Raw genomic sequence first — 66,497 nt, 5'->3', positions numbered from 1 at the left:
AGTTCTTCAAATCCAAAGGATGACAAGAAATATCCAACCTATGCCAGACAAGTTGAGCTTTTGGACAATCCCGAATACAATGTAAAACCGATTCCTGGCTAGAAAGACATCTTGAACACCTATCCGATGACGACATCCCTCTTCTAAAGTGAAAACTTGCAGTAGGAAGAGCCTCCTTAAGACACAACCAAGCCAAAAACTTATGCTTTTCCGGAACAAGCTGACGCCAAAACCAAAACCAATTCTCCCGCTCCTCCCAATCAAATAGTTGCTTACACAACCACAAGTAACCATTGTGTGAGTTATAGACTTTGGCAGCAGACCCACTCCAATACCAACCCACTTCCGGACCTGCTTGTTCATCTGGATTGTAAGAGAGAATATTACCTTTCAGATTTTGAGATAAAGGAGAATAAAGAGTATCCAAATGCCACCTATCAACCGACCAAATATCCTGTATCCGAAGATTCGAATCAGAAATGTGAACATAATCCATCTCATTAGATAATCGTCCTTCTCTCCTCCAGCTAGAAAACCAAAAATTCTGGTTCAAATCTCCAATACACCAAACAAATCCATCCTTCAACACTTTCCAAGCCTTGCAAAGACACCTCCAAATGGGAGAGTCCTTGTTTTTAGGATAACTAAAACAGTCATATAGAGATGATCGGTACTTGGCATCCAACAATTGGACCCATAGCTTGTTTGGCTGCTGGAAAAAAGTCCAAACTAGCTTCCCAAGAAGAGTAATATTTACACAATAAGGATCTCTAATCCCCAGACCTCCATATTTTTTTGGAGTAACCAGTACCTTCCAACTAACAAGATTCAATCCTCTTCCATCAACTTGTCCTTTCCAAAGAAAATTCCTCATCATAGACTCCAATTTACTAATGATTCCTTTGGGAAAAATAGAGACCTGCATCTGGTACGTGGGAATAGCGGCGGCAACAGAATTAACCAAGCAGAGTCTACCAGCCCGATTGAGTAAACTCCCTTTCCAGCTTGCTAACCTACTCCGAATCTTATCCAGGATACCATTAAAAACTGAACGAGTCACCCTAGAATGGCTAAGGGTAACTCCAAAATACTTGCCCAAGTCCTGGACAAATCTGATAGAGGATATCCCAGTAAAAACCTCTTTCCTTGTTGCAGAGACATTCTTAGAGCAAAGTTTTTAGACTTATCCACATTAATCTTCATCCCAGATGCTTTGCAAAAAGTATTATTTTACATTAAAATAATAAAATAGTCATCTTCCTTACTTGAATTGAATTAATTGAATCATAATGGTAGATATTTATTAGATTGGGTTTGTTTTTATAGAATAGACACAAAAATATAGATAATAAATGTCTAAAAATTGTTTGGATATTAGACATAATATTTTCAAGACAGATTTTTTTTTACATTTGCTTTTTATGAAAAATGACGTTGGACACGAAATTTGGCAAGAAGGACATAAATTTTTTAATAAATTTTTTTTGTCTATAGATATTTTTTGTTATTTTATTATTATTCTTTTTTATTTTCATATAAAAGAACTCTAGTACTTTAAAAATTTATTGTGTTATTTACCAAGAATTTTACGTTATTTATAATTAAATGATGTATTTTTATTATTCTTAAACTAACTGTGTGATATTAAATTAAGATGATGATAATAAAAAAATGAGAAAAAAAGGTAAAAACCAAATGACAAATAGAAAAAACGAAAAAGAAGAAGAGAAGAAAAAAGAAGAAAAATAGATTATGATCATGATAATGAAGATGGAGGGAGAGAAAAAAGAAGAAGAGAACATAAAAAAAATTATAAAAAATGTACTTATATAAAGTTGACTTGGTTTTTAAAAAAATTGATAATAAACAATGTACTTTTTATGAAATTTATTTTTTAAAATAATTTTTAATAAGATATCAACTTAATTTTGAGTGATAGAATATTTTTTTATTTTATATTTATATTTCGTGTAATTTTTTAATATAATGTTTTTAAATTTTGTATGCTATAAATTTATTTGAAATGAGTTTTCTAAAACATTTTTTATTTTGCAAATATGCAGATATATCCAATATCCGATCCACAAATATGCGGATCAGATCGAATTTAAACATAAAAAATATAGATATTGTATCCAATCCGATGAATTTAGTGCAGATCGGATTAAAATTTTGGCTATATCTAATTCGATCTTATCTATGTATAACCTTAATCCTTACCGCTACGATTTAGTTTGAATTGTGAGATGAAAAAAGTAATTTTTTATTTTCTTTAATCTTTCTTTCTCTTGAATTAACATGTCTTAATTTTTAAAAAATTTTATTTTTTTAAAAGTATTGTGATTCACTTGAAATTGACCAAATTCAGGCAAGAAATGAATTCATGATAAATTAAAAAAATTACTCACATTCATATCTATAGATTTTAATTTTGTTGCCAGATTAGACATTTTAGTCACATAATTATGAATGAATTGTGACCATTCAAATTTTTTAAATGTCAATTTCTATCATAAAATTGCTCACAATGGACATGTGAGTTGTCTCCGATTAAAAATATTCTTTAACTTTAGCCATAAAATTCTTGGCCATGTCTATTTTAAACATGAATGGTTTAATATTTTCAGCCATTATTATTATCATTAAGTTCAAACTCAATCTGATTGACCATTGTCAAATATCATAAAGAGACTTATACTCTTTAGAACTAGTCTTAGTAATTTGTGTTGACTTCTGATTCATATCTAATGCCAAATTTAAGTCAATAATATCTAATTAAAATTGAATTTGCTCGGATAATAAGTAGAATTAAGTCCATTAAACTTGACAATGTCATTGCTTGAGCCAAACAAATTCATGATATCTGCAAATATAATATAAATTCGCACGTTAATGTTTTGAACAATTAAATAATATATCATCTACATTTAAATAAAATATTTAAAATATATCAATATTCTCCTTTCTTCCCGCCTTAACTTAAAAGGGCTATCAAAGAAGCTATTTCCATAGTAGGCTAAGCAAACGAAAGACTAGAATAATAATTGAATTTAAATAACATATAAACGATTTTTTTTTCTAGGAGAACTCTTCTCTCTAGGTAGGAGTGTACACTAAGAACTTAAGGTTTTTTCTATCCACCGCAGCATAATCACATAAATCCTTCACATTGTCATAAAAAATTCTACTTATCTATTATCATTGTCCCATCTAATATTAACAAATTTTCATAAACTGAAGCAACCACTACTCCACTCGCTTCAAACTATTGTCCCAACTAACTCATTACAGTTTACTTCAAACAGAATAGTTACTCTCTTCTACAATACAAGATGTCAATTTTCGAAAAAAAACAATAGAGGGTAAAACCATCACACTAGAGAACAGAGAGCAACACAAATTCAAGGCTAATTGTATTAACTTGGTTGGAAAGATTATCTCGAACAAAGAGCTCCCATTCAAGACCATCAAAAACACATTGCTTGGAATATGGGGTAATCTAGAAGGCATATCAATTTCTGCAGTCGAAAGAAATAAGATTTTAGTCAGCATCAAAGATATGAAAAAAGGGCTACAAATACTAAATGGAGGAACTTGGAGCATAAGGAGACAAATTTTCAATCTTCAAATATGGTCCCAAGGGATATCTGTGCATGAAGTAGCACATGATTACTTGGAGTTATGGGTTCAAATCCACAGACTCCCGCAGGAGTATATTAATGCAGACACAGCAAGAGACATTGGTAACAGAATGGGAATTGTAGCAGAAGTGGAAGATCCCAGGGTGGAAGAGGTATTAGAGAGGACCTTTCTCAGGGTTAAAGTGGCAATTGATGTATCCAAACCTCTCCCTACTGGGTTCTGGATGGACAGAAATAACTTACCAAATCTATAGATTGAATTCAAATATGAAAGATTACAAGACTGTTACTGCCTGAACTGTGGGATCATAGGTCACAACAAGAAGGAGTGCAAGAATCTAACAGCAATGGCTTGTTAGAATCCAAGAGAGCCAAAATACTCAATGGGTCTAGGGGTGGCGCAGGCTAGACAGCTGAAACCGAGGGAGAAAAGAGGTAGCAAAGGAACAAGCTCTACATGACTGAATGAGATGGAAGCAGCGCATGAAGCTCACGAATTGAAAAGCGAGGATGGCTTACCATAGGGAGCAGAAGAAAGCAAAGCTGGAAGTGAATAGAAAAAAGGAAGGTTCATGAAAAGTTCTGCTAAAAAGAAGGCTCTAAAAGTAGTAGATGGAGACAGTCAGAGAGCAGAAGAACAGGTACAAAATATCCCTGAAATCTTCGCCGAACATAGATATAGAGAGAGAAGGAAATAATGACAAAGCGGGTAGGAAATTAAAAATGATTACTAGGATTTTAGAGGAACAAAGAAAGATAAATAGGAAGGGAAGAGAATGGGGTGGGCCAAGTAGAACACCTATTAGAGCTGAATCGAAGGAGGATTGGGCTGAATCTCCACTAAAGCCCAATGTGGAGAATCATAAAAAAAATGATAGGCTAGTTGAAAAGGAAGGAAACAGTTCTGTTGAAAAATTTTTGAAAGATCATTTGAGCAATAAATCTGCAGAAATTATGGGGAGGAGTTTAGAGGCCCATATTAATTTTACAGCCCATCAAAACATTATAAGCAAAGACACAAAAATCTGCTGGGGACATAAGGAAGAAAATAACGAGATGCTACAAAGTAACAAACATATTTATAAGACACTGGATGGTGATACTTATTTTGTGGAGCTGGTGGATGACGATGAAAATTAAACTATAAACAGTGACAAGGCGATCACGATAGCAAAAGATTACGAAATGGAGTTGGCTCAGAGAATGCAAAATCATCTAAGGCTGAAGAGAAGAAGAAATGAAGATCACTTGTAAATGGAAGATTTATGTGAAAAAGAAGAAACAATGCTGCACTCTCAGAATGTGTCAAAAAAGAAGAAGTACTTAAATGAAGAATGAACAGCGACTAGCTATCAGCAGTTACAGGGGAGTAGTCATATTTTGAAATACTCAATGGCTGAGGAGGCGGGCCTTATCATGCCCCCAACTCAGCCATGAGTATTATTAGTTGGAATTATCGTGGAGTGGCAGTCTCTGCGACAGTTTCGGAGTTACATAGTCTGTGTAAATAGATTAAGCCCGCCATAGTATTTTTTATAGAGACTAGAGCTAAGGAAAAAACTATTACTAGGCTGAAAAAAAGGTTACATTTTGAAAATACTTTTTGTATAGAACCCTACGGTTTGTCCGGAGGGCTATGTCTCTTTTGGAATGAAATATATAAAGTTGATGTTTATTTTTGGTGTGACAATTATATTAAAGCTCGAATTGAGGATAAAAATAGAAACTCATGGATAGGTAGTTTTGTGCATGAAAACCCGAATTATAACAAGAGAAAAGATCAATGGAAGGGCATTATAGCTGGAAACAACAATGAAGGAGTCCCTCAGCTCTTTATCGGAGACTTAAATGACATTTTAAGTCAGGAAGAAAAAGTTGGACTACACCCAAAACCACAGAACCAAATACGAGAATTCAGAAAGTTTGTGGACTCTAACTCTTTAATGGACCTAGATCTAAAGGGAGAAAAATTTACCTAGTTCAGCAATCCAAAGAATGGATTTGTGACAAGAGAAAAAATAGATAGGGCATTAGCGAACTGAAAATGGATGTCTATGTATCAAAATGCATCATTATCGTTAATGCCAGTTGTTAGTTCAGATCATTGTCCTCTTATTTTGGATGTGATTCTGATTCACAGGGTAGAAAAACACTTCAAGTTTGAAGCCTATTGGGCTGACCACGAAGATTATTTTAATGTGGTCAAGAGGGGTTGGTGTAAGGAAGAGCAAAATGGCGATGAATGGGGCAAAATCAGCAAAAAGATCAACAATTGCAAGGAGGAATTAAAGAAGTGAAGTAAAGTTACCTTTAAAAGAGCCGATAGAGAGATCCAGAGAATGAAAGAGGAATTGAAAAGACTACAGGGTTTGGACTTCACAGAGGAGAACCAAAGAAGGATGCAACTTCTGAAGGAGAACATAGCAACATTATGGAAACAAGAGGAGAAGTTTTGGGGACAATGGTCTAGATTAAAATGGCTGAGATGGGAGGACAAAATTACATCTTTCTTCCATGCCACCACTATTCACAGAAGACAAAGAAACATAATAGAAAGGCTGAAGAATGCCTCTGGTCAATGGTTAAATAACACAAACGAGATTATGGAGCATATTGAAGAACATTTTCAAAAACTATTTGCTTATTCAACTAGACATGGATTTGAAAGCATAATTAATAAGATTTTACAACGAGTAACAGAGGAGATTAACAAAGAACTGCTCATGGACATTACGGATGAAGAGGTAAGAAAGGCAATGTTCAGTATGGATAGCCTTAAAGCTCTAGGACCTGATGGATTGAATGGACTATTCTACCAGAAGCATTGGAAGGTAATTAATAAGAAAGTTTGTGTAGTAGTAAGAGCTTTTTTTAGTAGCGGACATATACCAAAAGAGATAAACGAGACCACAGTGGTTCTTATCCTGAAAATAAGGAATCCAGAAAGTTTAAATGAGCTTAGGCCAATTAGCTGCTGCAATTTCATCTATAAAATAATCTCAAGAATAATTGTGCTAAGACTGAAGAAGTGGTTGGAAGCTATTGTCTCGCCAACATAGAGCGCGTTTGTGGGAGGAAGGCTCATTCAGGATAACGTTGTTATTGTTCAAGAAGTTTACCATAGCCTAAATAGGAAAGGAAAGGGAGGGTCGAATAGCTTGGCAATCAAACTTGACATGAATAAAGCATATGATAGGCTAGAGTGGGATTTTTTGGAAAAAGTTCTTTTGGCTTTTGGATTCCAAGCAAGATGGGTAAAGTTAGTAATGGAATGTGTTAGAGGAGCGAACTATAGGTTTAAAATTAACGGAAAGCTGTCAAGGAAGATAAAGCCTCAATGAGGTCTTTGGCATGGTGACCCGCTCTCGCCTTACCTTTTTATCTTAGCAGCAGAAGTGTTTACTATCCTTATGGATGAAGCAAGAACAGAGGAAAGAATTTCCAGGTTCAAGATTGTCCCTACAGCCCCAAATATCACTCACCTACTGTTTGCAGATGATTGCATCATCTTTTCGGAGGCAAGCGAGGAAGAAGTTTTTCAAATCGTTACAATTCTTAATGAATACACAGAGGCTTCGGGTCAACGAATAAATCTCAATAAATCAGGTATCACCTTTGGTAATCAAGTATCCATTCAAAAGAGCGTTAATATTGAAGAAATACTAGGGATGCCGGCGTGGGAATCACCTGGACAATACCTTGGCCTACCTGCGATATGGGGGAGATCTCTATACAAAGCTCTAGCATGGATTGAAGATAAGATTATGAATAAGTTGGAGGGTTGGAAAGAGAAACTCCTTAACCAGGCAGGCAAGGAAACACTCATTAAAGCAGTAGTTCAAGCAGTGCCTGCTTATGCTATGAATATCATCAAGTTCCCAAGAGTCTTTTGGAGAAAAATTAATTCTAAGGTAGCTAGATTTTGGGGGGATTCAGCAAGAAAAGAATGAGGTATACATTGGAAGAATTGGAAATCAGTCACAATAAGTAAACGAGATGGTAGTTTGGGGTTTAAAGATTTAGAATTTCAAAACACTGCGTATCTGGCAAAACAAGCTTGGAGAGCCTTGAAGAACCCGAACTCTATTTGGGTTCAGATTCTAAAGGCAATCTATTTTTCATATAGCAATTTTTGGGAGGCTAGAATAAAAAAGGGGTCATCATGGGTTTGGAAGAGTTTAGTGCATGGACGAGAACTTCTTAAGAGAAAAGGTAAATGGAGTGTAGGGGATGAATCGCAAATAAGTATTTGGAGGGACACTTGGATTGAGGGAGCTAACCGACCATTGGAGGGAGAAAGTCAAGGTGCATCCAAAGTTAAAGAGCTTATTGAAGAGGGTATGGGATGGAATAAGAGCAAAATTTTCAACATGTTTCCACAACAAACAAGTGAAGCCATCATCAGAACTCCAATCAGTGTAGTGAATAAGAAAGACTGTCTATATTGGCCACGAAAAGAAGATAGAATTTATTCAATTAGAACAGGCTATTATGCTGCGAAAGAGGATTATCTAACCAGATATAAACGGAATCCATCTACCAGTACAGATAAGAGGGATTTATGGAGAGAAATTTGGAGAATGGAGGTTCCGCTAAAAATTAAGATGCATTTATGGAAGGCCAGCCAAAATATTTTGCCAGTGTATACTATTCTATGCAAAAAAAGGATTCTAGACAGTCCTTTATGCCAAATTTACTTAAACGAAAATGGATCAATAGAGCATGCCCTCTTACTCTGTGAGTGGGTAAGGGCTGTTTGGTTTGGTGCAGAATGCCAATGCATTCCAACAACAGAAATAGTCTCATCATTAGAAAATTGGCTGATGGACAATATCAAGAAAATTAGAGCTGAAGGCAGAGAAGACCAGGGAAAAAGAATTAGTAGAATAGGATTCTTACTATGAAAGATATGGAAATTTAGGAATGACAAATTGTTTCAACAGAAAAAGATTAATCCTAGCTGGACAATTAAAAAAGATAAACTATTGGAATACACTTATTGGAGTGTTGCAGAAAAAAGAGTAGAGACTAGGATTGGAGAAATAAGAAGAAATGCTAACCTGGCCCGTTGGAGACCTCCTCCGAATGATTAGCTAAAAGCAAATGTGGACGCTACCTTCAAGAAGGAATCGGGTAAAGACAAAGAAGGGAAGGTCTTATTAGGATTCACCGGTAAAATTCAAGCTAACTCAAGTATTATAGCTGAAGCCATGGCAATAAGACAAGCCCTAATCATCGTAAATAATTTACAATTGGGAAGGACATTAATTGAATCAGATAATCAGAAATTGGTGCAAACTATCAAATCCAAAAGTTCTATTGGCAGAGCATGGGCAATAATTCAAGATATCCAGATACTTTTAGAAGCTTTACCTGAAAAGGGTCTAACGTGGACTCTCAGGGAAGGCAACCTCCTAGCACACGCACTGGCTAAAGCAGCAGAAGCGGGAACTCTATACCCAAATTGGAGCCTTCAACCACCTACAGTAATTCGTAATATAATACGAAAAGAAAGTTTGATAACACAATCTTGAGGAAAAACAGAGTATTCAATGCAACGAATTTTGAAGTGAAAAAAGACAATGTTAAAAGAAAACGCACTTAACTTGATTTCAAGCAGAAGGGACGCGTCAACAATGCAACCCTTCTTAGTAGGAATTCCTGTCCTCCCTCCTATACAGAGGCACGATAAAGTCTGTTCATGGAGGAGACCAAATCAGACGCCTTAGAACGACCTTGAAAAGCCCACCTTGTCGTCTCCGTTGTTGGCCCCGTCAATGATCGTTGCGCTGAGGAGCTGCTTGTCGTCATCGTCGCTTACCTTGCCGGAACTAGCTCTAGCTGCACAGAGGAGTTGTCCGTCGTCTTTTTCACTGGCCTCGTCGGAGCATATTGCGCATCGAAGCTCACCTTGGTCATCGTCATTGGCTTTGTCGGAGTTCGCTGAATAGAGGAGCTCACCGAGCCGCGTAGAGGACGCCATCCACAACAACAAGATAGCTTAATTCATGGCAATAGAGATTATTCACAACAACGGCGGCCAAGGAACAACACTAACGCAACATTAGTTTAGAGAGTGGATATTGGGTGGTTCTTAGAGTCAGGTTTGGGTTATTAGACTTAGCCCAAAATCCAAAAAAAAATATCATATAAACGTGAAAAAAATCTCCTGCAGTATCAGATTTTTCTAACATCAGAATTAGAATACGAATCTGAATCAGTTATCAATTTTGATCGAATTTCTTTAAGAGTCATTAATATACAACAACACAATAATACTAACTAAATTAATTTAATTTATTTATTATATATGCACTAACTAAAAATATTTAATATTTTTAAATATTTAAATATTTCTAATACTATACATACATACCAAGAATTTTGCCAATTTAATATAAGAACAATTAATCAATAATCTTTAGATGAGATACTTAAATGTCTTATAACAATAAATATAAAATATATTAATATATATTATCATATTTGACTACTTTAATGATTAACAAAGCTACTTTAGATGCATCAAAAGAAAAATATACTACTAGAACATTCAAACAATATTTATTTAATTTATGCAAATTTTGGAAAATTAATTTATGAATAATAATAAATCTCATAATTTTGCTTTGATATCATATGTTAATTTTTGTTTCTATAATTAATTCAGAAACTATTTTTAATACCAATAAAAAATATTAAAATTTATAATCGTATGAATATGATAAGAGCATAATTAAAAAATATACTTAGATCTTTTTTGAGATGTTATTCTTAACTTGTGATTATTTTTTGATGTCAAAATCTGATTCTGATATAGAGACTTGTGATTTGTGAGTTATAAAAATGCCACATTTTAACTAAGTTATTTTGCAATCTCTTAATAATTTTCTGTTTCTGGGTGTTTTTTCCGTCTTTTTTTATCTCTTCACTTTTCACGTGTAACAACCTAATTTTTAGCACCGCATAAGCGTACCAAAAGCTTAGGCGCTACTTATCTCTAAACTTTTTTATTCTATACTATTTTTATTTAATATTGAACCATCGCGAATACGAACCGAAACTTTCACAAAAAAAAATGAAGAGTCGGTACTTTAAATCATTTAATTACAAAATTATATATATCCACGCAGCATTATATACATAGACTTACTCAAAGATCCTCAAATACTGATAATTTGAGGATACAGAAACACTAATGAATTGTCATAGACGAAATAGAATTACTAGATGATGCGAATTATGGATTTTGGGAGCGTTAGAAGTTGCACCTCGGGTTGCTCGGTCACGTATATTATTCTTCTATGGTTTATCTTGAAGTTTTGTTTGGGGTTTCTTTCTTGGAAAGTGAACTAATTATTTCCCAATCTTGTTCCGTGTTCATATGCTATTTCCATTTGATCTTAACTGCATACGTTTACTTAAACTCCCTGAGATATATGCTTTTTCTAAGATGCGGTTTGGTTCTTTTGCTTCATGTCTTACATCTTATGTTTATCTCATTCCGATTGAATTTGGTTCTTTTGAAGTTCTTGTTTTGAACCTTACATTCTGAATTATTTCCTGCCTGATAGTGTTCTTAAACATTCTCTTGAATTCCTGTGAACCTCGTCCATAAATTTTGTTCTTCTCTTCCTAAGTTTGATATTCTTTTAGGTAACTCAAGCTTGTTTTTGAGTAACATGCGATTCCTTTGATATCTGTCTTGTGCTGTTTAAACTCCTTTTCTTGGCTCATGTATTCTCTGATGTAACTTTGGACTTGTTGATGCATCAAATAGAAACGTAGAAATTTTTGTGAATATTGTCCTTGTTGTTTGTCCTTTCTCTGAGGTCTTGTATCCTTTTGAATGACTTGAGCCTTGTTTTGGTGACACGTGTAATCGTTAGATATAGCAAGCGATATGTTAGTTCTTTAGGTTACGTTGTGCGGACGCGAAAGGTGGAGTTTATAAGTGTGCGACGTCATAGGATGTTGAGGAACTTGATTCTTGCGAAGGAGTTTTGTTGATGTTAGACTTGTGCCTGTTAGTGAGTTGCAGAGTGTTTGATGAGGTTGAAAATTCTCAGAGAATCTGTTTAATATGGTATGATTGGAAATTGTGAAGTTACGTCATGTTGAAGTTTAGGCAGCTAAAACTCTAAAGTTGGCATGGGTTCAGTGTGCAAACGATATACCCGTCGTTCTAATACCAGCTTGCCTTGTAACCTTTATGCATTGAGCCTATCTTGTATCTTTCCATTTGCGTCAGATTTTTTTCTTTATATTTTTAAGCCATAAGAATATCTTGGATTTAAAAACTATATATGCAAAAAACTTTTTGCTTTCTTTCCTAAATATGTTCAAAGGAAACTTCAGTTTAAATTTCTTTCATCTTGTATCAATTTTTGAGAACAAAAATTTTTATAAGTAGAATAGGATGTAAGACCCTAAATTTTTTAAAATTTTATATGCATGTATAAATATATATACAATAAGGACACATGCCCTCTTCCTTGCCATCACATTATAACCATATATATATATATATATATATTCATTCTTGGTTGGAAGCCAATATGAAAGCAAAATAAAAAAATTGAAATGTGGTTTTATATGCATGTATAAATATATATACAATAAGGACACATGCCCTCTTCCTTGCCATCACATTATAACCAATCATGACACATGTTTCATTCCTTCTTGAATCAATGACACCTATAATAACTTAACCACCCCAAAACTTCATTTATCACTGTCATCTTTCTTTCTATTCATTATTCACCGAATGAACTTCGGAAAAAGAATAAAGAAAGGCCGAATGAGTTTCCATGGAAACCATGAGTTTTCGGCTCTAATTTATTGAGATTTGTAACTCTAATAAAAAAATCTAATCTGATAAAAATATTTGTATTTTTTTTTATATTTTTATGTTATTTTTATTTGGTAAAAATTGATGGTAACGTAATTCTCTTATCCCTTGAATTCGACCAACTAGAATTCTAAGAGACACAAATGATTTTTGACATCTTTTTTCTTTGACAGCTCGATCAGAAAATTTCTACATAGTCTCGAGTATTTTAATTTCGTATAGGATAGAGTTTTGATAAATTCTCACTGATTAAATTTGAGTTGGATAACTGAATGATTGTTGTGATTAATTATTGATAGAGTTTGGTTGACTTTATATTAAATTTTGTGGATATATTATTATATGTGATTAAACTTGTGATTTGGTTATATTTGTACTGTCCAAACCGTGATAATGAGATTGATTTGGGACTGTCATTGTGTTAGTTTTGAATAAAATGGGTGAGATTTAATGGTCGAGGAATTAAATTAAAAGTTGTGAAAAAAATGGTAACCGTAAAACTCAAAAACGGATTAAGATTTAAAATGTATATTTTAAAAAGAAAATAAGGAGGATTTCAGTTCTTGGTGAAGAAAAGAATCAATCAAAAAGAATTATTTTTGAAAAAATATACTTGTATTTTATGAAAAGATTGAGTTTAATATTATAATTATATAAGTTTTTTTGGATATTTTGGATAATAAATAAAGTTCAGGAGTAAAATGGATATTTTATAAAAGTTTAGGGTTATTTATATAAATATGAAATAAAGTAAAGGTTTAAATATAATTTTATAACATATTGAAGTAAAAAATAAAATATTAAAGAATTTGTGGTTTAGAAAAAGATTTAATAAAAATTTAAAAATAAGGTTTTAATAAAATAAGTTTTAAGAATATTATAAATATTATTTTAAATATTTGTTTAAAATTACTCATTTATATTAGAGTAAATTATTATTACAAATTATTATTTATCAAGATATTATTTTATAAGAATATTATTGTATGTATTATGAAAAATAAAACAGAGAGTGATAAATAGACAAGTTTTTCTAAAAATTTTAGAAAGACAAATCTAAGTTAAGAATCTTATGATTCCCTCTTCATAAAATATTTAGGAAAAGATGAGGGAAGAGTGTGAAAATAGTTTTTGATGTTAAAAATAAGGAATTAAAAGAATGACGAGAAAAGAAAAGAAAAGAAAATAATATATTAGTTAAAGGGATCTCTGCCACAGGAGAGCAGAGAGCAAAGACTAAAGAAATCTAAAGAATCTCTGCCACATGAGAGTAGAGGACAGGAATGAAAGAATGTAATAACTAAAGGGATCTCTGCCACAGGAGAGCAGATGGCAAAGATAAAGATAAAGCTTAAAAGACTGTCTGCCACAGGAGAGCAGATGCGACTTTTGTTTTGGCCTTAGTGCCAAATGTATAGTGAGGACGCCCACACACTGAGAACTGGTTTCCAGATGTAAGCACATTGAAAGTCACACTATATGCGGCTTAGTCGTTAGACTTATAAGCACATAATATGCATCTGGAAAGCCATATCTGGGACTCGTGCCCGGGTAATGTCGAGAGCGGGTAGGCAACCGACACATGAGCTCATGGCTTGCGATAGGACTAGACATACATCATCCTTGTTTATGCATATTTGTTTGTGATTGTGTTTTCTATGGTTGTGTGTGCTTGTGATTAGATTCTATGTTCTCTAATTGATGAGTTGGACTGTAGTTTGTTGACTGTTGTCATTTATTGAGAACATAATAAAATGAACTTAACTAACTACCCCGACCCTGTTAATAATTTCCAGTTCTTACCTCATATCTCCATCCCTCTTAGCTACATGTGCGAAGTTTTAGGGCGGAACTACAAGAGCATAGAAAATTCTGTTTACAAATTAAGTTGTCAGATTTTATTTTTCCCTCGTCATTTATTGTTTTAGTTTTTAGAGGAGTAGGAATTGTATTTGAGGATCTTTGAACAAGTCTATGTATATAATACTATGTGGATATATATAATTTTGTGATTAAATGATTTAAAGTACCGACTCTTCGTTTTCTTGGTGAAAGTTTTGGTTCGTATTTGCGAAAACTCAATATTAAATAAAAATAATATAGAATAAAAAGATTTTAAAAAAATAACGCTTGAACTTTTGGTATATTCATGAGGTGCTAAAAATTAGGGTAATAAAGAGAAATAACTATTGTTTACAAGAGATTTTATTTCTCTTTTCACAGATTTCTTTTTAAAAAACGCAACCTTTATTTTCCTAGTCTGAAGAAAGAGGAGAATGATACCTTTATTATTTAAAATTCCACTAATTCTATTTATTTTTATTGAGTAACAGCCATATATTTTATTCAATATAATTAAAATTAATTTTATTAATTATATAGATCACATTATTATTTTAATAAAATAATTTATATCATTTACCAAATATGTATGTGTCATCTCTAACTAAATCATATATTGTTATTTCTGAATTTATTATGCTGATATTGAATTAATATATAAAAAATTTAGTTATTGTTATATCATTTGTAATATTTTAACTGTCTTTTGAATTTTAAACAAATTAAGATAATGATAAAGTCACCAAAAATTAAAATAATGATAATAAAAAATAAAAAAAAAAGATAAAAATCAATTCATAAATAGAAAAAGTAAATAAAGAGAAGAGAAGAAAAAAAAAGAAAAAGAAATGATGATAATAACATTGAAGACAGAAGAAGAGGAAAAAAAAAAGAGAATATAAAAAAATAATAAAAAATAAACTTACATAAATTTGACTTGGTTTAAAAAAAATTTGATTGTAAAAAGGTATTAAATTTAATTACCTATAATTTAAACTACAGAGTTAATAGTAATTAACTAATTATCATTTATGATTTGAGATATTTTCTTGTGAGTCATGATATTCCACGGTGGCACCGCGTTTCCTCTCTTTCCACTTTCCACTTTCCAGTTCAACGCCGTTTACCAGTCGCACTTCCCTCCACACTCTTCAATTCTCCCCGTTTTTCCCCTTTTATCTTCTCTCTTCTTCAACCCCTTTTTCCCTCTTTCACTCGCAATTCCCACCTGAGAAATATCACTTTCTTCTTTCTTAGATGGATTTTGACCTGCTTCTTCATGCATCATCTACCTCCATTTTTTAATTCCAGTAATAGAAATCAACGCAGCAACAACAATTCCATGGATTCAAAGAAGCTCCGAAGGAAGCCCAAGCTCGAGCGCCGCAATGCCGTCAAGTACGTTGACTACGACGCCGACGGCTCCACCACCTCCTCACACGATGATTCCTCTTCCTCCGTCGGTGGCGGAAGCAGAAGCGATTCCATTTACACCCGATCCATGGATTTCTACGACCGAACTAGCTTCCGAATTGAGGGAACCGAGGGCGAGTTTGACCGGATTTGCCGGAGCTTGGGGCTCTCCGGCCCGGAGGACTTCGCCATACCGGCGGCGGCCTGGGAAGCCATGAAGGTCCGGTCGTCATCGGATATTCTCCCGAGGCTGAATCCGAGGGAAGAGCGAGTGCCACCGCGGCGGAGCGACGTCGTTGCGGTGGGTGAATTGGCCGAGGAATTCGAAGGTGGAGCTAGGGTTAGGGTTGATGAGACCGGTGGTTGCTGCGCGGAGAGCTCCAGTGGCGTATGCGGAGGAATCAAAGGTGTTCGTCCGCCGATGCTTAGGCCGCCACCGGGGACCAAGGTGCCTGTGGTGGACAACACAAGCTCCACTTGGGACCTTCTAAGGGACTTTGCTCCAGAAGGTTCAGACAACGGCCACTTACTACAGATAGAACCAGATAAAGAAGACGAAGAAGAAGAAGAAAAGCAAGTAGTAGTGGTGGAGGAAGGAGGAGGTAAGAGAGAAGAGGAGGTGGAAGAAAGGGTGGATAATGCGGCGAGGATTGCGGAGATTGTTGCTGATCTTTCGGGGTCGTGTGGTTTTAGCACTTCAAATGAGGAAGATGATACTTCAAGCACTACCACGGGTCCAAGGTCTAACAATATATCTCCCAATGGAAGAATCAAGTGTATTATTACCTCTGGCGATTGGCAAAAGGGTGAGCTTCTTGGACGTGGTTCCTTTGGCTCAGTCTATGAAGGAATTTCTGGGTAAGCGTTTTTTTTTTCCAAGTCCAGTTTGCATTTCACTTTTGCTTTCGCTTCCGCTTCCCGTTTTACTTTTGATATTGTAGAATACTAGAATGTATTTTAGAACTTCATCATAGTAATCTAACTAACTAGTTCATTTGGCGGCCACCTACTGAAATTGATGCAGTGATACAGAATTGTAGAATAAAAAAATTTAATGATGCAACGGGGCTATGTTATACACGGGAAAATTTACCATAATTGATGTTAATTTTTGGGGAAAGGGTCTCGAAATTTTGGTGGAATGGTTAGTTACTGATATAGAATAGATTCCCCAATCTATTCAACAAGAGGCGGATATTTCGTGACATTGCCCGCCGATTTGCTTCTATTTGTCTAGATGTGATCCAAGCGGGTTCAAGTGCTTGAAGAGAATATCTTCCGAAGCAAACATGATTACCCCGATAGGATATTCCTTTCATTCTTCCTCTATGTTGCTTACGGAATCTGGTTCTTTTGGGGTTATAGTTGATGGTTTGAATGAAATAATAACTCTCTTCCTATGGGCTCCAGTCCACGTCTTTGAACATCATCTTAGTCAACTCCCTTAATAGAATAAATGATCATTTGTATCCATAAAAGATGAAAACACTGACATATGTACCACACTAGATCGAAACTAAACTTGTACCCATGCAAGATGCCCGCCGTGTGACAAAAGTACCCTGTGGAGTTTTGGAGTGCCACGTAGGGTACTTTTGTCACATGGAGGGCATCTTGCATGGGTACAAGTTTAGTTTCGATCTAGTGTGGGTACATATTTCAGCATTTTCATCTTTCATGGGTACAAATGGTCATTTATTCCCCTTACATACCATCAATCCAAATAGAGCCTCTGTGTTATGTTATGTTAGTCATAATTACTAACTTATAAATTTTTTCTTCTGTATATTACTGCAGAGATGGAGTCTTTTTTGCTGTGAAAGAGGTTTCACTGCTTGATCAAGATAATCAGGGAAAGCAAAGTATCTATCAACTGGAGCAGGTGAGAGGTTTATTCATTTATTGCTTCATGGTCTTTTCCCCCGTACTATACTTTTTCCATTAGCTAACTCTTTTGTAGCGTGTAAAAAAAAAAAAAAAACTTGTAGATATTATGCTATTTTGCATGGTATTGTATAAAATGCTTCATTTTTCTCTCCTACTACATAAAATGCTTCATTTTTCTCGTACTACATATATTGTTTTAAACTTTTTGCTTTGTCTTTTTTCACAGGAGATAGCACTTTTGAGTCAGTTTGAACATGAGAACATAGTTCAATACTATGGCACAGAAACGGTACTTCATTCATGTCCTCTCTTTTCACTATTACTTCTATTTGGCCTTTGCTACTGTTGATTCCATGTTAAAAGTTACCAGTAGAGATTACACCAATGTAATAGGTCCTTGTGGATCTCAAGATTTTTAAGTTATCAGTATATGTGGAGTTTTGTGATTAGAGTCAGTTCATGATGTCATGATAGGCTATAAAATGTAGTCTAAGTTTGTATAGCAAGGGATCTGTAAGACTGCAAGAGCTAATAACATAAACTAAAAATTCAGAACACAGGTGTTTAAGATTTTTTCTTTTTTCTTTTTGGGAATGAGATTAAATTTTGCTGCATTCGGTGAATTGGAGAATGCTTAGTCCAACTACCAATATGGTGTATTCCTGAGAGCCTTAGTTCAATGCAATATGACAAACAACTGAATGGCCATGGTCCTGTCATGGTTTTTTCAGCTGCATAACTCTATTCAATATTTCATTCTGGTTTTTACAAAGCTTCTTTAAGCTATACGCAACTTTTGCTCTCAAGTGTTTCTCTCTTCCCCCTGTCTATATGTTTCCATAAGGCTTGTAATTGTGTTATGTAACCACTGTTTCATTTGCTTGATGTTATACAGGATGAATCAAAGCTGTATATCTTTCTTGAGCTTGTAACCAAAGGTTCTCTTGCAAGCCTTTATCGCAGGTATACACTTCGAGATTCCCAAGTCTCTGCCTACACAAGACAGATTCTGCATGGCTTGAAGTATCTTCATGATCGAAATGTGCTTCACAGGTGACTTTACATTTCTTTACATACGTACACGCTCATAATTGCATAATGTATTCTTTGTAAATGATTTCTGTAATATTGGTTTCTCATTTTCCTTCTTGTTAGTAGGCTGTGTTCTTCTTATTTGGGACAGGGCAGGGAAACATTTTGTAACTTGATTGCATGAACTAATTCATGTTTGGTTTTCAATTTTGGAAATTTTGTTGAGTAAATTTTCATCTTTGGGTTTAGCTCATGATGCTCTTTGAGTGTTGTTTTCGTACTTTCTATTTCAGTTAGTTAATTATCATGAAAAATCTCTCTAACTATAATCTAATTATGTTTTCCCCAATTTAAAGGGATATTAAATGTGCAAATATATTGGTGGATGCAAATGGATCTGTAAAGCTTGCTGATTTTGGATTGGCAAAGGTGAAAATCTTCGTCAGTTTATACTTCACTATTTAGTCTGTTATTTTGTTTCTTTGATGTTTCAATTTCAGTTGGTCCAGTTGCTTAACATTTTAATTTTCTTATACTGCTTTATTATTTCAGGCAACCAAATTGAATGACATTAAATCATGCAGGGGGACACCATTGTGGATGGCTCCTGAGGTTTGAACTCTCTCTTGATTCTTCAATTAGTTAGCTTAATTGCTGGATGAACAGCTCTAGGTTGAATTTCCACTTTTCTTCAGCAGTGGACCAAATGCAGAAGAAATATATTTATCATATAGTTACCGAGAGCTGCATGCATTTCACAGGAATGCTTACTTTTCTTATTTGAGAAGCTTAAGCAATGAAACTATGCATGTTGGAAGAGCAGTAGATTTTTTGTTAATACAGTCTCTTATCCGTATGGAAAGGCATAATTTTACACTCCCAAGAAGTTTTCTGGGTATCTTAGCTATGGGGTCATCTTCTTTTGGATGAGTGTATTGTTGTATTAAATTCTTGCTTTCGTCTTATGTTTGAAGAGGAAAAATCCCTTTGCATTTGAAACTAAAAGTCTACCTTAAGCTTGCCAAAATTTCTACCTTGATTTATAGCTTTATAGTTTCTTGATGACATGATTATTGATTATGAGGCTGAAATGCGCAGGTTGTGAAAGGAAAGAACCAAGGTTATGGGCTTCCAGCTGATATGTGGAGTTTGGGATGCACTGTACTAGAAATGTTAACAGGCAAACTTCCATATTCGGAGTTTGAAAGTGTATGTGTCATATTATTTCCCTTTCATTACAGAGTTATAATATAATCAGTCTTTGCCTCTTCTTTTTTGTCTGAAGCAATTTTCATATTTTCAATTTTGATTTTAGTTCCTATTCAATCTATTCCTATAAAGTTTGTTTTGGCCTCTTATTAGTTTGAACAGTTCAGGCTTATGCCTATTGATCAAAATTCCGAGCTCCAGATCTTATGTTGTAAATGACTTCTATATTTTGTTGGGAGATATTGCTGATTGCTATAGATATATAATAACATGAATATTTTCCATTAACTGATTAGTTGCATAACTGCATATTTTTTGCTATTATTTTTATTAGTCTCTCAACACCTTGATCTCTTCTGATAACAGATGCAGGCATTATATAGAATTGGGAAAGGTGAGCGTCCTTCTATGCCTGATTCTCTTTCAAAGGATGCTCGAGACTTTATCCTGCAGTGCCTTCAAGTTAATCCAGATCACCGTCCCACTGCTGCCCAACTCTTGAGCCATCCATTTATCCAAAGACCAGTTTCCCACTCGTCGGGCTCATTTCCTAATCTTCCAGGCAAAAAAGGTTAAATTTGTCATCTTCAAACTGTGAATCACAATGGAGGTAAAGATGATTCTTGCGTAGTCTCTATATTTGCAGTTCCTGTATGTGTCTCTGTTTTATTTTTACAGCTTAATTACATTAAAAAACTTTTTTCTTCTCTCTCTTAATTTGAATATTTTACCCTTGATGACAGCTGTCCTTCATCGCACACAAGATATTTCCAGTGCTCAGTTCTCCAATGGCCGGTGTTGGACTGGGGTCCAATACTGCGGCAGCTGCTGGACGAGTGTCAGAGTAAGCCTGCTTGTAACTATAATCTTTATAAGCACCACTTTGGGTCCAATAAGGGATATGCTGCCCGAGATAACCAAGTTATGGTCTTGACAGTGACCTGTTGGAGGATTGTGCTCAAGGTGGTTCTTGTATGTTATAGCAATGCTGTAGTATCAAGGTTGAGCTGATAAATGTCACCCTTGCCTTCACTTCACATTAGCCAGCTGAGCTTACCCCTCGGAGCAATGGTGGTAGGAACTGAGATCACACTAATTGTACATATTTTTATCACTGACATGCCATTGTGTAAATCTGTATCCTCAAAGTGGTAATTTTTCCCTCTATTCCCATCTTGGAATATTTTCCAACAATCCCAATTTCCAAAATTTTGGGATCAAACTCTTCTAAAATGAAGAAATTGTAAAATGAAAAAATGAGGGTGTAATAATAATTCAATCACCATTTTGGTCTTTTGTTGAGTACGATGGTACTGTTTGATGTGTAGAAAAGACTTGGATTATTGTTGTCACTTATCAATGATCTGTTTCAAGGATTAGTGAAACATTGTTTCATTTTATTCCATTTTCTATTTAGACTAAATCACACCTTTTTATTGAACAAACAAAATAACACGTTACTATTTCTGAATTTATTTATTATACTTAATACTAAAAGATGGACGGTGGATTGGCTATTAAAATTTGTTCATATGAAATTTATAAATAACGATATTGAATCCACTTTAGGTGTAGACATTCAAAACTAATTACCAAAAAAGATAAATCACATTGAACGGTCATTGATTAAATTGATATTACACTAAGCACCTATTTAATTAGGAGTGTACGCGGATCGGATCGGATATGATCCGATCCGCACAATTTCCATCGGATCGGATATGATATCTGCCCTTTTTAGTGTCGGATCGGATATCGGATATATCCATATGATTAAACCTTCTCTTTTTAATCATATTTCTATGTAAAAAAATTCAATAAAAAGATTTCTTTCATACTTTTAAACTTATTTATTCCAAAAATATTTTTAATCAAACTCTTTCTAAATAACAAATAAAATAATACAATATATGAATAATAATTACTAAAACATACAAACAAGTAAATATAATACCAAACATATATATATTTATTTTTTAATTATTATTATGCGGATCTGTGGATCGGATACATGGATGTAGAGCATATATCCGCGATCCGATCCGATCAATTTGCGGATCGGATCGGATCCGCAATTTTCGGATCGGATGCGGATATTTACCGCAGATCTGCGCATATGATCCGATCCATGAATACTCCTATATTTAATAGAAGTGGACAATTTTAAAATGGAAAAATTAAGCAAATATAAATTTTTACCATCCCGCTGCACATACAAGTCTTTTTGGCAAACAAGTCCATACAAGTTCATCATAACCCAACAAAACCCACTCACATAACGCACGCATAAAATCATGCCGTACCTCTTCCAACGTTTATATTCCGCTTTCCTCCTCCTCTTTCTTATTTGCGTTTCTCCTCCTTTTTCTTTGCATTCCTTCTTTTTCATGTGTTTTATCCTCTTCATCGTTCTTTTTATTGCTACTGTTCTTCTTATCAGTACAAATACATAAAAAAATTCTTAATAATATACATAAATATCTTAGTTTTATACTGAAATTTGCTACAAATACACAAAAATATTTTCTTTAATGCTGTATTTTTTCTTTTTTTTCCTTGTTTTTTTTAGTTGAATGAATATAGGTTCATCATCTTCCAAGTAATTTTGCAGAATTATGTGTTTCTTCTTCTTTTGTTTGATTTTTTTGTTTTTATTCTTGTTAAAAGAGTAAAACAAGAAATTTGAGAAAGTAAAACAAGAAAAAAATATGAATAAGAAAAAAGATGATGAAAAAAAAGAAGCAGCAGAAGATAAGAAAGAGGAAGAGGAAGGAGAATTTTGAATTATGCAAAATTTATCAGTACAAATACACCGAAAATTCTTAACAATATACATAAATATCTTATTTTATACTGAAATTTGCTGCAAATACACAAAAAATTTCTTTAATACATCATTTTTTCTTTTTTTTTTTCTTTTAGTTGAATGAATGTAGATTCATCTTCTTCTAAGTAATTTTGCAGCATTATGTGCTTCTTCTTCTTTGTTTGATTTTTTTTGTTTTTATTCTTGTTAAGAGAGTAAAACAAGAAGGAAAACATGAATAAGAAAAAAAAAAGATGATGATGAAAAAAAAAAGAAGAAGCAACGGAAGATGAGGAGGAGGAAGAGGAAGAGGAAGAGTTTTGCATTATGCAGAACTTATCAGTATAAATACACCGAAAATTCTTAATAATACACATAAATGTCTTAGTTTTACATCGAAATTTGCTACAAATACACATGTTTTTTTTAATGTTGTATTTTTTTCTTTTTTTCCCTATTTCTTTCTTTCTTTTAGTTGAATGAATGTAGGTTCATCATCTTTCAAGTAATTTTGCAGCATTATGTGTTTCTTCTTCTTTATTTGATTTTTTGTTGTTGTTATTTTTGTTAAGAGAGTAAAACAAAAAGAAACTTAAGAAAATTCTATAGCAAACATTTTGGATCAGACAAAATCATCAATATGACAAAATTTCTACGATAACGATAACAATGATACGTATAAGAAGACAACGATGACTATAACGATGAAGATCATGATGATGAAGATAATGGAGGAGAAGGAGGTAAAGGAAGGAGGAAGAGAACGAGGAGAAGAATGCGGTGTTGGTAACAACGATAACGAAAAAGAAAGAGAAGAAGAAGAAGACAAAGGAGTGACAAAGAAGAAAAAGAATGAAGAGAAGAATAACGCACATCAAGAGCGCAAGTGTAAATGAGTTGTTAGACTTGTTTAGTTAAATGGCTTGTATATAGAAATTCATTCTAATTTTTAATAACTTGTCTCGTGATCCAACACATTATCGGTTTGTCACAAAGATTTGTCAAATAAAAACAAGCCAACGCAACTAGGGTTTTTTTTAATAAAATTAATTAAAAATTTATCTATTATGTGTTTTAAGGGCATAATAAATTAACATTACAATTGAAAAAAAAATTATTAGAAATACAAAAAATTTAGATTTTCAATACATTTGTTTTATATTTATTAAATAAAAAATTTAAAATCTTCTACTAATGATAAGTTTATTTAGCTAAACTCATAAATTAAATATTTTATTTAATGATAAATTTATCATGTGTCTTAAGAGAATATGTTAGCTAAACCTATAAATTAAATATGTTATTTATGGGTATAAGTAATTTGTAACTTATTTACCAATTTGTATTTAACAAAATAAGTTTGTATAGATAAGACACAAATCTTAAACAAAGAGAGCTGTTACACATTAAAGTTTTTTTGGTAACCAAGTCCAATAAAATTGGTCAAAACCCAACAAAAATCAATTTTATTAGTAGAGCGTGAATACACGCTCCAACTACGTAAACATTTCTGCATTTCTCTCTCTCCTCCTCCTTCTTCTACTTTTACGCGTTTCTCTTCCTCCCTCTTCTTCGCGTTCATTCTTCTTGGTTTTATTCCTCTCAAAAGAGTAAATCAAGAAGAATTTTGAGAAAATAAAATAAGAAGATGAAGAAAAAAAATATGAAAAAGAAGAAGACGAAGCGGAAGATGAAGAGGAGAAATTCAAGTGAGACGAAACCAAATGAACATAAATTAAACTAAGAAAAGAACCGAAATTTCTCAAGGAATAAAAAATTTGGTCAATACTTAACAATAGCATCAAATGAACCTCAATTAGTTCACAAATGAACCGAAATTAGTTCAGATTTGAACTAGCAGTAAAACAACTCAATCATCAACAAAATCATATCGAATTCATTTTTTGATCCAAATAAACCTCAAATAAACTAAGAAATGAACCGAAATTATTTAATAATGGTACAAGAGATAATCAGAACCAATAAAGATGTTAGCAAAATATTGGTGTTGTTAGTAATGACGATAACGAAAGAAAAAGATAACGAAAAAAGAAAAGAAGAAGAGATGCAGCATCAGAGAAGAAGTGACGGCAATGAACGTGCGCACGTGAATTTAAAATACTTGGTTAGAATTATGACCTGGATACAGAGATTTATTCTATTTATAATTAATTCGTTTATACGGTAAACGAGATATGAGTATTTCAAGTATAAAAATATAATTATTTATAATAATAAAATGGTATTAATAACTTGATTTTGATTGATTTAAAAAATAAAAAAATATATTTGTTAATGTTTAGATCAACCTTAATTTATTTATATCTCATCTATATTTCAAATTTTAAATTAATAACTTTCATATGTTTGTTTGTACTGAACTATTTAAAATGGACGATTTTAAATAATAGAAAAGATAAACTATTTTAACTCATTAGTGGGCGTACAATAACTTCTAAAAAACAAGTAACAATTAAGTCACATAATTTGAAATTGTCTATTTAAAATCAACTTATTATTTTTCTAAAAACCAACACATTTAAATTAGTACTAAAAAAGAATAAAAAATTATAAAAAATTTAAAAAATTTGATAAGCAAAATTTGGACAATATATAATTTAAATTTAAAATTTGTAATATAACAATTTTTAAAATTTTTCATGTACTCTTCTTGAGTAATTCAAATGTGTTATTTTTTAGAACAATAATGTGTTCCTTTTCAATGGGGTTTCAAATCATTGAAATTCATACGTAGAAAGTACACCCACCAATCTAAAATGAGTAAGTTAAAACTGTTTATCTCTCCAACCATCTCCTCTATCTCTCCTATTATTTAAAACTGTTTTAAAAAAGTTGTTAAAACTGTTTATCTCTCCAACCATCTCCTCTATCTCTCCTATTATTTAAAACTGTTTTAAAAAAGTTTAGTATAACTAAGTAAAAAGGTTATTAACTTAAAATTTAAAATATACATTAGATACAATTAAATTAAAGTCGATCTAAACAATAATAAAATATATCAATTTTTATTTTTTAAATGGATCAAAATCAAATTATTAATATCATTTTATTACTTTAAAAAATTTTAAGAGTAAAGTATCGTTTTTGTCCTCAATGTTTGGGAGTAAGTCTCAAAGTTATCCCTAACATTTGAATCGTCTTATTTAAGTCTCCAACGTTTCAAAATTGACTCAATGTTGTCTTGCCGTTAGGAATCTGTTAACGGAATTGACAACGGGATAAAATTGAGACGATTTTAAAATGTTAGGGACTTAAATAGAACGAAAACGTTGGAGACAAAAACAATATATAGACATAAATTTTTATTTTATCCTTCACTAATATCAATCTTTTACTGTGCATAGTTATTCAATTATTTTTTAATCACATTACTTTGATTCTCAATAAATTTATTTTTTTTTAATTTTATTCTTAAAAGATTTTTACTCATCATGAAATATTTGTAAAATGACTAGAATCACATTACTTTATTGTATATGTATCATTTTTTCCCACAAGTTTATGTACTAGTCATTTTACAAACATTTTATGACGAGTAAAAATTTTTAAGAGTAAAATTATAAAAGAATAAATTTATTTAGAATAAAATTAATATGATTAAGTGTAATTTACTTAGATGTGATTAAAAAATAATTGAATAACTATGTACCATAAAAAATGATATTATTGAAGGATAAAATTAAAATTTATTTCTATATATCGTTTTTGTCCCTCAACGTATTTGTCCTATTTAAATTCTTAACGCTTGAAAATCATCTCAATTTTGTCCCACCGTCAATTCCATTAACAAGTTCCTAACGACAGGATAACATTGAGTCAATTTTGAAATGTTAGGGACTTAAATAGGATGATTCAAACGTTAGAGAAAACTTTGAGACTTACCCCAAATGTTGGGGACAAAAATGATACTCAAAAATATATTTTTATACTTACAAATACTCATCTCATTTATAGTGTAAACAAATTAATTATGAATATATCTCGTTTATAATGTAAACAAGATATACAGAGTACATCAATTTCCACGTATCATGTGTGCACACATGATATTTTTCTGAGAACAAGACAAGACAAGACACTGAGAACAATACATAAAACACAGAGACACAAAATTGTGTTGTATTCTGTTTGGTGATAAACTAGAACAAATTATGAAAATCAAATTTATTCTCATTTTTTTCCATTTAAAAAATTTGAGACGAAAAATATAATAATGAAAAATATAATTATGAAAAATTAACAAGAAGAAAAAATGAAAAATAAGTTGTATCCTTTGTTAGTGTCTCCATGTCCTTCCAGAATGGACATAAAAAATATTAATTGAGTGTCTCTGGACATAATATCTCTGTTCATGTCTCCTCTGTCAAACACGATTTTGTGTCTTTGTGTCCTCAGTATGCTGTTTCTGTAAACAAACGCAGTCTTAAGTAACACAAATTAGTAAGAAAAAGTATTAGGGACCAAGAGGTAACCTGCCAACTTTTGACAATAATAATTAATTATTATTTAAAAATAGGAATGTACTGATCATGCATTAATTAGAACACAACCCTAATCCTCTCACCCGTCTCTGGTCCTCTTCCCATCCTGGTACTTGCACCATCACCGTGCCGCCGCAGAGACCGTTCAAACGCGGAGGGCCACCCCCCGATCCCATTTATGATACAACCATTCCTGTGTAAGAAAACTCATCTTACGCACCAATATCGCACCTCAACCCCACTATAGTTGTTGTCATTGTTGTGGATGCACCTTGAGCCATAGGCGAGTTGACTATATTGCGTCGATGGATCCATCAACTTATGAAGAAGGATTGTATGACACTTCATATGATGTGAGTGAGCATTCGAAGTCCATCGAAGTCAATGTCCGATCTCTGAGTAAAGATAACACTCAACATATAGACAAGGTAAGTTATGTGTTAGTAGTATAATTGGTGTGGATTTTCTATATGATAATCTGATGGGAGGACTTAAATCTATAATAGCAAATTTGTTTTTATTTTATTTTCGGGGTATTAACAGTGATATTCTTAGTTGAAAGTATTGTGCTTTTGTTTGTTTAATTTGAATTGTTGTGGATGTTCTTTTATGCTAGCATGATGCTACAGCTTCGACATATGATGTGTTTTTTTCATTATTTTTGTTCATCATGTTGCATTTATGTTTGCAACTTTGTTTAGATTTTTATTTTTTAGGTATTAACATGGATATTCTTGTTTTCAATTATTGTACCTTTGTTTGTTTAGTAATTAGTGTTATCAATCATAAATGGATGTTGGAAGAGTTTTTTCGGGTGTTGAATAGTGGATGGTTATCTCCTTTTGTGATATGTTTTTGGTTTTCGATTTCAGGAGGAAGAATCTGTAGATGTTATTGAGTTAGAAGATGATGATGATACTGAATTGAGTCATGAGGTGCGAAATTTACTTTATTGTTATCATAATACTGACAAGTTATTGGAGATTGATTGTTTAAGTGTGTTTGACATTAAATGTTATTTTCTTTGAATGGAGTTGCAGTTGCCGGATCACACTGGAATTCAACTAGAGAAAATCCCATACGTAGGATTGCAATTTATTTCGTTGCATCAGGCATAAGAGTTCTATTCTAATTATGCATGGAAATTTGGGTTCGTGACTAAGATTAGGAACACCAACTATGACAAAACAAGGAAGGAATCAAGGATACCCATTAACCAATCGATATATTGAAATCGTGAAGGTTATCGGGAGGCTCAAGTGAAGGCAGCATCTCGGGTAAGAAAAATAACAACCGCGAGATGTAGAGCAAGAATATACATAATGTTTAATAGGTAGAAGGATAATTGGATGATGTCAAAATTAGAATTGAAACATATCCACCCATGTTCTGCTAAGCAATTTGACCATTACCACGAGTACAGGGAACTGACTATGCATGCAAAGTGTGTGATTGAGGATGACGATGAGGCTGGCATACGGCTCAACAAGACTTATCTCACACTGATGAACGAGGTTGGTGAGTCATCGAATTTGGCTTACTTAAAAAATGATGTGAGTAATTACATTACAAACAATCTGCATTGTGTTGATAAAAACGCAGATGTTATGGAGTGTGTTCTGGGTAGATGCAAAGTGCAGGGTGTCCTACGAATATTATGGAGATGTGGTGTTAATTGATACAACATACAATAGAAACAAGTACGTATGTTTGTGTCTCTATTGAAAGGTTTCTTGTTTTGACACTATTGCAAGTTCTTACTTGGGCATAAGCTCGGAGGATATGCTCGGTACAAAGATATACATGCTAAAATGATTGGCACTGTATGGAATGTCCAGTCTGTGGAATCTTTCGGGAAGGATTTGGCTAGATTCATTGCTGAGTTTAACCTAGAACAGAACAGATGGCTATCAGGTTCATTTTGTCATGTGCTTGTATGTTCTTTTCGGAGAGTAGATTTCGTGTGAAGTTTTGTTTTTAGTATATTCGATTTTAGGTTCCGTTCTCATCGAATGATTTATAACCTTTTTGGATAGTTTATCAGACTCTCTATTTGAAGGTCGATGTCTATTTGGTTCACTAAGTCTATAGATGTGTGTGGTGGTGTAGCTAAGTGTTCATGATCATGATTTTTTCATTTTTTGTTTTTGTAGACCTTTAAGACGATCATCGAATATGGGTTCCAGTCTATTTCCAAGATAAATTTTGGACTGGTATGAGGAGTTCCCAGAGGAGTGAGAGTATGCACGCTTTTTACGGTGGTTTCTTACATTACAAAAATGGATTAGTTCAGTTCGTTCATGAGCATGACAATGTGCTTGGGAACAAAGAGCAAAAGGAACTGGAGGACGATGCTCCAGACTTTAAAGGCATTGTCCCCTGCTCATCCAGCTCTATAATTAAAAGACAATTTTAACATGAGTACACAAGCTCTATTTTTAAGGAAGTGCAACAAAAATTCAGGAAAAATGGGGATTGTTTAGTACGTGGTGTGACTCAAGAGAGTGATTTGTTTCATGTGACCATGGACGAGCAATACCTACTTTATGGGGAATCTAGGTACTGCACGAACGGTGTCGAGTTTGACCCATTGACACACAAGATTCGGTGCGAGTGCAACATGTTTGAATAAAGAGGTATTCTTTGTTGCCACTGTCTTGCTGTGTTCTCATATTATAGAGTAGACAGAGTATCATCTTGCTATGTTTTTCCTCGATGAAGCAAGAATGTACAGCGCAAATACATTTACACCAAGAGCAGCCACAACGAGACTCGATCGGATGAAAGCCACAACTTATTCAGAAGATTGTGTTCACACTTCTTTAATGTTGCCTAGGATTTCGTGACCTGTGAAGAAGAAGCGATCATGTTACATTCGGGTCTTGACAATTTGAGGGCCAAGCTGTTTGATTATCGTGCGAACTTTGGGTCCAAAAGTGTGTTGCAACTACACAAAACAACATGGTGACACAGAATGAGCCCGCTCTTGGTGCAGATAACATTTTAGGTCCTTCAAAGGTGGCAACGAAGGGTCGATCGAGGTTGAAAAGGCTTGGTTTTGAACTGGACATCTCAATCAAGAAATCTATGCGAAGAAAGAAGAAAAATGCACATCCGGTATGTGCATACCATTTGGTTAATTTTGAACCCCTTGTTAATATGTCTTAATGGATAAAATTGACTCAGTTTTTTTTTGCGCGTGGTGCTTTTTTCTAGAAAAAGGATGAAGCAGTCAATCGAAATCTAGCTGTGGGTTTGGCTATTAGAGCGAATGAATCACAGCAACATGGTGGCTTCATGTCTTTGTTAAATTCGTTTGGGAATAGTTAGAAGAATTTTGATCATAGATTTGTAAGGATAATTTCTTTTTATTTTGACTTTTTTTCACTTCTCTTTAACAAAATATTCAGGTTTTTTATTTAATAAACAATTTTAAATTGAGGATATATCATTATTTTTTTAGTGTGATCCACTGATATGATTATACTGTTATCAATTTTTTAAGTTTTAGTGCTTTAATCACGATTTTTATGTGCTTTTAATTTGGAGGACAAAACAGAGTAGGTTTTGTTAACTTAGGCTTCATTTCATTTTGTCACGGTTATGTTCCCATGTTAGTTTGACTCAGCCTTCTTCGAGAATCCAAGAAGTCTCGATTGGAACTTTGATTCTAAGTAAAATGAAAAAATGACAAAAAAAGGAACATCTGTTATAAGACACATCTAGTGATAGAAAAGCCCACGAAAGACACGTTAACAAAAGACACCTCTAGTGAAAGACACATTTGTAAATAGACACATACATATATAGACACCTTGGTAGAAGACACCTCCAGCAAAAGACACATCCATATATAAACACCTTCGAAGAAGACACGTCTCTCAGAACACACATCCATGGTTAAACGATAACATGAAAGACACATTGGAAGAAGACACATCCATATATAGATACATCAAAAGAAGACACAGCAAAAACAAAAATGTCCATCAGAAGACACATCCATAGTTAAATGAAAACACAAAAGACACATTAGTAAAAGACACTTCCAGCAGAAGACACATACATATACAAACACCTCCGAACAAAACACGACCAAAATAGATACCTACATCAGAAGACACATCCATAGATAATGAAAGACACTTGCATTAGAAGACACGTCCATAAGTAGACACATCCAGAAATAACCAAGGTTGTGAAAATCGGACCGGTCATCGAACCGGTCAAGTGACTAGTTCAATGGTTCAATCGGAGTTGAACCATGGTTGAATCGATTTAATTAAATATAGAGTAAAATTATAAAAAATTCAATACATAATTTTTAAAAGTTAAATGCAATAATTTTTAAACTAATAAGATTCAAAATTTAACAATTTCACAAAATAAACAATACATAATTTATCATTAAAAGATCATAAACAACTTTAAATATCGAAGTTTATAACTAAATAAATTAAAACGCACATAAATGACAAACACAATGTTTTGCAACCAAAAGAAACAATATTCAACAAACAATACTTCAACTAAATAAAGACACTAGAAGTCATAATCATCATTAAGTGTTTTGTTGTCTCCATCATAAATAGGTAATCCAAAGCCAGCATCTTCAGAAATACCACCAAAAGAAGTATTTGAGGATTCAATTACAACATCAAGCATATCCACTTCAACTTCCATGTCTCCACCATCTAATAAAATAGAAAAAAAAACACAATAAGAAATTAATATTAATGACATGTATCTTTATGGAAGGAAACAAAGTTTGCTATGTCACTCACCATTAGGATACGAAGGCATATCATTATTAGTGTATATTAAACTTTTGATGCCTTCAACATCTCCGTTAGTAAATTCAGGATCATCCTCATGTGCCATTACCCAAAAATCTACCATGTCAATGCTTTGAATGTCAATTGGATCATAATTCCTCTTCTTTCGATGTAACCTAGATTGAAGGCGTAGGCTATAGGTGACATAAATAATGTCACTTAGCCTTTGATGCTCTGACCAGTTTCTCCTCTTTGAATGAATTTGTTCAAAAAGGCTCCAGTTCCTCTCACATCCAGATGAAGAAGAGGTTTGATAAAGAAGGCAGATTGCCTTTTTTTGCAAATTAGGAGCACTCCCACCGTGTAACCTCCACTATTCACTTACGTAGATAAAAAAATCAAATACTTTTTAATATTTATCACCCAACATATTAAACTTTGAAACTAAACTGAACTTGGATATGAAATAAGTCAAATAACTTACCAGGTTCGAGTTTTGATGCCGCTCTCTTAGCACTTTCCCTCCCAAAACTTTCTTTACAATCTTGATACAACTGTATCTCTTGTATTGCAGCAATTGAGTCATCACAAAGTGTTTCAACATCAAGCAAATCAAGCAAAGATCTCAAAACATTTACCTTCTCAACAAAACCCTCACTATAGAAAATGCCTGGATTTAAAAAGTACGCTACCGCATAGAGATCACGCTTCAAATGCTTATCCCACCTCATTTTCAAGATACTCGTGTATGGCGTATAAGAAGCTTTTCGATTTCTAAACATTGTCTTGATAGCATTTTTTGCTCTTTGCATGCCTTCATACACGATTCCCAAAGAGAATTTTTCATCAGCATCAACAAGCCTCAACAACTTAATAAGAGGACCAACAATTTTCACAGTGGTAACACAGTCTTGCCAAAACTTACTGTCCAAGACAATTGAACTAACAATCTTTCCATTAACACTTTTGGATAATTTATGAGAAGTGAAATATTTGTCCACCATTAATGACTGCAAGTCTTCCTTGTGATCATATATACTTTTCAAAGTAATGAAAACAGTGGCAAAACGTGTGACTCCTGGTCGAACAATTTCTGTCCAACTTTTTCTTTTTCTAAGCCAAGACAATAAGATCATATGATTGTAGACAAACACAGTCACTTTTGAAGTACAGGAAGCAAGGTCAGCTATGTGAGGAATACTTGTAATATCTTTCAAAATAATATTGATATAATGGGAAGCACAAGGAGACCAAAATATATTTGGATATTTTTCATGAACAAGTTTTCCAGTAGAGACATAATTAGCAGCATTATCAGTGACCACATGCACAATGTTACCAGGCCCAACCCACTCAATAATATCAGCAAACAAATTAAATAATGCATTGGCAGTTTTTATCACATCAGAAGCATCAAAAGTCTTAACAAATGACATACCAGCAAGATAATAAACTAGAAAGTTAATTAAAGTTCGCTGCCTTTGATCAGTCCACCCATCTGCCATCAGCGTACAACCGGTACTTTTCTATGAGCTCCTATACTTTTCAACCAGCAACTAACACTCTCTCTTAAGATTAGCAAGCAAATGAACTCTCATTTCATCATATGACGGTCCCTTGAAACCAAGTCCAATTGCAACACCACCATCCAATGCAGGTTGAAAGTAAGGTGATTGAATTGCATTGAAAGGAATACGTGCATCAACAATCCATTTGGCAAGTCCCAACTTAGCCTTGTGCACAATTTCTTTACTAGCCAAAACACTTTTCAAAGTCGGTTGAGATCCTGGAGTAGTCCTTTCTTTACAATTTGTGTAGCTACTACAGCTCTTCTCTTTCCTTTGTCTCCCGTTGTTGTAGGAACAACAGTTTGTACAAGGTTAGGCGATTCAGCCTCTTGTGCAGGTGCTTTTCCACCATAAGACTCATCTTCAAAATTTCTTTTTTCCATCTTATTTTTTTGTTTTCCATCAGAATCCTTTTGAATTGAAGTTCAACTTCTTCAGTGACTTTACTACATACTTTAATTTGTCCAGGAATTTTCGCAAGATGATATTTCATCCTATATATCCCCCTCCATTATAAGTATTCAAACAAAAGATACATGTATATTGTGCCTTATGATTTTTATCATATTTCATAGTGAAATATTCCCAAGCCGGGTCAGATTTTCCTCGAGAGAAACCTGTCTGAGATTCTTGTACAGCATTATGTTGTTGTTGCTGATCATTTTGTGACTGTTCCATCTAAACTCAGAATGCCAGCAACCCAGAATCCAACCCAATATATCATTCATAGTTCATAGTTCATACAATTTATATGGCATTCAACATAGCAGAATTGACAAAATAAAAAAATTAAACAGAGCAGAATTGAAAAGATAAAAAAATTAAAGAACAAAGCATAGCAGAATTCTCAAATTCAACATACATCAAATTTAATCCCAAATTCAACATACAAGAAATTTATTCAACATTTGATTAATCATATAAAAAACAAAATAAAAAAATAAAAAATAGAAGAACGGAAGCCCAAAACAAAAAATGAAAACAACACAAACAAAAGCCAGAAACCCAGAACTTACCTAAAAAGAAGAACGAACAGAAGCCAGAAAACAGCACGAACAGAAGCCAGAAACCCAGAACCCACGACAGTGCGTGACGTCCCGCGACGTTGAGCAACGACCCGCGACAGTGGGAGTGGAAGGATTCTTCACGTCATTGGTTGTCCATCGTATGCAGAAGCTCCAGCCTCGAGTTTAGGGTTGGGAGTGGTAGTGGAGTGTTCTTCAAAGATTTTGGGAGATTAGGGATTTAGGGTAAACAGAACTGGTAAAGTGGCTGGCTGCAACACGCTCTTTAGTCTGTTTTTTTTAAAAAAGTCAAACGACGCCGTTTTATTAGCAGGGGGGAAATCAGTACTTGTAAAAACTGAGCCGGTTCGTCAGTTAACCACCGGTTCGGCCAGTTTTTTCGGTTTTTTACAGGTGGACCAGACCAGCTAGGTGACCGATTTCTGATTAATTCAGTTGAACCGACTGGTCCAGTCTGATTTTCAGAACATTGGAAATAACTCTTTGAAACCTCAACATGTTTAGCCACTTCAAACATGGACACTTTAAAACGTAGCAAGTGTTTAGCCTGTGCAAAATAAGACAAACCAATCTCTGAAGACAGGATTCACATCCAATACATGCATTCTCCATTAATTAACCAACAAAGTTCATAAAACAAGTACCCACTGATAACATAAGAATCCAAAACAAACTGTCAGTGTGTGTAATACAGAAAAGATATCAAGTTCCAACAAAATATAGCTCAGTATGTGAGGGTATCCCTAGATAAGGTAAAAAAGAATGTTATATGTATTTTTTTCTTCCCATAGTTAGCTCCTTTTGATGAGTTGTTTCTTCAGCAATGCTTCAGCTCGCTAAAACATGCTCTTTGTGTCAAGTGTTGCGAATGGTGTCCTAACCTCTTTACGTTTGTTCCTTGGTTGGTTGTGGCACATAATACTTTGAGGACGACTGTCAAGGGCATTCAGTGCATTTTCAATGGTTGAATTTTTTTTACTTAGAATGATGTCAAGCATTATTTTCATCATGTATAATTTGATGGTATCCTGTATGTGAAAATCAATATTGTATGATCGCATTTAGTTACAGACAGTGATGTATGTTTAGATAATCAGTTATTTAGCAATAGAATTTGGAAACTCACATAATCCCAGTCATTCAGTTTTTCGTCTTCGATCCAATACTCCAAAAATTTTATTGCGTATACACAACAATCAAATTTATGTGAACGAAAACAATGTACTATATTAGGAAAATCGATATATATCTCAATAAACTTACTAATTAAGATATTGTTAGATTTTGAGGGGGACTCACCCGTTTGGTTGTATTGGAACAGAGGCATATGTGCAAAGCAGGCCTATATGAGTGAGCTTATACATGGGGATGACCACTTGAGCTATGTCTTCAATGAGCTTCCCTGAAACGCATTCAAAGTTTAAACATAATACAAAACTTTGGGTTAAATAGACTAAGGGTCATGAAATCTTTTGGTATCGCATATGCATCTAGCCTCATCCGTAATGTATCATGTGATTTAGTGTGTAGACTATCTAGGACAGAAAGCCTTTTTGTGGAGATATCGAATGCATACATCCACCAGTGACAGGACATACAAATGGAAAAAAACCACCACAATAATATACACTTGTATCTAGGCAGATTACGTATATAGATAAACAAAAATAGATCTTGGTTGTTTGGTTGCAACGATGTAAGTAACATATCCTACAGCAAATAGACTTACGCAGTTTCTCTTTGCAACTGTCTTGTCAAAATGCTTGGTGTTGACATCGAAGTGTTCACCCAAACCCACATACACGGGAGTTGGTCCGTACTTAAAGTCCATCAAATGTTTTGGTACCAACACCATTTCCTGTCCAAAGAAGACTTTGTAAGTGTTCATAAGCCATAATGTACATAAATGATTGATATAAAGTTTCCTTACCAGTATCTCTGGACACACACAGTAAAAGTCACGCGTGAATGTTTTTAACTCCGAGCCATTGAAAGTGCAACACATTCCGTGCACAACCTGCATCACTAGCTTTTAAAATATAAATGTCGCCAAAATATGCGATTAAAACAAAATGGAGTAACATAATTTTGGGTTACATACATTGTTATTGAGCCAACGACAAAGTTTCACTGTTTGCTGGCTATCAAGGGATGTGTCCACATCCCACCTTCTTATTCGTTGCTCATGGGTGTTTTTAAGATATGAGTCATTCCAAGTGAGAATGAGGAGTGCTGTGGACTGGGTTGTGGCAATATGAACTTTTTGGAATAATGGTTTGGATTGGATCCACGCTAATGGGTTCTGTGCCGTAACATAATGCCATTTAATATCTGCCCATAAATTTTTGCACTCTGGATCTAATTGAGATAAGATGTAAGGATTGCTGTTTCAAAAATAATATTTGTGAGGCGAGCAACCTTTATGATTTTAAGGAGCCGATAACAAAATACATGCATACTACCGTACAAAGTTTTATCATTCACTTGCCTATCAAAAAATTCATGAGAATCTCTTCAATGCCTGAATACTGCACCAATGCTATTGACGGAGTCTTGAGTTCAGGATCGTCCGGGTTGGTTAGTTACTTTTTTGTTTCTGTTTGGCTGGTAGTGCCGGTGTCCCATTCCGTCCTATGATGCTAAGGTGTTTGTTTCTGCTATGTTTTTCTGCAATGTCTCTTGCCAATGGACTCGTCATATCGTCGGAGGATGCAACTAAAGGTGTTTTTGTGCGCACTGACCCGCTGCTAACTCTCCTCTTATCAGATCCCTGAATTCGCAACATCAAACTAGTCATACACAAAAACCTCGAAGAGGGGGGAGTTAGCAGCTAGTCATACACAAAAACCTCGAAGAGGGGAGAGTTAGCAGCGGGTCTTCAGTGCCAGTTGCATCCGATGAGGATAACGATGACGAAGAGCTCATCGATAAGAGACTCCGCAAAAGAACACCTCAGCATCATAGGATAGAAGGGGACACTGACACAACCAGCCAAGCAGAAACAACAAAACAACCAACTGACCCGGACGATCCTAAACCCAAGACTCCATCAACAACATTGGTGCAGTATTCAAGCATTGAAGAATATTATCATGAATTTTTTGATAGGCAAGTGAATACTAAAAAACTTTATACGACTAGTATGCATGTATTTTGTTATCGGCTTCTTAAAATTCATAAAGGTTGCCCACCTCACAAAAATTATTTTTGAAACAATCCTTACATCTTATTTCAGGGAGATCCAGAGTGCAAAAAGTTATGGGCAGATATCGAACGACGTTACGGCACAAAACCCATTAGCGTCGATCCAATCCAAATCATTATTCCAAAAGGTTCATGTTGCCACACACCCAATCCACAACGCCCCTCATTCTCACTTGGGATGACTTAGATCTTAAAAACACCCACACCGTCCCTTCCACCCCGTTCATTCGTTACATTGGGGACAGAAACTCACTGAGCGGCATGAGCAACGAATAAAAGAGTGGGATGTGAACACATCCCTTGATAGCCAGCAAACAGTGGCGTCGTATGACGGTAGACCACACCTAGTCCTGGTAAGGAGGACTTGTGCACGCTGAAACCACGTCGGCTTAATAACAATGTATGTAACCCAAAATTATGTTACTCTAGTTTGTTTTGATCACATATTTTGGCGATATTTATATTTTAAAACCTGGTAATGTAGGTCGTGCACTAGATGTGTTACGCTTTTAATGACTTATGGTTAAAAAGATTCATGCGACTTTTACTCTGTGAGTCTGGAGATACTGGTAAGGATACTTTTATATCAATCATTTATGTACATTACGGCTTATGAACACTTACAAAGTCTTCTTTGGACAGGAAATGGTGTTGGTACTAAAAAATTTGATGGACTTTAAGTACGGACCAACTCCTATGTATGTGGGTTTGGATGAACATTTTGATGTCGACACCAAGTATTTTGACAAGACAGCAGCTGCAAAAAGAAACTTAACCAACACCATTAGATAATAATTCACCAATCCACGCGTACACACCCAGTACGCGTCCGCGTGGAATAACAATCGGCGTAAATCGCTGATTTGGCCGAGTTATGATGCCTTGGTGCGAGCACTGTGCATTTCGCACGACCAGTAGGCACGCGTACGCATGCCCAACGCTCACGCGTCGCCTACTCCTTCCACAAACCCACGCGCACGCGTGCTATCCGCGTACGCGTGGATGTCCAAAACGGCGTAAATGAACTTTTGAACCAAGAGTTACATTGAGGCTGGATTCGTGCGTTTCGCACGATTCCTAGTCACGCGTACACGTGGGCGACGCATGCGCGTCAACAGCGCCGTGTCACTTGCACGCAGCGCACCGCCTGTGCTGTTTAATTTCAATTTCCCTTTCAAATCCTAATTATCTCTCTTCCTCTTTCTTTCTTCTTTCTTCTTCCCTCTTCTTACTCTCTTCTTCTCCCTTTCTTAACTTCTTCTTCCTCCAATCTTATTACTTTTCTCTCACTGACATTCTCCATTACCTCTCTATTTTCATCTCTTTCTTAAGGTTCTTTTTCTTTTTCTCTTTTATTCTCTATTTTTTGCATTCATATGTTGATGTTAGAGATTTATTTGGGTATTATTTTATTATATTTGAGCTTATGGATATTATGAGGAGTGATTTGACAATTTCTATTTTATTTTAGATCTCATACATGCTTTGATTAATTACTTTACTTTCAACTTTTAAACGTGCATACCAAGTGTTTGTGAAAAAGCCCTCATGGCATTTTGTGCTCTCTTTATTTTATTTTTACACTTTAATGCATTCTTTTTCACAACCCTTGATTCCCTTATAAGTTCAGTATATTAATCATTAATGGTCAACATTCAAGTGCTCTTTATTTTATTCCATGTGATACTTATTTTTGCTAATTGATGCTTGGGTTATGCTTCTCATGCCACTTACTTGCATGCCATATACCCTCTTGCATCTAGTTCTTCTCATATGCCCTCATACTTTTAATTGCTGTCCTAATGTTGTAGCTACCATGCCCTCAACACATTGTTTATTTCCTTGGGCATTTATTATCACTTAGACTTTTTTCCTCCCGATTTTTCGTTATCTATATTTAATGTTTTCCCTCTTCCTTAGGATGGGTACCCAGAAAGGGAAGAGAAAGGCCACTAATAAGACACCGGTAAGGAAAGGCACTGAGAGAGCGGCGGCCAAGGCGCAACCCACTACAAGGGTTCCACCACCCACGAAGCGGACAATCAAAGTTGATGAGGCAAAAAAGGCGTTTCCTGCGCCGGATTCTGCACGGTTCACTAACCGTTACTGTGAGGCGAAAAAGGTGTTTCCTGCCGCAGGAGGCCAACTATCATGGGTAGTTGAATTCTACTCCAAGTTTCATATGCCAACCCTGCAGTCTGTTTATGTTTGTCAAAAGCAAGTCCTGTCTCCGAGGGAGCCATTCAGAGGGATTGGACGCCTATCAAGAGGCCTCCCTCAAGCGCCAGACATACCAGTTTGACTGGGATAGCGTCCTTGGAGTTATAGCACAACCTGGAAGCACTTGGATCTATGGACAACATCAGACTCGACCAAAGAGCATTTCAGCACTTACCTTGGAGGCTCGCGTGTGGGCCCAGATTATGTCCCACTATGTCTTTCTGAGCACTCACGAGTCCACTTTCATTGCGGACATGGCTGTTCTCATCTGGTGCATTCTCACAGAGCAGCCCATCAACTTATCCAGACACATTCGGCAGGCCATGGAACAAGTGTAAATTGCGGGCAACCTACTTTTTTCCGCACTGGTTTCGGATCTTGTCTCTGCAACTGGAGTTTCTTATAGGGCTGGGGACACCAGAACCTTGCTCCCACGGACTGATCAGTATGTCCAGAATAGAAAGTATATCAGACCCCCAGTACCCTCTGTCAGCTGGCATCTAGGCCCATCTTTAGACACTCCTCCTACTTTCGCCCCACCATCACCCACACCATCCACTACTCAGATGTTAGACCAGCAGATGAAACGCCACCACAAGCGCTGATACACCTATCTGAAAGAGCTCATTATTAATATTCACCCACCTCCAGAAGGATACCCCGGACTCCACTTCACCTACCAATACCGGAAGCCAGACCGACCCCGACTGTGGAGGTGATGCTACTAGCCCCATCTTGCTCCTTACTGATGGCACGGAAGACCGTGCCAAGCCTTAAGTGTAGGAAGGTCAACTTCTGGAGGTAATCCCTCTCTTAGCACCAATATGTCATTTTTCTTTTTTGTTAGATAGGATAGATTGTATGATAATAATTGCTTACATGTATGTTTTATTTGGTTAAAGTAATGAGCTTCTTTTCAAGACACTATTTTATAATATTTTACTAATTCAAATTAAAAATTTGTGTTAAGCTTGTTTGAAGATTGTAATTTGGAACATGGTTTATAGCTAAGAACACACAACCTATGAGATTTTGAGCTTAATTATATGGTTACATTATTTAACCATAATTCTTGTTCTTGTGTGCCTGCTTCTTCATGATTGTAATCTTTGATTTGTTCTATTCTATATGTCGATTGTTTAGTGTATATTTATGTATACATATGACTGAGGCCATCATTGGTTATTAGCTCACTTATTCCAAATAGCCTACCATTTCATCTGCCTTTGTTTGCCACAAAGCCTTTTTAATCCTCATTTGTTCTTTAGATTACCACATCACTAGCCTTAGGTGGAAAAATAAGTAATTACCCCAATTGAATCTTTGGCTAGCTTAAGATAGACATTGTGTGTCAACTAAGTGTGAGAAAATGTGGGAACTTGGGTTGGTGAGAATGTGTTTTGTTTCTATTGACAAATTTTGAAAATTTGGGTACTACTCATGTGAAATTATACAAAAATCATAGGCATTGATCTATTATATTTTTCTATTTAAAAAAAAGAATAAATAAATAGGGGACAAAAATTACCCCAATGTTAAGTGCAATAAAAAGATCAATGCATATGTGATGAAATTAAAGAAAATTTGATACATGAGTATGAAATATACAAAAGTGAGATTATGGGTAGTTGGGCATGATTCTAGAATTATATAGGATGTATGTGTGTTAAGAGAGAACTTATGTTAGTCAATAATTCAAATTATAACTCACTTAGCGATACATATATCCCCACCCTTACCTTAACATGTTTGCATTTGTATACTAGATATTTGTTGATTGGTTAGATGAGGAGCAAAGTTTAGAAAGCATGACTAGAGGAGACTAGAGTGGATTAACCCTAGACACATGAGTGATTAGAGTGCATATACACTTCCAGTGAGGTTTAATATTTGACTCTATGTTCCTGGCTTTCATGAACTATCTTCTTATAAGTTTACTTGTGATTTGAATTAGTGGAATCTAATTCATATTTGTCTTGAAGAACTTGTTTACTTTTGCTTTAATGGTGCCTGGTGCACGAAATTGCAATCACACCTTTGCAACTCCGCACAACTAACCAGCAAGTGCACTGGGTCGTCCAAGTAATACCTTGCGTGAGCAAGGGTCGATCCCACGGAGATTGTCGGCTTGAAGCAAGCTATGGTTATCTTGTAAATCTTAGTTAGGATATCAGAAATTATCAGGATTGATTGTGAAAAGCAAAAGAACATGAAATGGTTACTTGTTTTGCAGTAATGGGGAATAGGTTGAGGTTTTGGAGATGCTCCATCTTCTGAATCTCTGCTTTCCTACTGTCTTCTTCTTCAAACACGCAAGGCTCCTTCCATGGCAAGCTGTATGTAGGGTTTCACCGTTGTCAATTGCTACCTCCCATCCTCTCAGTGAAAATGTTCCTATGCTCTGTCACAGCATGGCTAATCATCTGTCGGTTCTCGATCAGGCCGGAATAGAATCCAGTGATTCTTTTGCGTCTGTCACTAACGCCCCGCCTTCAGGAGTTTGAAGCCCGTCACAGTCATTCAATCATTGAATCCTACTCAGAATACCACAGACAAGGTTTAGACCTTCCGGATTCTCTTGAATGCCGCCATCAGTTCTAGCTTATACCACGAAGATTCCGGTTAAAGAATCCAAGAGATAACTACTTAATCTAAGGTAGAACGGAGGTGGTTGTCAGGCACACGTTCATAGTTGAGAATGATGATGATTGTCACGGATCATCACATTCATCCGGGTTAAGAACAAGTATTATCTTAGAATGAAAGCAAGCATAATTGAATAAGAAACAGTAGTAATTGCATTAATCCATCAAGACACAGCAGAGCTCCTCACCCCCAACCATGGGGTTTAGAGACTCATGCCATAGAAGGTACATTTTATGCCAGTTCCGGCGTTTAACGCTGGAATTTCTGAGGCTGATTTGCCACGCCGGTTTGGGCCATTAAATCTTGGGCAAAGTATGGACTATCAATTATTGCTGGAAAGCCCAGGATGTCTACTTTCCAACGCCGTTGAGAGCGCGCCAATTGGGCTTCTGTAGCTCCAGAAAATCCACTTCGAGTGCAGGGAGGTCAGAATCCAACAACATCTGCAGTCCTTTTCAGTCTCTGAATCAGATTTTTGCTCAGGACCCTCAATTTCAGCCAGAAAATACCTGAAATCACAGAAAAACACACAAACTCATAGTAAAGTCCAGAAAAGTGAATTTTAGCTAAAAACTAATAAAAATATACTAAAAACTAACTAAATCATACTAAAAACATACTAAAAACAATGCCAAAAAGCGTACAAATTATCCGCTCATCAGTGCCATACCGAAAAAAATGTGGGGATCCAGATCCATGCATAGTTATTTGTACTATTGAAAGTGTGCAATTTTTTGACTACATGTGTGATTTAGGTGCATGTGTGAGTATTATGTCATTATCTGTATATGATGCTTTGAGGCTACCTCCCTTAAAAAGGTCAGCATCACATTTTGTTTTGGCAGATAAAAGCATTATCTCGGTGGTTAGAATTGCTGAGGACGTGCTAGTGAGCATTAAGGGGCTAACATTCCCTATTGACTTTTACATTTTGGATATGCTCCCTAATGACTCAGAAAGACCATCATCCATCTTGTTTGGAAGGCCATTTTTAAAGACTTCAAGGTTCAAATTGGATGCCTTCTCAAGAATTTACTCATTTGAGATAGATGACAGAGTAGTGAACTTCAACTTGGATGAAGCTATGAAGCACCCACCGGAAGATCACTCCATCTTCTAGTGCAACATTATTGATGAGACCGTGACTGAAGTCCACCAAGAAGAAGTAGAAGGGATGAACATGGAGCAAGGTGCAAGTGTGGAAAAATCCTCCGAGTTTACCACAGACACCCTGCCACCACCAATGGCTCCAGACGATCAAGTGACTCGCCATGAGCAAAAAATGGAGTTGAAGCCCTTTCCACCGCACCTCAAGTATGCTTACCTTGAGGATAATTAGAAGCTCCCGGTTATCATTGCAAGGAAACTCATTTCCCAACAGGAGGAGTAGTTGCTTAGCGTACTACCTCCGTTGAAGTTTCTACTATTATAGTTTGTTTTATTATTCCCTTACTCTTTTATTTCCCATTTATCTTGTTCAGAGTTATATATGGATATCTACAATTTTGGAATTTATTAATGTAAAGAGTATTTTTCTATTTAATTCCTTTATTCCTCTTGTTGAGAAGTGAGTTCCTTTACAATGATAACTGAGAACTTCTGATTATCCTCAAGGTAAGCATACTTAAGGTGTGGTGGAAGGGGATTCAACTCATTTTTCTGCTCATGGCGAGTCACTTGATCGTCTGGAGCCACTGGTGGTGGCAGGGTATCTGCGATAAACTTAGAGGATTTTCCCACACTTGCACCTTGCTCCATGTTCATCCCTTCTACTTCTTCTTGGTGGACTTCAGCCATGGTCTCATCAATAATGTCGCACTAGAAGATGGAGTGATCTTCCGGTGGGTGCTTCATAGCTTCATCCAATTTGAACCTTGAAGTCTTCAGAAATGACCTTCCAAGCAGGATCGATGATGGTCTTCCTGAGTCATTAAGGGCATCTCTAAAATGTAAAAGTCAATAGGGAATGTTAGCCCCTTAATGCTCACTAGCACGTCCTCAGCAATTCCAACAACCGAGATAATGCTTTTATCTGCCAAAACAAAACGTGCTGCCGATCTTTTTAAGGGAGGTATCCTCAAAGCATCATATACATATAATGGCATAATACTCACACATGCACCTAAATCACATATGCAGTAAAAAAATTGCATACCCTCAATAGTACAAGTAACCATGCATGGACTCGGATCTCCACATTTTTTCGGTATGGCACCCATTAAAGCAAAAGTAAACAAGTTCTTCCAAACAAACATGAATCAGATTCCACTAATTCAAATCACTCAACGAAAGACAAGTAAACTTATATGAAAATAGCTCATGAAAACCCATAGAGTCAAGCATTAAACCTTCACTGGAAGTGTATATGCACTCTAATCACTCATGTGTCTAGGGTTAATCCACTCTAGTCTCCTCTAATCATGCTTTCTAAACTTTGCTCTTTATCTAACCAATCAACAGATATCTAGTATACAAATGCAAACATCATGAAGTCTTTTCAAAATTGTAATGGGACTAAGATAAAGGTGAGAATATATGTATGGCCAAATAAGCTATAATTTGAATCTTTGACTAACATAAGTTCTCTCCTAACACACATACACCCTATATAATTTTAGAATCATGCCTAAATACTCATAATCTCACTTTTGTATATTTTACATACTCATGTATCAAATTTTCTTTAATTTCATCACATATGCATTGATCTTTTTATTGCACTTAACATTGCGGTAATTTTTGTCCCCTATTTATTTATTCTCTCTTTTTTTTAAATAGAAAAATATAATAGATTAATGCCTATAGTTTTTGTATAATTTTACATAAGTAGTACCCAAATTCTTAAAATTTGTCAATAGAAACAAAACACATTCTCACCAACCCAAGTTTTTACATTTTCCCACACTTAATTGACACACAATTTTTATCCTATAGCCAAAAATTCAATTGGGATAATTACTTGTTTTTTCTCTTAAGGCTAGTGATGTGATAATATAAAGAACAATTGTGGATTAAAAAAGCTCAAAGTGACAAACAAAAGCAGATGAAATGGTAGGCTATTTGGGATAAGTGAGCTAATAACAAATGATGGGCTCAGTCATATGTATGCATAAATATACACTAAACAATAGACATATAGAATGTAATAAAACAAAGAGTGCGATCATAGAGAAGCAAGCACACAAGAACAAAAATTATGGTTAAATAATGTGACCATATAATTAAGTTCAAAATCTTACAGATTGTGTATTCTTAACTATAAACCATGTTTCAAATTACAATCTTCAAACAAGGTTAACGCATTTTTAATTTGAATTAGTGAAATATTATAAATAATGTCTTGAAAAGAAGCTCATTACTTCAACCAAGTAGAACATACATGCAAGCAATTATTATCATGCAATTTATCATATCTAACAAAAGGAAATTGACATATTGGTGTTAAGAGAGAGATTACATCTGGAAGTCAGGTACTGACCACCCCACACTTAAGGCTTGGCACGGTCCTCCGTTCCATTAGTAAAGAGCAAGGTGGGGTTGGTAGCATCCCCTCTACAGTTGGGGTCAGTCTGGCTTCGGGTGCTGGTAGGTGAAGCGGAGTTCGGAGTATCCTTCTCTTCTGGAGGTGGGAGAGTATTAACAATGAGTTCCTTCAGATAGTTGTATCGGCGCCTATGGCGGCGCTCTATCTGCCGGTCTAACCTCTGAAGAAACATCTGAGTAGTGGATGGTGTAAGAGGTGTAGGTGATGGCGGTGCAGAAGTAGGAGGAGTGTCTAAAGATGGGTCTAGATGCCGGCTAGCAGAGGGTACCGGGGGTCTGAAATACTTTCCATTCGAGACATACTGATTAGCCCATGAGCATGGTTCTGGTGTCTCCAGCCCTATAGGAAACTCCAGCTGCAGAGACAAGATCCGAAACCAGTGTGGAAAAAGGTAAGTCGCCCGCAATTTGCACGTATCCCATGGCCTGCCAGATGTGTCTGGGTAAGTTGTAGGCTGCTCTGTGAGAATGCACTAGATGATAACAGCCATGTCCGTAGTAAAGATGGACTCGTGAGTGCTCGAAAAGACATAGTGAGACATAATTTGGGCCTACACGCAAGCCTCCAAGGTAAGTGCAGGAGCTGAGATGCTCTTAGGTCGAGTCCAATGTTGGCCATAAATCCAAGTGCTGTCAGGTTGTGCTATAACTCCAAGGTCGCTATCCCAGTCAAACTAGAATGTCTGGCGCTTGAGAGAGGCCTCTTGATAGGCATCCAATCCCTCTGGGCTAGGTGAAAGATCCAATACTCTCTTAATGGCACCCTCGGAGACAGTGACTTGCTTTTGACCAACATAGATAGACTGAAGAGTTGGCAAGTGAAAGTTGGAGTAGAATTCAACTACCCATGACAGATTGGCCTCCCGCGGCTACCTCCTCAAGAATCCCCACTGTCTCCTTTCAATGCAGGGTTCCACAAAATCAACAAAGTGTGTTGGAAGGATGAGTAAATGCTCATTATTGTAGTTCCTCTCAGCCTGGATGGGGAACATTCGCTCACAATAACGGTTAGTGAATCGTGTAGAGTCCCGCACAGGAAACGCCTTTTCCGCCTCATCAACTTTGATTGTCCGCTTCACCCGCTTCGTAGGTGGCAGAACGCTTGTAGTGGGTTGTGCCTTGGCCGCTGCTCTCTTAGTGCCTTTTCTTACTGGTGTCTTATCAGTGGCTTTCCCCTTCCCTTTCTGGGTACCCATCCTAAGGAAGAAAGAAAGGGAAAATATTAAATGTAGATAATGAAAAATCGAGAGGAAGAAAGTTCAAGTGATAATAAATGCCCAAGGAAATAAACATGCACATGGGACATCAATTAAAAGTATGCGGGCATATGAGAAGAACTAGATGTAAGAGGGTATATGGAATGCATGTAAGAGGCATGAGAAGCATAGTCCAAGCATTAATTAGCAAAGATAATTATCACATGGAACAAAATAAAATAGCACTTGAATGTTGACAATTAATGACTAATATACTTAACTTACAAGGGAATCAAGGGTGGTGAAAAAGAATGCATTAAAGTGTAAAAATAAAATAAAAGAGAGCACGAAATGCCATGAGAGCTTTTTTACAGACACTTGGTATACACGGTTAAAAGTTGAAAGTAAAGTAATTAATCAAAGCATTTATGAGATCTAAAATAAAATAGAAATTGTTAAATCACTCTTCATAATATCCATAAGCTCAAATATAATAAAATAATATCTAAATAAATCTCTAACACCAACATATGAATGCAAAAATAGAAAGTAGAAGAGAAAAAAAAAGAACCTTAAGAAAAAGATGATGAAAATAGAGAGGTAATGGAGAATGTAAGTGAGAGAAAAGTAATAAGAATGGAGGAAGAAGAAGTTAAGAAAGAGAGAAGAAGAGAGTAAGAATAGGGAAGAAAGAAGAAAGAAAGAGGAAGAGATAATTAGGATTTGAAAGGGAAATTGAAATTAAACAGCACAAGCGGTGCGCTATGTGCAAGTGACACGGCAGTATCGACGCGCACGCGTCGTCCACGCATACGTGTGGGTGAGCGTATAGGGGAAGGACGCGTAAGCGTCCGTCACGCGTACGCGTGACTAGGAATCGTGCGAAACGCACGAATCCAGCCTCACTCCCGTGTAACTCTCAGTTCAAAAACTCATTTACGTCGTTTTGGACATTCACGCGTACGCGGAAAGCACACGTGCACGTGGGTTTGTGGAAGGTGCAGGCGACGCGTATGCGTGCCTACTGGTCGTGCGAAATGCACAGTGCCAGCACCAAGACAACATAACTCTCGACCAAATCAGCGATTTACGCCGATTGTTTTTCCAGGCGTACGGGGTGCGTACGCGTGGATTACATCGTTGCAACCAAGCAACCAAGATCTATTTCTGTTTATCCGTGTACGTAATCTGCTTAATTACAAGTGTATACTATTGCAGTGAATTTTTCCTTTATGTATGTCCCGTCACTGGTGGATGTATATATTCAATATCTTTGGAAAAAGTCTTTTTGTACTAGATAGTGTACACGCTAAACCACATGATACATCACGGATGAAACTAGATGCATATATGGTACCAAAAGATCTAATGTCTCTGTTAATCTATTTAACCCAAAATATTGTATTACGTTTAAACTTTGAATACATTTCAGGAAAGGTTCATTGAAGACATAACTTAAGTGGTCATCCCCACTGTCTTGCACATTCGCCTCTGTTGTAATACAACCAAATGGGTGAATCCCCCTCAAAACCTAACAATACCTTAATTAGTAAGTTCAATTGAGATGTATACCGGTTCTCCTAATACAGCCCATTGTTTCCATTCACATAAATTTGATTGTTGTGTATATGTAATAAAATTCATGGAGTACTGAACCAAAGGCGAAAAACTGAATGATTGGGATTAAGTGAGATTCCAAATTTTATTGCTAAATAACTAATTATCTAAACACATCATTGTATACAATATTGATTTTCACATGCAAGACACCAACAAGTTAGACAAGATGGAAACAATGTTTGATATCATTCTGGGTAAAAAAAATTCAGTCATTGGAGAGCACTGAATGCCCTTTCCTTACCCTGCCGTGCGACACAACCAACCAAGAAACGAACATAAGGAGGTTCGGACATCGTTCACAGCACCTGACACAAAGAGCATGCTTCGGTGAGCTGAAGGATTGTCGAAAAAATAGCCCATCAAAAGGAGATAAACATGGGAAGAAAAAAGATGCATATAACATTCTTTTTTACCTTATCTAAGGATACCCTCCCATGCTGAGTTATATTTTGTTGGAACTTGATATTTTCCTTGTGTTATACACGGTGACTGTTTGTTTTGGATTTTTATGTTGTTAGTGGGTACTTATTTTGTGAACCTTGTTGAAATTTGTTGGTTAATTAACAGAGAATGCGTGTATTGTGGATGTGAATCATGTCTTCGGGGATTGGTTTGTTTTATTTTGCACAGGCTAAACACTTGCTACGTTTTAAATTGTACATGTTTAAAGTGGCTAAAGAGTTATTTCTGGATGTGTCTACTTATGGACGTGTCTACTAATGTATGTGTCTTTCGTTATCTATGGATGTGTATTCTGATGTAGATGTCTATTTTAGTTGTGTCTTGTTTGGAGGTATCTGTATACGGACGTGTCTTCTGCTGGAAGTGTCTTTGCCAATGTGTCTTTTGTATTTTCATTTAACTATGAATGTGTCTTCTGAGAGACATGTCTGTTTTTGCCGTGTCTTCTTTGAAAGTGTCTATATATGAATGTGTCTTCTGTTAGAGGTGCCTTCTTCCAATGTGTCTTTCCTGTTTTCGTTTAACCATGAATGTATCTTCTGAGGGACGTGTCTCTTTTTGTCGTGTCTTTTTCGAAGGTGTCTATATATGGGTTATTTATTTTGCTCATGTCTTCTACGTATGTGTCTATTTACGGATGTGTTTTTTCTGGAGGGTGGATATTAAAAAGTTTCAATCACACCCAGATGTATCTAATCCCTGAAGTTTCTAATGCTAGTGATATGACTTGTGAGACTGATTAACATATCCTCTATGTTCTACAAATTTTTTTTAAGGGTAGGCTTATATTAGATAGGATAAAGTATTATTTTGGTCCCAAACGTTTGAGCCGAATCATAATTTGGTCTCTAACATTTTAAACATTCTATTTCAATTCCAAAAACTTTCAAACGTCCTATTTCAATTAAAAAAAATTAGGTGGGTCCAATATTGTCCCACCATTAAACTTTGACATAAACAATTTGCATATTAAAGAACCAATAACATTCGATTTCAGTATGTAAGTAAAATCGATCCACCGACAATCATTATATAAAAGTTTCTCCTTTGAATTTGAAGCGTTAATGATTGATTATTAGGATTTAAGGTTTTGTGCAAAAAGAATTGAAGAAAAAAATATTACAAGAAGGTTTTGGTTTTATTTTTCTAATACACGAGAGAATATATGTCTTAACTAGTAACGATATTAATGTCTACGTCATTCATTAATGATATGACCACATTAAACATGTTTAAAACTTTTTGAGATAAAAATAAGACGTATAAAATGTTATGAACTAAATTAGGATTTAACCCAAATGTTGGGAACCAAAATAGTACTTTACCCTTTCAAATAATATCCTTATTTCTCACAAATGCATGCAATACCTAAAGAATAAAAAGAAGGGCTTCGACGCTGAAATAGCTGTAAAATTTAATATGAGTAAGACTTATGATAGAGTTAAATGACGATTTTTGTGATTTATAACGGTGAGATTAGGGTTTGTCCTAAATTGATTGGTTTGATTTAGGAACTGATTACCAATATTTCTTATTCTGTTATTGTGGAATGACAATGACAACCTTTTGATTTTTTCAAAAAAATATCCGTAAAAAAATTCATCTATCCCCATGTCTATTCTTATTTTGTGCAGAATGCATTTTCTTCTTGCTAAACAAAGTAGAAGAAACAACACCATTCAAGGTATTCAACTGAAGAAATGGTGCCCTAAGATCAATCATCTTCTATTTGCCGACAACTTTACAATTTTTGCAAAATTTCTCTCCAATGTTGTGACAACATTTCAGTCCTCCTAGACACTTATGAGGCTTTTAGTGGACAAAACTTCAATCTAAACAATTCGTTTGTATTTTTTAGTAATAACTCTACTTTGACAATGAGACAGATGCTTGAGAACAGATTGAACATCCCTCATGTAAATATTCAGGATAAATACTTGCGATCAGAGATCCAAGAAGCCACTTTTGGGCTGATTAAGGATAAAGTTTATAAGAAGGTAGAGGGGTGAAAACGAATATTGCTATCAATAGGTGAAAGATACATTCCAATAAAGGCCGTGGGATCGGCAGTCCCGATTTATTCTCTCTCCTGCTTTAAGCTGTCTTATTCATTAATCTAGAGAATCTACAATATTTTAACCCAAATTTAATGGAGGCAAAAGGGTACAGGAAAAAAAAAACTCTTAGGTTAGTTGGGAAAAGATGTCACGGCTCAAAACGGAATGGGGTTTGGGATGGAAAGATCTCATAGCACAAAATCTAGCCTTACTTGAAAAATAATGTTGGAGAGTTATGGTTCAACCTATCTCTATGCTGTCTAAAATGCTTAAAGACAAATACTCCAAGTACGTAATGTTATGAAAGCTAAGAATGGTGTCTTACCTTCATGGAGATGGAGGAGCTTGTTGGAGGGCCGCAAAGTTGTTGAAAAAGAGAACTGATTTGGAAGGTTGGAGATGGCTCCAACATCAGCATTGCTTCTAATCCTTGGATTTTGCCGTTTCAATTGAAATCTCACAGAACCAAATGTGACAAGAGTTTGTGACCTGATAAATGTGAATAGAGAATGAAACTCCATGGAACACCCAATTAATTAAATATAGCTCAACAAATATTCAAGGTACAGATTGATGACGGTTCTGATAAAATTCAATGGCTCTACCATAAATCGGGTAACTACGAAGTATCCTCAGATTACAAAGTTGCTTACCATCTCGAGCAAAAGGAGACGGTGGAAGTTGCTAGAAGACTCTTCCATGGACTCAGCTTAACGTCTTCCTCTCCTCGCCCCCAGTTTTATCTTTAGGGTTGCATTTCTTTCTTCTTATTTCCTTCCTTTCTCTTTTTTTTTTGGACGGGGACCCGGGCCAACATAGAGCCCAGATCCAGAATAGAGATCCATGCCCCCGGACCGACCCGTTATACATGGGTGTATGTTACCCTTGCCGCGAGAGTGAGAGTTTCGAATCAGCCTATGCTACACTAATGTTCTTCCTCTTCATCAAGCCGATGAACTAATATGACCTCTGCATGGTTGCTGACGTTGTCGGAGGGACGGCGCAAAGGAGTTTCCAAAGCTTGGCCGCCCTCTCTCTGTCTTGTCACCGTATACCCAGCCGGGCCATACGACAGCACCTTCCTGCCCCCTCTAGCCAGTGACGAATAAACTCATTCCCCTCACCAATTCGGAGCAGCGAGAAAACCCACGCCAGATTCCCTTCAAAGCCTTTGCCTGGGTGTCCATGATACTGCCCTCCCTTTGTCCAGATTCCCCGCTGAATCCGCCCTATTCCTCCTCTGCCTCTCGATCCTGCAGTACCAACTCTGCAACATCATCGCATCGGGTTGCATGTAAATCTGCTGTCTCAGATCATTGAAGATCTGGATAAATCTGCCTTTCCTGTCTTTTGACCTGGTTCGAGCCTTTCTTATTTGCCTTATCACAAATTTGCTCTTCTTCTTTTGTAATTTTTGCTTCACAGCTGCATCTCTTTTCTAATTATGTTTTGTATATCTTCAGGTGGATTGGTACTCCAATTTGCTCGTAATGTATCTGCTTCTGTTGCTTTTGTCACTACATGGGCTAGGCGATTTCCGTTTCTGGGGGTCCAAGTTATTCCCTTTTCAGGTAACATTTCCATCAAAATTTGAATGTCTTGGATTATGGCCAAAGCCTCCCCTAGAGCTGTCTTAGATTTTATTGCTTGAACTAGCTTTAAGTTGTCAGATTCTATTAGAGTTCTGCCCATTTGTAGGTTGTTCACTATGATTAATGCTTGCCTTATCGCTTGAGCTTCTGCCACAGTACTTGATTTGGTTTGAATCTTTCATGAGAAACCTAATATAATCCTCCCTTTATAATCTCTGATGACCACAGCTATTGCGCCTGTTCCAGTTTCCTTCCTAAAGGCTGCATCAACATTTGCTTTCAACCAGTTCGAAGGGGGAGGCCTCCATTTCACCAGGTTAGTCTTACTGTAATTTTCTTCTTTTTTGTGTGTCTGCTGCTTATCTGCTAGTTTCCAGTATATTACCTCTAGTGCTTTTGCCCTGCAAATTGTCCATCTAGGATTTACCTCCTGTTGTTGAAACAGCTTGTTGTTCCTTGTTTTCCATATCTCCCACATGAGAAATCCTAGCTTGCTGATTCTCCTTTCCTGGTTTTCTCATCCACCTGCTCTCAACTTCTTTATGCATTCAACTATCCAATTCCCGATTAAACTAACTGTCTTGGCTGTTGGGGTCCATTGACCTTCCGCTCCGAACCATGTTGCCCTAGCCCAATCGCATAGTAGTAATGCATGTTCTACTGTTTCTGAACTCTTTAAACATATTTGGCATTTTGGATCTGGTGCAATCTTCCTTTTATATAAGTTCGAACCTACTGGTAATATATCTTGACATGCTTTCCATAAGAACATTCTGATCTTCTGCGGGACTTCCATTCTCCACACCTCCTTCCATATCTCCCTTTTATCTTCACTTGTTGATGGATTTCTATATTTCTCGTTTTGTTCTATCCTTCTTGCAGCATAGTATCCCGTTTTAATTGAGTAATTCCCATCTTCTCTCCATGGCCAATATAAGATGTCCTCTTTATTCATCACACTGACAGGGGTGCTAAGAATCTCTTTGCAAAATTCTTAGGGAAACTTGCTTTCAATCTTCCTTTTATCCCACTCTTCCCCTTTTACAATGAGATCCTTGACCTTCAAATCATCTGTGCTGTTTGAATTTAGTGGCCTGCTTCTCCCAGTGATCCAGTTATCTTTCCATATGCTAACTCTTGCGCCATCTCCTATACTCCACTTTGCGTTTTCCCTTAAAAGCTTTCTCCCATGTAAGATGCTTCTCCAGACCCATGACGCGCCCTTTTTGCCGGTCGCTGTCCAGAAATTTCCGTTCGGGAAATATATTGATTTCAAAATTTGTACCCAAACTGCATTTGGGTTCTTCAATACTCTCCATGCTTGTTTTGCAAGGTAGGCGATATTTTGTTGTTCCAGGTCTTTGAACCCCAGCCCCCCATCTCTCTTACTCTCTGTAATGATGTCCCACTTCTTCCAATGGATCCCCCGTTCCTTTCCCGATGCTGCCCACCAGAATCTTGCAACCTTTGCGCAAATTCTTCTACAAAAGTTTTTAGGAAGCTTTATGACATTCATGATATATGCTGGCATTGCCTGAATTACTGACTTTATTAGCGTTTCTTTGCCTGCTTGATTCAGCAACCTTTCTTTCCATCCTTCTAGTTTATTCATGATCTTTTCTTCAATCCATCCTAGAGCTTTGTTATGAGATCTGCCCCATATTGCTGGTAACCCCAAGTATTTTCCTGGCGTGTCCCATGTTTTCATCCCTAAAATCTCTTCAATATCAACTCTCGTTTGTATCGGCACTTGGCTTCCAAAGGAGATTCCTGACTTGTTCGTATTGATCCTTTGTCCTGATGCCTCTGTGTACTCATTTAATATGGTTATAATCTAAAATATCTCCTCCTCCTTCGCCTTCGCAAATATGATGCAATCGTCTGCGAACAATAAGTGGGTGAGTGCCGGAGCTGTTGGGGCTATCTTTATGCCTGTTATATTACCTCTCACTTTAGCCTCCTCCATTAAAATCGTGAATACCTCAGCTGCTAAAATGAACAGGTATGGGGATAATGGATCCCCTTGCCGAAGACCCCTCTGAGGCTTTATCTTCTTTGATAGTTCGACATTGACCTTTACTCTATAATTCGCACTTCTTACACATTTCATTACTAAGTCGACCCATTTCTCGGCGAAGCCGAATTTCAAGAGCACCTTTTCGAGGAAATCTCATTCAAGTCTATCATATGCCCTGTTCATGTCTAACTTGATTGCTATATTTTGTGATCCCTCTCTTCCTTTCTTATTTAGGCTATGATAAACTTCTTGAACAATTACTACATTATCTTGTATGAGCCTTCCTCCCACAAATGCACTTTGGGTTGGGGATACTATATCCTCGAGGAGTCCTTTCAGCCTCAACACTATGATCCTGGTTATAATTTTGTAAATGAAGTTGCAACAACTAATTGGTCTTAACTGATTAAGTTCTTCCGGATTCTTGACCTTTGGAATTAAAACAACTATGGTTTCGCTAATTTCTTCCGGCATAAATCCACTCCGAAAGAATTCCCTGACTACTGCACATACCTCCTTCTTAATTATCTCCCAGTGTTTCTGATAGAATAGTCCATTCAGGCCATCTGGTCCAGGAGCCTTAAGACTACCCATGCTAAAGACTACTTTTCTGATTTCCTCTTCTGAGACCTCTGAGATCAGCACTCTGTTCATGTCTTCCGTGACTCTCACTGGAATCTTATTTAATACTGATTCACAATTTCTTGTGTTATTGGAAGTAAAAAGCCCATCAAATTGTTCCTCGATGTGTTTCATGATTTTTTTCCTGTCCTCTATCCATAAACCCGCCTCATTTCTAAGTTTGTCGATTCGATTCCTTCCTCTTCTTTGAATAGTTGTGGCATGAAAAAATGATGTGTTCTTGTCTCCCCATTTTAGCCACTTCAACCTGACTCTTTGTCCCCAATACTTTTCTTCCTGTTTCCATAGTGCAACTATATTCTCTTTTATTTGCTGTATTTTCTCCTGCTTCTCTTGTGTTAATTCCGAATCCTGTAGCTTCTTTAATTCCCCCTTCAACTTGTATATTTCTCTATCTGCTCGTTTTAGTGTCTTCTTGCTCCACTTTGTCAACTCCTCTTTGCAATTTTCCATTCTTCTTGTTATTCCTTTCCAGACGCATCCTTGGATGTCTTCCTTTTCCCATCCCTTTCTTACTATCTTCTCGCACTCCTCATGATCAGTCCAAAATGCCTCGAATTTGAAGTTCTTCTCTGTCCTTTGAATTTGATTTATGTCCAGAACCAATGGGCAATGATCTGAACTAATAGCCGGCAGAGCTTTGAGTGATGCCTGCTGATACAGTGCTCTCCATTCCCAATTGACTAATGCCCTATCTATCATTTCCCTTGTGATGACTCCTTTCCTTAGATTTCCGAACCATGTGAATCTTCCTCCTTTTATATCTAAGTCCATGAGATAATTCATGTCTACGAACTGCCTAAATTCTCTCACCTGACTTTGTGGCTTTGGGTGTAGGCCAATTTTCTCTTCTTGGCTTAAAATTTCATTGAAATCCCCTATGAATAATTGTGGCTCCCCCATGTTGTTATTGTTCTTCGTGATAGCTCTCCATTGTTCTTTTCTTCTTCCAAAACATGGATTTCCATATATGAAGTTGCACTCCCATATTTTCCCTTTTCTATCATCAATGCGGGTTTTTATATGATTTTCACACCAAAAGTAAATATCAATATTATATATTTCATTCCACAAAAGGCATAGCCCTCCGGACAGACCCCGGGGTTCTATGTGAAATACATTCTCAAAATGTAACCTTTTTTTCAACTTCTTAATGGTGCTCTCTCTAGCTCTAGTCTCCATTAGAAACACTATTGCAGGCTTCAATTGTTTGCACATGCTGTGCAGTTCAGAAACTGTCGCGGAAGCCGCTACCCCGCGGCAATTCCAACTTATGATGCTCATGGTTGAGTTGGGGGCATGTGTAGGCCCGCCTCCTCAGCCATTAGGTCTTCAAAGTCGTCTCTGATCAGTGATCCTTCCTCATGAGCTCCTCCTTCTATTAGACTTCTGCTTCCTCTGTTCTTCTTGTTGGCCCTCCACATCTGCATATCTTCCTCTTCTTCTTTCAAGGATTTGGCAATCTGCTCCTGTTGATCCTCTTCCCTTCTTTTCTTTAGCTTTAACTTTTCGTTCATCCTTTGAACAAGCTCTGTTTCGTATTCTCTTGCCACAACTATTGCTTTGCTGTTTGTCTGTACTATTTCTTCTTCTTCCTCTGCTAGTTCTACATAATAGAAGCCTCCTTCGCTCTCTGTGACTATTTGCTTACCTCTCTGTTCTGATTCTCTCTCTTTTGTTTTATGGTGTCCAATTGATCTATCAGTGTCCATGTTATTCCTTTTCTGGGCCACCTCTTCTGCTTTTTTTCCAGTGCTTTTCTTACCTTTCTCTTCAGCCATGTTTTTGTTGAATTGCTCCAGTATTTCTCTGATGGTAAGGTTCCTCCCTTCTTCCCCTGGCCCACTTCTAATTTGCTGTCTGTTACTATTGGGCCTTTGGTTGATGAAAGCCCATGTCCCTCTTATTTCACTATCTATTTTCCTCATGCTTGGCCCACTTTTTTCTTCATGCTTTCTAGGAATCATGCTGCTTTCCTCCACATTCTCATCTGTTTTTTCTTTTTCCTTGGCCTCCTTCACGTTTCCCATTGTTACTGACTCACTGACTTGCTGATTTTGTGGGCTGGCCCCTTCCTTTTTCCCTTTTGTATGATTTGCTGTCCCATCATCATTTAGTCTGAAGATATTGTTGTGCTTCCCACCGTTCATTCCATCCTCATCCGCTCCTTCATGTTGATCTTGCACTTCTTGTACTGCCACTTGTCCCTCTCCCATTTGTTCTTTTGAATTTGCTGATCTGTCCCAAGATTTGGCAGAGGCACTTGCTTGAGAACTTCTCACACCCCCTAGCCCTAACTCCCCTCTGTCTCTCTGTGCCTGTCTTATCAGCCACTCCCTTCCTTGCAAGCTTCTTTCACGCGCCTCCCACAGCTCCTCCACCCAATTGTTTTGTTCCTCCTTTCTCCTCCTGATGCCTGCCTTTCTTGCCTCATTTTCTATCGACCTCAGCCCTGCAGTTGTGAGTTCAAGCCCATATCTGGGGATTTCTGGATTCACTAGTGACCTCACTAGCTCCTCCTCACACACTCTTTTGTCATGCCCAATTCTACCACACTTATAACAATAATCATACAGCTTTTCATATTTGAATTCAGCCCAAGAATGGCTTCTATCATTCCTTTTAAACCAAAACCCAGTTTTCAGTGGTTCTTGAACATTTATCTCCACTCTGACCCTCAGAAAGGATCTTAGCATGTTTCCTTCAACAAAAGGATCTTCAGCACTTATCACTCTCCCTATTATGGCTCCTATTTTCTCCGCATTTTTAATATTGATTTTATCATAAGATAAACCATGTATCTGAACCCAGATAGGAAGTTGATTGTAGTTTACCTCATTAATTGACAGGTTTGATCTCCACCATTGCAGACTCAGCATGTGCCCTTCAATCCTCCATGGTCCACCTTCATGAGCTCTCCTAGCTTTCTCCTGACTTTTGAAGTTCAAAATGAAGGAGTTTGGTCCTGCATTGGTGATCACCAGGCCTTGTGGATCTCCCCACATATTGAGGATCGTTTTGCGCACTGTGACCGTATTTAATATCTTGTCCGTCAACACCCTGCCAATTAGCTTCTGAACTGTATCTCCATGTTGGGCTGGAGATGCTTCCAAATCTAGAACATCCCCTTCCATGATTGTGTTTTCTATCCCTTCCATGATCTGCCTTGTTGAGTTGTGCTCCTTTTTTCCGTCACTATCAATTGTTTATTGACTGTCCTCGAGCTTGTATTTGAACTGAACTAGAATAATTATTGTGATCTTAACAGCTTCACTTATCGAAGCAGTGTAGCTCCACTTCTGGAGAGTATGAGGCTCCACTCTTGGAGAAAGACTGCACCTTGGTCTCTGTAAGGATTACTCTTGAAAAATATTGGATGACAGTTGAATTCACAACTAATGCTAATTAAAGCTTCCTTCCTTTCTCTTGAAATGAAATGCAGCAATCGGCTCACTAATCACTCAGCAATCACTATTGGGCCACGCACCATCATTCGAAACTTTTATTGAGCCTAAAACTTGAAGTTTCCACATGTGCTACATGAAAAATCAACGGTGTCTGCCTAAAGCCCTAAACTACTAAAACCCGTTCAGGTCCAAAGAACCCTTCTAAAAGCCGTTCAAAAAAAATGTGAATGGGTTTTAAGAGAGGAAGAAAATAGGGCCAGAAGCCCAGAACCCAGCCGACTCACTTTCTGTTTTTTTTTGTCTGAAGGTGCGAGAAGACAGAAGCGTAGAGTCCACTGTCCATGGTAGAGAACAGAGAGAGAGAGAGAGAGAGAGAGGGGGTTGGTGTTGCTTCCCACGTCACCACTGAAGCCTTCATTTTCGGATTTTTGGAGAACGTGAGCGCCAAGATCGGCCTTCCATTCTTCTCCGATTTCCCTTGCCACTTCCCCTCCTTCCCTATCCCTCTTTCCAAACTAACCAACCAACGATTCAGTCCTCCCTCCCTTCGCAACGCTTTCGCTTCATTCCAGGTACTCCCTCCTCCTTTTCCATTCCTTCTCCCAGGGTTTCGTTTCCTTTCCTAATCACTCTACCATTTGCTTCTCTAATTCTTCATCCCTCATTTTCTTGATTCACTTTTTCGCGCGGCTTTTTTGAATTCGCTTATACTTTTTTTTTTTTATTAAAAATTATATAATTCGTTTTCGATGAGCTTCCCATGGTTAAGATTTGTGAATTACGAGCTCTTGATTCTATTTTCGCGGAAATCTATTTGTGATCTTGAATTGTGTCAATTTTTTATGATTTTGTACGATCTATGATCTAATTGCGTAAAGAGTCATGTTGGTTACAAAACTGTTGGTCACTTAGACTTTCTCTTCTGGAAAAGAAAAAATATAGGTAGGCAATGAAAATATTAAACAATGTGAACAATGGATATATCGGATGTTCAATTCACTAGGTGTGCGGATGATTATTCTAATTTAAGATTTATGTGAGTAATTTAGAGTGTAGTGTGTTTTAATTGAATTTGGCCAATTTTAGGACTTGTTGTTCATGTTGTTCAACAAAGTCATTGGTCACCTAACATAACCCTTTGGAAAATAGTTGATAGTTGAGCATCTTTTGAATGTTATATTCTTGGTTTCTCGCAGTTTACCAACCAAGCAGTTAGCTCCCACTGGTTTGATTCATCATATAGGGGCTACATATATTACATAAGGATGATAACTGGAAGGATAATTTTTTCACGCTTTTATGTCCTTTGTTTACTTCTGAGATGCCATGCCTCAGAAATCTAAGGACATTGTAGGTTAAGACTGTGATACGTAACTGCAATGTGCATACCTTTTTCACTGCTCATGATATGTGTGATCTGATCTGATCGTCTGATTTTTGTTTTGGATTTAGTTCCTAAATTTTGTAGAGAAAATGGTAGAATCTCATTTTAGGGTGTTTCGACATAACGGCATTTGTGAAAAAGGCTTGTGGAGACCTCCAATAACAAAGTGGTTCAGATGGAAGGTAACTGAACAATGAGCAGTAGAGGGAGACCTAGAAAAGGCCATAGGTAAAACTAATAAAATAGAATGAGTTGTTAATGATTTAGATGTAAATATGAATTATCACTTATGGTCGGATAATGGTGTCATCTGAATCCAAACCTTATATAGAAAGGCAAGTCTTGTTATTGTTGATGTTGATGTTATATTTGTATTTGTATATAGTTCCTATTTTTGCATGAGTAAATACTTTATAATAAGTTGCATAACATTTATTCTCTATCCATTATCTCCAATCTGCAATGTTTTGGGACTTGCCACACCGATTTGCTTAGGATTGACGAGAATGATGTCATTTAAATGATATGATGAGATTTTATACTTGTGGTTTATTGTGTTTGGAATGGTGATCCTTTTTCGTTTATTTTGTTAGAATGGTACCATTTTCAATAATTATCTCTACCTCTTTGATTTGTCTCAGGTTCAGTTTGTAAATGGCTAAAGTTGGTAAGACACGGTCCAAGTCCCAGACTCAAGGTCGCAAGGAAACCCCATATCATTTATCTTGTGGACAAAAGAATATGAAAGATGTTCGTGGAAAGAAGAGCTCCACCAAATCATCAGAGAAGAAGGATTGGGAAGATGCAACTTGCTCTGTGTGTATGGAGGTCCCACACAATGCGATTCTTCTTCTTTGTTCGTCATATAACAAAGGTTGTCGCCCTTACATGTGTGCTACTAGTCATCGATATTCAAACTGTTTTGAGCAGTACAAGAAGGCCTACACAAAAGCAACTTCTGTTCAAAGTATGCAGCTAGCAATAGACAATTCAAATTTTGACTTAAGTGCAGGTGAACCTGATGACAATAGAGAAGTGCCTGAGCTTCTTTGCCCCCTTTGTCGCAGACAGGTGAAAGGTTGGACAGTGGTTGAAGCGGCTCGAGAGTCTCTGAATGCCAAGAAAAGAAGTTGCATGCAGGATGATTGCTCTTTCGTAGGGAATTACAGGGAGCTCAGGAGGCATGTTAAGTCTAAGCATCCATTTTCTCGACCAAGAGAGGTGGACCCTGTTCGAGAAGAAAAATGGAAGAGGCTAGAGTGTGAAAGAGAACGGAATGATGTGATCAGCACAATTCTATCTTCAACACCAGGTGCTATGGTATTGGGGGATTATGTGCTTGAGCCGAATGATCATGCCTTTTATAGTGATGAGTATGATTCTGAAGAAGAATATTTGGAGGACGATTTCTTCTCCATGAGGCCATTTGGTCTGGGGAGAAATAGCCACATTTTCTCCAACATTAGGTACAATCAGGACCGTGCTGCTGTTTCTTTCAATGTTGATCATTTTGGTTTGCACAATGTTGCACCTGCAGCTTCTGCTGCTGTCTCTGGACGAGGAATCCACAGGCTACTGTTAGGGAGGTCTAGAAGACGACGGAGGCATAGGATGCCAAATGCAGGCAGGTAAATTCGGAGATGAACTACATAGATATGGGGAGTAAGCTTCGCTTCTGCATTAGTGTGCCAGATACCTTGGCATGGCTTGTTTTGTTGCTATGCCAAACGATTTTTATTATTTAATTAGCAGAGTATAGAGTTGAGACCCCATTCTGGTTATATTACTATCTCATCTGTCAACTGATATTTGCATCACTTTACTAGCTTCTTTTAGCTTTTCGAGTTTATTGTTTTAAAAGGCAATGCAATTTCATAGCGCTCACTGCCTCCTTGATTTCTAGGTTTAGCATATCAAGGTCATTATTATTTTAGATCACATAGGTTTGGACTGGCTGGCTGTCTTTCTATCACAGAAAGTGGTCAACTGAACAGGGTGTTTAGGGGCAACGAGGAGATGCCCCAAATAATGCGTTTTCAAAAATGATGCTTTATTCTTCAGTTGATGTTTACTGTACAGTTTGAATTATTGCATAAATAATTCCTTCGATGGATTCTTGGACCTACTATTCTTGCTGGCAATGTGGCTTAACATGGCAGATCTTTCTAACCGTGTCAGCATGGCATGGAGTGTTTGTCACCATTATCACGGAGAACATGACTGATACGTAAATGGTAAGTGTTTGTTCATTTGTTAAGTTCTTGTGATATCGATGAGTGCATGCGGCACTTGGTTGTATTAGATTGTCAGATCGTCTTTGAAGTGTAACAGCGATGAAAATGATTTGATTTTCTTAGTGTTTAGAAATTAGAATAATGGAGGAAAAGAAATGTATATTTATTTACTTTTTAAACTCTAATTTAATCTGATTCATTTATTTTGTATTTCTCCTTTCTTTTTCTTTCAGGTAAGATATATGTCGAAAGAATTTAAGAATTTATATTATTTGACGACTTTAAAAGCATAAATTAACTCACTTGCAACTAAAAGCTGAATAGTAGCTCATGAATTTTACTAGTTTGGCTTTAAACTTACCCTCTTTGATAGGAAGACAAGATAAGCGCAATACCTATTTCTTGAACTTCATTTTATATGGCATTAGTTAACCCCATAACTAAATTACATAAGCATCGATGCGTTGAACTAAACGCTTCTCCTATAATTTGTGCGTCCTGCTCGGTAAATTCCTGATTGGCTGTTTACGCTTCCATCTGTAAATTCATATTCAGCATATGCATCATATCCATTGTTATTGATAACAATGTCCACCAAATACCACACAATACATGCATTGTTATGTACTTATGTGTTTGTCTCCATTTTTTGACGAGTCCAAATCTTCCACTTAAAACTTCGAGACGTGATGATAGTAACCGTTAGAGATTAACAAAAAAATAAATAAATAAGAAGCCCAACACCCAACAAACTATACATTAATTCAAGCCTATAATATGCATTCTCCTTATACCTTCATATTTTCTTATTCAAATGTCTATGTTGAACCACCCTGAGCTGTAGATTTGAGCTTCATCATCAGATAAGGCGAAAAAAAGACGCATGAAACAAACAATGTTCTGTTTCCCACTAGATTTCTTTGCATGATAGCTCTTTCAACGTTTTGGCCACTCTACTCTGTTGGTAAAAATAACATTAAATACAAAATCAAGGACTTGCAATCCAAATCAGAATAGAATACATAAGGAATCTCAAATTACCAAAAATGAAGGACGCGCTTGACCGAACTTTCTGTTCTTGGAACGATTTCTTTCTTTGTTCTCTTCTGACGTCACTCGTTCATATCTGCACCAGCCACCACCACCACCACCAGAGGCGGAGTATAGAGCCGTATATCTCGACGGCGAACACGAGCAGATTCGAACCGGCCTGGTTAACCAAAACCCCATCTTCTTCTGCTAAAAACTCGCAGAATCAGTTTCATTACTATTGGTATTCGAATCAAAACAGAAAATAGGAGAACGAAAAAAAAAAAAAAGAAGTTAATAACCTTGTTTTTTGTTTGTAACTGAATGATGGGTGATGGAACCTTTTTGGAGTGTGCAAGTGCATGATTCCGAAGCTGTCGAGAGTGAGCGAGAAGCTGAGCTCGACGATCATAGCCGTGTGTGGAATTTGGCTTTGTTTTGATGAAACCATGTGATTGTTTCCTTGTTGAACGAGGTTTCAGTGATTCCTTGTACACTGTTATTATTACAACCCTACTTGTGTTTCTGTCTTGGATAGTCTCTTTCTGTTTCTTCTTTTCTATGATTTGTTTTGACGCCATCGTCATGATGAATTTGCTTTTGGTTCTTCAGAAAACTATCAACATTATTCGATGGAGAAACGAGTGAAATAAAACATCACCGCTTTTGAGATAAGGAAGAAAATAGAAGTTAATGATCTTGATTTTAGAATGTGATGCTGTATTCGGAATACACTAAGTAAATGTAGATAGAATCTCTTTATATTAAGAAAATGTATATAAAATCTTCATTCTTGTATGTCATGGAATGGCTAAGAAGGAGGCCAAAGCCATGAAGATTAAGGCCTTAAGGCATTGGTAACAAATTGAATTTTGGCCCCTTTTTTGGGTCAACAAGAATCTTGGAATCAAGTTTTTTTTTGAAAATAATATTACATAATCAAATCTTTTTTATGAATAAAATCTAATTAAATAATAAGACTTGTAATAATGTTACTCATAATTAATTTTTGTTAATATTACACTTAGTTAACAAAAAAATTTAGACTTATAATATTACTCGTTTTTTGGTGCTATCTTGGAATTAAATTATACTACCTAAAGTTAAGCTTAAGGTTTGTTAGGTTTCTTTTTTTCGGGGAATGTTTTGTTAAATCTTAATTTGTCGCAAATGGAACCTCCAAATAAGATAATTAACGTGTAATGCTTTTTGGACCTAGGCTCCATTGGAAAACAAAAAACACTAAGGATGCAAAGGTTTTCATTTCATTTTTTTCTTCTGGGAATGTGGACACTGGCTAACTTTTTGCCACCGTTGCATTTATTTTTTTGCAGTTTTTCTATTGAGCTGGATAGTAATAGCTCTTTTCAAAGTCCAAGATATCAACGAATAGGACAAAAACTTTTTGAGTTTATGTTTCCAAAAGTGAAACTAATCAACAATAAAAAAAAAAAACACTATTAACCAAATTGGGTTGGTTTAGTGGTTAGCTCACTAGTCCGCTTAAGTAAGTGTCGGGGTTCGATAAGTTATCCAATATAAGTTGATTTAGTAATTAGTTCACTAGTCCGTTTAAACAAGTATGTTCGAATCTTTTCTTAATATGTAACAACCTATTTTCCAACAGTAAAATTTTTAAATAAAATTTTGATTTACGATGAATTAGTCCTTATTTTGCCGGAGTATATATTTAGATAAGCTAATTCATAAATGTAACAAAAATTTCAAAATGACCCTCAATAAAAAATGAATTGAGTAATGTTTGTATGGTGATTGATATTGTTTTTTTGGTTTATTGGATACCTTGAGCTTCGACAAATATTTTTATTATAATTATGTTCAAGATCTAATATTTAGAAGCAGAATTAGTGTATAAAAAAAAACAGAAAATACGGATATCAATAGAAACATGTCAAAGATAATTATAGCAAAATAAATTGTTTTAAATATTTGTCTTAGACCTTACAAAATTCCACAAAATTCCAAAAGAAGAATAAAATTTTCTTCATTTTTATAGGATTTTGCATTAATTAAGGATATGCTTGAGTTTGCAGAAATTAAAAAAAATTATCCCTAACTTGATACAAATTGTAAAGAAGAAATTTGAATAAAAAATAGAATCAAAATGACAAAGACAAGAACATAATCATTAAGACAACTTGTAAATTATTGTTTGTGTCTTTCGGATGAAAAAAAGTCCAATTTGGGAGAGGGTTAAGGATTTACCCGGTATGAGATATCACATTGATTAAGGAATTCTAGATGCTATCGGAGTAAAAGATCGTCAACAAGATCGTTCTAGTGCGTTGTAAATTTTTATCAAAACTTGTATCATTTAATAATATCATGTAAATCGCTAGAAACATGTGAAGTGTATGGCTAATCCAATAACAAAATGATCAATTATTTTACTTTTGTTCTATTCTATATCTATACGGATATTAAACTCCCAGCAACAATCACTTTTTTGAGATGGAATTAACGAACAACTAATACCATTAATGGATAAGAATATTTTAAATTCTAGATACTATCTATATTAATACTATATATTACTATATTAATGATTACTGTAACTGTAATAGAAAATTAAAATAAAATTAGATAAAAAAAATATAGAATATACTGCCGCACGATAAGGTAAGAGAGGGGAAAAAGATAGAATCGAACAACCGTATAGGCGTCTTTTG

General features: G+C 35.9%; 4 protein-coding genes across 6 annotated transcripts; 2 read left to right on the top strand and 2 right to left on the bottom strand.

The window, feature by feature from the left end:
• The first annotated feature begins 15,446 nt into the window (after positions 1-15,446).
• LOC107460822 (mitogen-activated protein kinase kinase kinase 1) lies at positions 15,447-21,183 on the top strand. 2 transcript variants are annotated; one of them, XR_002366495.2, is made up of 10 exons: positions 15,447-16,608; positions 17,548-17,632; positions 17,864-17,926; positions 18,533-18,690; positions 19,026-19,098; positions 19,222-19,281; positions 19,768-19,878; positions 20,245-20,488; positions 20,622-20,722; positions 20,816-21,183. XR_002366495.2 is itself a non-coding variant. In XM_016079232.3 (9 exons), the coding sequence occupies exons 1-8, from the start codon at positions 15,617-15,619 to the stop codon at positions 20,452-20,454; spliced, it is 1,752 nt and encodes a 583-aa protein (XP_015934718.1). In that variant the 5' UTR covers positions 15,447-15,616; the 3' UTR covers positions 20,455-20,488; positions 20,622-21,183. The 2 variants fall into 2 exon arrangements, 1 of the variants encoding a protein (XP_015934718.1); XM_016079232.3 differs by having other exon boundaries at positions 20,622-21,183.
• Positions 21,184-31,728: 10,545 nt separating this feature from the next.
• LOC107460742 (uncharacterized) lies at positions 31,729-33,466 on the bottom strand. Its single transcript, XM_016079130.1, has 3 exons — positions 32,446-33,466; positions 31,971-32,078; positions 31,729-31,880 (listed from the first exon to the last, which is right to left on the bottom strand). Exons 1-3 carry the CDS (start codon positions 33,464-33,466, stop codon positions 31,729-31,731), a joined length of 1,281 nt encoding a protein of 426 aa, XP_015934616.1.
• A 26,029-nt stretch (positions 33,467-59,495) lies between these two features.
• Positions 59,496-62,604, top strand: LOC107460835 (uncharacterized). 2 transcript variants are annotated; one of them, XM_016079254.3, is made up of 3 exons: positions 59,496-59,732; positions 60,613-60,772; positions 61,186-62,604. In XM_016079254.3, exon 3 carries the CDS (start codon positions 61,199-61,201, stop codon positions 62,174-62,176), a length of 978 nt encoding a protein of 325 aa, XP_015934740.1. In that variant the 5' UTR covers positions 59,496-59,732; positions 60,613-60,772; positions 61,186-61,198; the 3' UTR covers positions 62,177-62,604. The 2 variants fall into 2 exon arrangements, with proteins under 2 accessions (XP_015934740.1, XP_015934739.1); XM_016079253.3 differs by lacking the exon at positions 60,613-60,772.
• A 507-nt stretch (positions 62,605-63,111) lies between these two features.
• LOC107460775 (uncharacterized) lies at positions 63,112-64,457 on the bottom strand. The gene is made up of 3 exons (XM_052253560.1): positions 64,110-64,457; positions 63,820-64,014; positions 63,112-63,736 (listed from the first exon to the last, which is right to left on the bottom strand). The coding sequence occupies exons 1-3, from the start codon at positions 64,392-64,394 to the stop codon at positions 63,689-63,691; spliced, it is 528 nt and encodes a 175-aa protein (XP_052109520.1). The 5' UTR covers positions 64,395-64,457; the 3' UTR covers positions 63,112-63,688.
• Between the last annotated feature and the right edge of the window lie 2,040 nt (positions 64,458-66,497).

The sequence above is a fragment of the Arachis duranensis genome, chromosome 8 (assembly GCF_000817695.3).
Source record: "Arachis duranensis cultivar V14167 chromosome 8, aradu.V14167.gnm2.J7QH, whole genome shotgun sequence".
NCBI lineage: Eukaryota > Viridiplantae > Streptophyta > Magnoliopsida > Fabales > Fabaceae > Arachis > Arachis duranensis.
This window is presented reverse-complemented; position numbering and strand designations above follow the sequence as displayed.

What these genes read in the sequence shown, in the direction of transcription:
- LOC107460742 (XM_016079130.1), bottom strand. Translation starts at nt 33,466, where the DNA reads ATGGCAGATGGGTGGACTGATCAAAGGCAGCGAACTTTAATTAACTTT. An exon ending in GGCATCAAAACTCGAACCTG is followed by an intron (nt 32,079 to 32,445) that starts GTAAGTTATTTG and finishes TTGACATGGTAG; the next exon opens with ATTTTTGGGTAATGGCACAT. An exon ending in TATGCCTTCGTATCCTAATG is followed by an intron (nt 31,881 to 31,970) that starts GTGAGTGACATA and finishes CTATTTTATTAG; the next exon opens with ATGGTGGAGACATGGAAGTT.
- LOC107460822 (XM_016079232.3), top strand. Translation starts at nt 15,617, where the DNA reads ATGCATCATCTACCTCCATTTTTTAATTCCAGTAATAGAAATCAACGC. An exon ending in GATCGAAATGTGCTTCACAG is followed by an intron (nt 18,691 to 19,025) that starts GTGACTTTACAT and finishes CCCAATTTAAAG; the next exon opens with GGATATTAAATGTGCAAATA. An exon ending in CTGATTTTGGATTGGCAAAG is followed by an intron (nt 19,099 to 19,221) that starts GTGAAAATCTTC and finishes TTATTATTTCAG; the next exon opens with GCAACCAAATTGAATGACAT.
- LOC107460835 (XM_016079253.3), top strand. Translation starts at nt 61,199, where the DNA reads ATGGCTAAAGTTGGTAAGACACGGTCCAAGTCCCAGACTCAAGGTCGC.
- LOC107460775 (XM_052253560.1), bottom strand. Translation starts at nt 64,394, where the DNA reads ATGACGATGGCGTCAAAACAAATCATAGAAAAGAAGAAACAGAAAGAG. An exon ending in AGTTACAAACAAAAAACAAG is followed by an intron (nt 64,015 to 64,109) that starts GTTATTAACTTC and finishes AGTTTTTAGCAG; the next exon opens with AAGAAGATGGGGTTTTGGTT. An exon ending in AAGCGCGTCCTTCATTTTTG is followed by an intron (nt 63,737 to 63,819) that starts GTAATTTGAGAT and finishes TTTTACCAACAG; the next exon opens with AGTAGAGTGGCCAAAACGTT.